Source organism: Salvelinus fontinalis, chromosome 19, assembly GCF_029448725.1.
Source record: "Salvelinus fontinalis isolate EN_2023a chromosome 19, ASM2944872v1, whole genome shotgun sequence".
Taxonomy (NCBI): domain Eukaryota; kingdom Metazoa; phylum Chordata; class Actinopteri; order Salmoniformes; family Salmonidae; genus Salvelinus; species Salvelinus fontinalis.
In genome coordinates this window covers 37481064-37553152 of record NC_074683.1, presented here as the reverse complement: position 1 = coordinate 37553152, position 72089 = coordinate 37481064, and the positions used below count along the sequence as shown (strand labels likewise).

Sequence of the window (72089 nt, the reverse complement as noted above, 5' to 3'; positions counted from 1 at the left end):
ATACAGTATTAATGTCAAAGGGATGAGCTGTTGGTGTACCTACCGTAAGAGTCCCCTCGAAGCCTACCATTGACTATGTACAGACCCAGCGTGCGACAGAGCTGCAGGAGTTGTGACCTGTTTTTGTTGGTTGTTTTGTCATAGTTGTGTCTAAGGGGACATATTTTGGAGAGAATGCTGTCACCTCCAGGTAGGTGTTTGTCCCCCTGTGTGTTAAGAGTGTCAGGTTCTTGTCCAGTTCTGGCATTTAGGTCGCCAAAGACTAGTACATGTTCCTGGGCCTGGAAATGGTTGATCTCCCCCTCTAGGATGGAGAAGCTGTCATCATTAAAGTATGGTGATTCTGTTGGGGGGATATAGGGATATAGCACACATGAGGCTATTTTTCTCTACTGAGATAATTTCCTTATTAATTTCTAGCCAGATGTGTTCCTGTTTTGACTGATTTAATAGAGTTGGTTAGGTCTGCTCTTTACCAAATTAGCATACTCCCTGAGTATCTTTCCTGTTTCAAACATGGTAGTTTGGTGGATGGGACTACTAGCTCTTTGTAACCTAGAGGGCAACCTGTGGGTCTGTCTCCTCTATACCTTGTTTCTTGTAGGATGACAATGTCTGTATTTCCAGTTTCTTTGATGAAGTCTGGGTTCCTGTTCTTTAGGCCAAAGGCAGGTGACCTCAGAATTTATATTCCAGGATGAGATAGTAACATCTTTGTGTTCCATAATGTCTACTCTCTCTCTCTCTGTCCCTCTCTCTCTCTCTCTGTCCCTCACGCCATCTCTCTGTCCCTCACGCTCTCTCTCTGTCCCTCACGCTCTCTTCTGGTCTGGAGGCCCCAAGTGCCTTTTAGCTGTAATTAGCCCTCATCCTCTGAGACTTACTCCTTCCCTCCCTCCCTCTCTCTCGCTCTCCCTCCCTCTCTCTCTCCCTTCATTCGCTCCCTTCCTGTTCCAGAATAATGCTGCTGTCCGCCCTCTAGCACACCAAAACCCCTGTCAAGTTTTGGTTCCTCAAGAATAACCTCTCTCTCACCTTCAATGTAACCGCCTCACGGCTTGACTCCATGCAAATGTTCTGCCTTCCTACCTTGCCGTGATAACTTTCTCCTCGCTCCAGCGCGACCCCTGGGAGAAATAGAATTGTTTGTGTTGAAGGATGAAAGGATTGGTGGGATGCCTTCTCTCCTTATCTGTTCCTCCTATAGGGATGAGTCCATATACATTAACGCCTACTAAGCTACATCATATGTATCTAAAATTAACAAGCCATGGGAAAGGGGGAGTATTAGCAACATTTTCTGCATTTGGAATGTTTCACTGTTTATTAAATATTTTTTGAGATTCAAACTATTTTATGTCTTGAGGCCGTTGAGCTCGGTCCATGAAATGTTTATTATCAAGTGCTCAGCGTCTGTTTCTTTATTTCAATTGATCAAGTGTAAGCCTATTTCGAAGAATTCCAGCTGTTTTTTTTAGGACGATTTCAGTCAATTTCAATAATTATTTTCTAATGCCAAATGGCAGCACATATTGTACATTTTCTCATACACCTGAAGAAGCACATCAATAATTTCTTCGGCAAGGGGCTATCAAGTTTTCCTCATAAGAGGTTTGTGTCTACACAAGTCCATACCTTACATGGCTCCAGCAGCAGACTGACAAAGAGAGATTCTTCTGGGGATACAGGATCTGGATGTTTTCTTCCCCCTGGCTGTGAACAAAATCATATTTGTGGACACTGACCAGGTAACTGACTAGTGGTACCGAGATACTGATGTACAAATACATATAATATGTCACCTAGAATTGGACTTGCAGGATTTGTGCCTGTCAACCTGCTGGTTTTACTGCTGTCCTTTACTGTTGCTCCTTGTCCACATGGGGCAGATCTGAGAGATTTGAATCTGGAGGGCACCACCTATGTGTTCACTCCGTTCTGTGACAGCAGTAAGGAAACGGAGGGCTACTGAGCTTCACACCTGGGGAACCGCACCAGGTACACAATGCTGTACACAATACCTACACTGTGGAGACACAGGGGCTCCTGAGTGGCGCCGCTGTCAAAGGCACTTCATCTCAGTGCTAGCGGCGTCACTACAGACCATGGTTCAATTCCAGGCTGTATCACATCTGGGGAACCGCGCTAGGTACACACTGGAGCTCTCGACTAGTGTATCGGTCTAAGGCATTTCATCTCAGTGCTAGAGGCGTCACTACAGACCCTGGTTCGATTCCACGCTGTATCACAACCGGCCATGATTGGGAGTCCCATAGGGCGGCACACAATTGGTCCAGCATCGTACGGTTTAGGGTTTGTCTGGGGTAGGCCTTCATTGTAAATACTAATTTGTTCTTAACTGACTTGCCTAGTTAAATAAAGGTTGAATAAATAATAATAAAAAATATCTACAGAGTTTGAAAATGTAATTTTGTAGCACTGTTGTGTGTGACATTGAGAATGTCCACCAGCCACTGGATTGGTATTTTTACAATGTTACTATTGCGTAGAAAGCACACATTATTTACTAATTCGTACCAGATTGACAGTTATGGTACCCTCCTCTTTGTTCATGGTATCGATATTGCACGTAAGTTATTCGCAGAAGAGATGAAGGAAAATACAGTTCAAGGAAAATGTGTTCCCTCTCAATGTATTCTGGAGAATAAATGCATACATTTGAAAAGTTTGACAGTGGCTTCTTTGAGTCGTGTATTGACTATCCAGAAAATGCATCAATTATTCCTTGTTCTTCACATAGAGTAACAACATGGTCCTCAGAGGGAAAAGTGTAAGATGCAGCAGGATGAAATCGTCTCTGCATAAATGAATTATGTTTTCAGATAAAACATTCCTTTTGTCGCAAACACTCACACCAGAATATTTACTACAGAATCACAACACTATAGTCTGCTTGGGGTTGGTCTTCGTTGACATGTTGTGTTATTCGTTGTATTCTACGAGACGGAACCAAGAAAGTCATAGAATATGTATGTGGAGCACGACATTGAAGAGAATTCCAGAAGAGATAAAATGTGTTTACTTGAGTCGCATTATTTATCCGCATTACTGATCTATGAGGGGCAAATTCCAATTGAGGAATTAACGCCTTTCCTGCGCACTTATGCACTACGCAATTCTCAGTATTCAGAATGACCTTATTCAGTCGCATAATGCACTCTGCAGGTGTGGCTACCTAGAGTGCTCTGAATACATTTCACTCAACCTTTGCTGGCAGACAGATTTTCAATCAAAAGGCTTTTCAAATATAGTGTACCTTTTAATCCCTTTAAATGCAGTGTACATTTTAGTGTAACTTTTAATCCCTTTAAATACAGTGTACCTTTTAGTGTACCTTTTAATCCCTTTAAATACAGTGCACCTTTTAATCCCTTTAAATACAGTGCACCTTTTAATCCCTTTAAATACAGTGTACCTTTTAGTCCCTTTAAACACAGTGTACCTTTTAATCCCTTTAAATACAGTGTACCTTTTAATCCCTTTTAATACAGTTTACCTTTTAATCCCTTTAAAAACAGTGTACCTTTTAGTCCCTTTAAACACAGTGTACCTTTTAATCCCTTTAAATACAATGTACCTTTTAATCCCTTTAAATACAGTGTACATTTTAGTGTAACTTTTAATCCCTTTAAACACAGTGTACCTTTTAATCCCTTTAAATACAGTGTACATTTTAGTCCCTTTAAACACAGTGTACCTTTTAGTCCCTTTAAACACAGTGTACCTTTTAGTCCCTTTAAACACAGTGTACCTTTTAGTCCCTTTAAATACAGTGTACCTTTTAGTCCCTTTAAACACAGTGTACCTTTTAGTGTACCTTTTAGTCCCTTTAAACAGTGTACCTTTTAGTGTACCTTTTAGTCCCTTTAAACACAGTGTACCTTTTAATCCCTTTAAATGCAGTGTACCTTTTAGTCCCTTTAAACACAGTGTACCTTTTAATCCCTTTAAATGCAGTGTACCTTTTAGTGTACCTTTTTTCATCCCTTTAAATGCAGTGTACCTTTTAGTCCCTTTAAATACAGTGTACCTTTTAGGTAGTATTTTGTTGACAGACTATATGGAGAGAATGGCTTCAGAATATTAGGGATCAGTGAAAGAAAGCCATCTAAATATATGCATATTCGTCTCTCAAATCCATTAATTGGTCGATTTAAAAAATATTCTGATCTTGTAGGTTATTTAGGTTTAGGAAAGTATTTATGAATCATAAAAAACAGGTGTGGAGAACCTTTACGCAAACAAGAAAGAAAACGCTGGTTTAATTCTGAATATTGACACATTCAGTTCTTCAACCCATGGTAATGTTGGAAGATTACTGTACATAGAATTATAATAGGGACAATAGTAAGCTACAGATCTTTCAGAAAGTATTCACATCCCTTGACTTTTTCCACATTGTGTTGTGTTACAGCCTGAATTTAAAATGGATTAAATCGGGATGTTTTTGTCACTGGCCTACACACAATACCCCATAATGTCAAGGTGGAATTATGTAAAAAAAATAATTTAAAAAAAGACTAGAAATAGAAATTCATATATTAATTTAAAATAAAAATCTGAAATATCTTGAGTCAGTAAGTTTTCAAACTCTTAGTTATGGCAAGGCTAAATTAGTTCAGGAGTAAAAATGCGCTTGACAAGTCATATAATAAGTTGTATGGACTCACTCTGTGTGCAATAGTGGTGTTTAACCTGATTTGTGAATGGCTCTCTCATCTCTGTATCCCACATAAACAATTATCTGTAAGGTCCCTCAGTCGAGCAGTAAATTTCAAACACAGATTCAACTACAAAGACCAGGGAGGTTATACAATGCCTCACAAAGAAAGGCACCTATTGCAGACATTGAATATCCCTTTGAGCATGGTGAAGTTATTAATTACATTTTGTATGGTGTATCAATACACCCGGTCACTTCAAAGATACAGGCGTCCTTCTAACTCATTTTCCATGAGGCTAAAGGTGACTTTAAACAGTTAGAGTTTAATGGCTGTGATAGGAGAAAACTGAGGATGGATCAACAACATTGTACTTACTCCACAATACTAACCCAATTGACAGAGTGAGAAGAAGGAAGCCTGAACAGAATAAAAACATTCCAAAACATGCATCCTGTTTACAACAATGCACTAAAGTAATACTGCAAAAAATGTGTTGTGTTTGGGGCAAATCTGATACAACACATTACTGAGTACCACTGTCCATATTTTCAGGCAGTGTTGACTGCATCATGTTATGGGTATGCTTGTAATCGTTAATGACTGGGGAGTTTTTCAGGATAAAAAATAAACGGAACGGAGCTAAGCACAGGTAAAATCCTAGAGGAAGCCTGTTTCAGTCTGCTTTTTACCAGACACTGGGAGATGAATTCAAATTTCAGCAGGACAATAACCAAAACCAAAAGGCCAAATCTACACTGGAGTTGCTTACCAAGAAGACAGTGGATGTTCCTGAGTGGCCGAGTTACAGTTTTTACTTAAATCTGCATAAACATCTATGGCAAGACTTGAAAATGGTTGTCTAGCAATAATCAACAACTCATTTTACAGCGCTTGAAGAATTTGAAAAGAATAATGAGCAAATAATATACAATCCAGGTGTGCAAAGCGCTTAGACTCACAGCTGTAATCGCTGCCAAAGGTGATTCTAACATGTATTGGCTCAGTGGTGTGAATACTTCATATATTTGCAAACTTTTCTAAAAACATCTTTTCACTTTGGCATTATTGGTTATTGTGTGTAGATAGGTGAGAAAAAAAATTGAATTCATTATGAATTCAGGCTGTAACACAACAAAATGTGGAATAAGCACTGTATACCCTCATGTATTGGCTACACTAAGCATGGGACTGTGTGATGACATGGCCAACTATTGCACCATTGCGTCGGGTGTCAAACTGTTACGGCTTGGTATGTGCTCCGCTCCATAACGATTTGATCAGCCGTCATGTCTTTTTTTATATTATCAACTGTTGTTAATGATCCTCAGCAGCAGCCACAACACAGTGTTTACAGAGGAAGAAAATTAATGTAAACTAAACAATGGAATGGTAATGTAGGCTATACCAACTGAAGGGAACTAACAGTAAATTGGCAGTTGAATATGTGTGATTATTAGGCCTACTGACGTGGATACTGATTGTGGCTATTATTTAATAGGATAGAAATAGGATACAGAGAAAGTCGGGGTAGCCTTTAATTAAGACATTCGAGAGTGCCCATCTCTGCAAGTTAAAAGGCTGTACATCTTAAATTCTGTATAATGGCAGAACATTTCATAAACTTTACTGTGGGAAAGCATGTTGATATGCTTCAGTTTGCTGCCATATGACTTTTTTCACATTTGTATCCAGCGATTATAAGGTCAAATAGATCTTAAACAACCGTCATTTATATTTACAATTTCCGAACAAATCACTAATTGACCTACAGCTCGTCTTATCAATAACTCTTATCTATTTATGAATGGGAAGGATGCACGGAGAAGGGTGTGCACGGAGAAGGGTGCTATTTCTAGCTTTTTCCACTTGGACCCGCCAGGTTCTCAAGACCATTTATTTATGGTTTTCTCTCGCGTAAAAGTGGTGGAATTATGAGGGAATTAAGTCAAGGTCAGAATACGGCGTATCTGTAGATACACCTCCGACATCACACCTCGATTCATTCAATCTCCACGTCAAATGAAGCTGGCACTGGTGCTGACCAGCCATTCAGCCAGCCGTGCTGAACAGATGATGCTCCCCAGCTAGTTGCTCTATCCACAAGGTCAGGGCCAGAGCAAGAGTCCACTGCCTAGGAAGATAGCTAGCTATAATGGGTTGGCAATAATGGGTTGGCCCCATGCAGCATGGTTTGGCCCCATGCAGCTGTGCAGCCTGCTGGAATAAAACATTTCATGATTTGCTGTAGGCCTATATTCAAGCAGGCTGCACAGCTGCATGGGGCCAAACCATTATTGTTTGTAACTTATTTTGTACATAATGTTGTTCTCTTATGACCGAAAAGAGCTTCTGGACATCAGAACAGCGATTACTCACCTCAAACTGGATGAAGATGTTTTTCTGAGTCTGAGGCAAAGGATATCCTGCTTCCCCGAGACCAGGCCCAAATCCCTGTCATTCATGTGATGAAAAGACGGAAATACAGGGGGCGGAGGTTGGGGTGCCTTGCGAGAATTCGTCGGCGAGTGGGTAAACCGCCTCTACCATCCGTACTATTGGCCAACGTGCAATCACTGGAAAATAAACTGGATGAACTACGATCAAGACTATCCTACCAACGGGACATTAAAAAGTCGTGGCTGAACAACGACACGGATAATATAGAGCTGGGTGGGGTTTCCGTGCATCGGCAGGACAGAGCAGCTAGGTCTGGTAAGACGAGGGGTTGGGGTGTGTGTCTATTTGTCAATAACAGCTGGTGCGCGATGTCTAATATTATATATTATATATATATATATAAGTCTCAAGGTATTGCTCGCCTGACGTAGAGTACCTCGTGATAAGCTGTAAACCACACCATCTATCCAGTTTTCATCTATATTATTTGTAGCCGTGCACTTACCACCACAAACCGATGCTGGCACTAAGACCGCACTCAACGAGTTGTATACGGCCATAAGCAAACAAGAAAATGCTCATCCGGAAGCAGCGCTCCTGGTGGCCAGGGACTTTAATGCAGGGAAACTTAAATCCGTTTGACCTAATTTCTACCAGCATGTCCAATGTGCAACCAGAGGGGAAAAAAACTCTAGACCACTTTTACTCCACACACAGAGATGCATAGAAAGCTCTCCTCCACCCTCCATTTGTCAAATCTGACCATAATTCTACACTCCTGATTCCTACTTAAAAGAAAAAACGAAAGCAGGAAGTACCAGTGACACACTCAATACGGAAGTGATAAAATGATGCAGATGCTACGCTACAGGACTGTTTTGCTTGAACATACTGGAATATGTTCTGTGATTCATCCAATGGCATTGAGGAGTATACCACCTCAGTCACCGGCTTCATCAATATGTGCATCAACATTGCCACAGTGACCGTACGTACATATCCCAACCAGAAGCCATGGATTACAGGCAACATCCGCACAAAGCTAAAGGCTATAGCTGCCACTTACAAGGAGCAGGACACTAATTCAGATGTTTAGAAGAAATCCCGCTATGCCTTAAGACGAACCAAGTGTCAATAAAGGACAAGGATTGAATCCTATTACACCGGCTCTGACCCTCGTCGGATGTGGCAGGGCTTGCAAACTATTACGGACTACAAAGGGAAACCCAGCCGCGAGCTGCCCAGTGATGCGAGCCTACCAAACGAGCTAAATGCCTTCTCTTCTCGCTTCGAGGCAAGGAACACTGAAACATGCATGAGAGCGCCAGCTGTTCCGAATGACGGTGTGATCACGTTCTCCTTAGCTGATGTCAGCAAGACCTTTAAATAGGTCAACATTCACAAGAAAGTGGTGCCAGACGGATTACCAGAATGTGTACTCAAGCATGCATGGACTAACTGGCAAGTATCTTCACTGACATTTTTAACCTCTCCCTGACCTAGTCTGTAATACCTACATGTTTCAAGCAGACTGCTGTGCACAAGAAAGCAAAGGTAACCTGCCTAAATGACTAGCACTCACGTCGGTAGCCATGAAGTGCTTTGAAATGCTGGTCATGACTAACATATACACCATCATCCCGGATACCCTAGACACACACACTCGCATACCGCCCCAACAGATCCACAGATGACACAATATCAAATCGCACTCCACACCTTTGCCCTTTCCCACCTGGACAAAAGGAACACCTACAGTATGTGAGAATGCTGTTCATTGACTACAACTCAGCATTCAACACCATAGTGCCCACAAAGCTCATCACTAAATTAAGGACCCTGGGACTAAACACCTACCTCTGCAACTGGATCTTGGACTTCCTGACGTGTGGCCCACAGGTGGTAAGGGTAGGCAACAACACATACGCCACACTGATCCTCAACACAGGGGCCCCTCAGGGGTGCGTGCTTAGTCCCCTCTTGTACTCCCTGTTCACCCATGACTGCGTGGCCAAGCATGACTCCAAAACCATCAATAAGTTTGCTGACCACACAACAGTGGTAGGCCTGAGCACCGTCAACGTTGATACAGACTATAGGGAGGAGGTCAGAGACAACAACCTCTCCCTCAATGTGAGCAAGGCAAAGGAGCTGATCGTGGACTACAGGAAAAGGAAGGCCAAACAGGCCCCCATTAACATCGATGGGACTGTAGTGGAGTGGGTCGAGAGTTTCAAGATACCTTGGTGTCCACATCACCAGCAAACTATATTGGTCCAAACACACCAAGACAGTAGTGAAGAGAGCACGACAAAGCCTTTTCCCACACAGGAGACTGAAAAGGCATGGATTCCCAGATCCTCAAAAAGTTCTACAGCTGCACTATCGAGAGCATCCTAACTGGTTGCATCACCGCCCGGTATGGCAACTACTCGGCATCCGACTAAGGCTCTACAGAGGGTAGTGCATATGGCCCAGTACATCACCGGGGCCAAGCTTCCTGCCATCAAGGACCTATATACTAGGCAGTGTCAGAGGAAGGTGCAAAAATTTTTCAAAGACTCCAGTCGGCAAGCAGTACCGGAGTGCAAAGTCTAGTTAACAGCTTCTACCCCCAAGCCATAAGAGTGCTGAACAATTAATCAAATGGCCACCCGTACTATTTGCATTGACCCCCCCCCCCCCTCTTTTGTTTTTACACTGCTGCTATTCGCAGTTTATCTATGCATAGTCACTTTACCCATACCTACGTCACTTTAATGGAGAAGGAAATAAATCAGCTTTAAACGATGGCTGCAGACAGACACTGGGTGGAAATGGGCCCGGGTTGTTGTGTTGTGAAGAAGTCCTCGGTCTTCTGACATGGCTGATCTGCTGCAATGCAATCTACATCATACACCAGTCATGTCCTATGAAATCCATGAAGGGGAGTGAACAAGGGCACATTTTGGGAGATAAGACGGATTGGGATGCACTGCGGTACCATTTGACAGTCCGCACTTGCATGTTGAACAGTCAATTTAGATGTGTAGAAGGACTCTGCTGAATTCCAAAAACGACTCCATTCATATAAAAACAGTACTGTATATATGTACACATTGGTCTTAGGAATGGATGACAATGTTCATTACGTACACCATAGAAAGGGATCGTGTCACTTTGGAATGAACCCTGAACTCTCGACTGTAAGATCCCTGAAGATGGCTGGAGTTGGTGCACACATTACAAAACTTTCATAATTGTGTCTGAAAGAACGTTCCTTTTTTTTTGCTGAATAAAATCCAGAAATGTATAATTCAGCGGCAAGGTCTTTAGTCTTTAAGTTGTAGCAGACATGTGGCCATGTAGTTCATTGTGCTGTGGCCCTGTAGTTCATTGTGCTGTGGCCCTGCAGTTCATTGTGCTGTGGCCCTGTAGTTCATTGTGCTGTGGCCCTGTAGTTCATTGTGCTGTGGCCCTGTAGTTCATTGTGCTGTGGCCCTGTAGTTCATTGTGCTGTGGCCCTGTAGTTCATTGTGTTGTGGCCCTGTAGTTCATTGTGCTGTTGCCATGTAGTTCATTGTGCTGTGGCCATGTAGTTCATTGTGCTGTGGCCATGTAGTTCATTGTGCTGTGACAATGTAATTCATTGTGCTGTGACCATGTAATTCATTGTGCTCACCCTGAAAGTGGAAGGTAACTCTCCAGCCATGATGGATGAAGATTGAAGCATCTCTCTTAGGGCTCACTGGTAGTTGAATTTGAAGATGAAGCTTCTCTCTTAGGGCTCACTGGTAATAGAAGTTGAAGGGTCCGGAGCTGAAGGGGTTTTAAAGCCCTGGAAACCGCTGTGGAAGTTCTGATGGTGGTGACCTGCCTGCTGGCTCTCTGTGCCCATGGCGTCCTCGCCATGGTCAAACGTCTGCCTCATCTCTGCACCGGCACACAGACAGACACAACAACAATGTTAAAGCTAGAAGCCTTAATTGAAACAATAACAGAACTGTCACTCAGCTTCTGTTTTAGAAAAAAGGTTATGGATTGGCCTGGGGAAATGTAACCAAATCCTAGACACCTCTATCAATTCATAGACCAAATTATAGCTGGAATCTTTTTTGGAGGCTATACAGTGTTTGATTACATTTAAAAGTAAAACAAGCTTATACTATTGTTTCTGATGAGGTGTGACAGTTGAACAAAGCTCAAAGGCATTTATAAATTATATTCTTCAAGAATCAGTGGATATATACCGTATAATATATAAGTCCCAAAATGGATATTGCAACTATGGAGTCTAGCTTTATGCCACCCACCAGAGAGCATCAATGGACTGAGTGGAAGAAATCAGCGTTTTAAAACTGTGAAAGACCAGTTCAAAACACAGAGGTCGAGAACAGTTAAGATGCCTAGACAAGAGTCTAGACAGTTTATATGATGTTAATTGAAAGGGTAGGTAGACAGCCTTGAGTCCTTACCAATAGCATGAGACAAGGGTATTGCTAAATCAATACAATTCTAAAGCAGAAATTGAATGACCATTGAGGTTTGACCATCCAGCAGGAAGTGGAGTAAAAGGGGTGGTTGAGAGAAGGTTAAGAGGAGGTTAAGATGATGATACAGTATGCAGAAAGAAGTGCTAGAAGTACACTAAAAGTGAAATTGGAATCTCATGACGTATTGGCTTGTAGATGAAGTATTAATATTTCTGCTGCTTTGAAAATCCACTATAGAGAACTAAGTAAGTGCGTAACGGTACACTTATTCCAATACGTACTGAACCCTAAAACTTGGGCCTGTACAGAGGTGTGAATGATGACCTGTGGTATATCAGATAATCGCTGAAACAGGCGTAACAGCTGCCAATGGGGAGTAACCCTGGCCCATATGACATTTACCTGGATCAGTGAGCACTACCTTGTCCTGGGTACAATTAACTTCTTCTCAGCCTTCTCTTCAGAGTCCTGTAAGTTGACGGGGTGCCACTGCTGCACCATTTTCCTGTAGGCCTTTATGATCTCCTTCTTCTGAGTGCTCCTGTGACAGGGTCCAACAGAGGTAATACAATTACATTCTGCTATACAGTATTCTACATGGTCTATACAGTGGTTCCCAAACTTTTTATAGTCCCGTACCCCTTCAAACATTCAACCTCCAGCTGTACCCCCTTTAGCACCAGGGTCAGCACACTCTCAAATGTTGTTTTTTGCCATCATTGTAAGCCTTCCACACACACACTATACAATACATTTGTTAAACATAAGAATGTGGGTGAATTTTTTGTCACAATCCAGCTCGTGGGAAGTGACAAAGAGCTCTTATAGGACCAAGCCACGAATAATAATATAATAATAATTAATAATTTTGCTCTTTATTTAACCATCTCACATATAAAACCTTTTTTTTTCATAAAAAATTCTGAATAACTCGACACAGGTGAAGGGTGTGCTTGAAAGAATGCACATAATTCTGCAATGATTATTCGTATTGGAGAGTCTGTCTTAAATCACTCTCTCCACACAGTCTGTGCCTGTATTTAGTTTCATGCTAGTGAGGGCCGAGAATCCACTCTCACATAGGTACGTGGTTACAAAGGGCATCAGTGTCTTAACAGCGTGATTTGCCAAGGCAGGATACTCTGAGCGCAGCCCAATCCAGAAATCTAAATTCAATTTTCACAGAACCGCTTGCTGCAGTTTCGATGAGGCTCTTGTTCAGATATCGGTAAGTGGACTGTAGGCATGGCATGAAAGGGATAACGAATGTGTCATCCATTTCGGGAAAGTACCTGCGTAATTGTGCACCCAACTCAGGTGTTCGCTATATCACATTTGACATTGTCCATAAACTTGAGTTAATTTGCACACAAAAAAATATGCGATGGAAAGACCTGTGTGTTGTCATTGTTAATGCAGACAAAGAGCTCCAGCTTCTTAATCACAGCCTCAATTTTGGTCCCCCACACTGAATATAGTTGCGGGGAGTCCCTGTAATCCTAGATTCAGATCATTCAGGCGAGAAAAAACATCACCCTGATAGGCCAGTCGTGTGAGAAACTCGTCATCATGCAAGCGGTAAGTCAAGTGAAAACGATGGTAAGTAAAGAACTTTAACCTATCTAGGGTATGTGGGATGGTAGAGTCTCACCTCGTCAACAGCCATTGAAACTGCAGGGCGCCAAATTCAAAACAGAAATCCCATAATTAAAATTCCTCAAACATACATGTATTTTACACCATTTTAAAGATACACTTGTTGTAAATCCTGCCACAGTGTCAGATTTCAAAAAGGCTTTACGACGAAAGCAAACCAAACTATTATGTTAGGTCAGAGCCAAGTCACAGAGAAACAGCCATTTTTCCAGCCAAAGAGAGGAGTCACAAAAAGCAGAAATATAGATAATATTAATCACTAACCTTTGATGATCTTCATCAGATGACACTCATAGGACTTCATGTTACACAATACATGTATGTTTTGTTCGGTAAAGTTCATATTTATATCCAAAAATCTGAGTTTACATTGACGCGTTATGTTCAGTAGTTCCAAAACATCCGGTGATTTTGCACAGAGCCACATCAATTTACAGTAATAGTCATCATAAATGTTGATAAAAATACAAGTGTTATACATGGAATTTTAGATCCACTTCTCCTTAATGCAACCGCTGTGTCAGATTTCACAAAAACTTTACGGAAAAAGCAAACCATGCAATAATCTGAGTACGGCGCTCAGACGACAAATCAACGCAAAGAGATATCCGCCATGTTGGAGTCAACAGAAGCCAGAAATAGCATTATAAATATTCACTTACCTTTGATGATCTTCATCAGAATGCACTCCCAGGAATCCCAGTTCCACAATAAATGTTTGTTTTGTTCGATAATGTCCATCATTTATGTCCAAATTCCTCCTTGTTGTTCGCGCGTTCAGTACACAATCTAAACTCACGACGTGCGGGCAGGTACAAAAGCACAGCGTGGTGAGTGTACAAATTCCTTTATGTTAGGATAACGCCGACAAAAACAACCGTGAAGCTTAAGGCATATGTGCCACAAAGAAAGTTAACTTCCCACAAAGAAAGGAGGGAAAAGGGCTACCTAAGTATGGTTCCCAATCAGAGACAACGATAGACAGCTGTCCCTGATTGAGAACCATACCCGGCCAAAACATAGACATACCAAATCATAGAAAAACAAAATGTAGAATGCCCACCCCAAATTACACCCTGACCAAACCAGACATAAAAAGGCTCTACGGTCAGGGTGTGACAGAAAAGTCATATTGCAGTCCGTAGAAACATGTCAAATGAAGTATAGAATCAATCTTTAGGATGTTTTTAACCTGTTAGGCGGGCTCTCCCGACGTCGGTACAAATATGACAACATCCAGCTCATGTGCAGGGCGCGAAATTCAAAAGCTATTTTTTTTAAATATTTAACTTTCACACATTAACAAGTCCAATACAGCATTTGAAAGATAAACATCTTGTCAATCCAGCCAACATGTCCGATTTTTTAAAAGTTTTACAGAGAAAACACCACATATATTTATGTTAGCTCACCACCAAATACAAAAGTGGACAGACACGTATGATTATGATTATGATGTATGAATTATGATTCAAGTAGCATGCACAAGCCAACCTAAATAACCTAAAACCAACCTAAAGAACCTAGAAAAAACTACCTCAGATGACAGTCCTATAACATGTTACACAATAAATCTATGTTTTGTTCATTAAATGTGCATATTTTAGCTATAAATCAGTTTTACATTACTGCTCCCATCATTGCTACAGCATAGCTACAGTCTGAAATCAGACGGGAGTAGCCAGAGAAAATACAGACACCAACGTCAACTACTAATTACACCTCATAAAACATTTCAGAAAAACATATGGTGGATAGCTAATGAAAGACAAATATCGTGTGAATAGAGCCAATATTTCCGATTTTTGAAGTGTTTTACAGCGGAAACACAATATATCGTTATATTAGCTTACAACATTAGCTAGCATACGGCAGCATTGATTCTAGTCAAGCGCTAGCAGAGCACAGTTCGACAGATATATGAAAAAGCATCCCAAATTGGGTCCTTATCTTTGTTGATCTTCCATCAGAATGTTGTATCGGGGTCCATTGTCCAGTAAAGTCTTTAGTTGGGTTCCAGAACGAAATATTTCCCTCTTTGGTTAGCAAGCACAACGGCCGTGCGGCGCTAATCTGTCTTTCTTCAAAAAATTCTTCCGTCGCATGACATCTAAAGTCCAGAATAAATTGCAATAATATAATTAAAGTATATTGAAAAAGCATACTTTAGGATGATTTTGTGACATGTATCAAATAATATCGTAGGCAGAGGTCATATTCACCTTTAACGAGCGGATTCCAGGAGCCGAGTCCAGATTCTGCCTCGCGCCCGGAAAAAAAATTAAACTGCGCAGGTCTCACAAGAAGATGTGGTATTCAGTCCATGGAAGAGATATTCGACTCCTTTCAACTCTCACTTCCGCATTACACGCAGATGAAGGCGTATGACGTGTTTCTACGGTCCTAAGTGTCATGACCTTGTATAGACAAGGTCTTAAAGAGACACATCGCATTTTGGAAATCTCAATTCGGCTGGGAAAATGGCTGTAAAAATAGTTCTGTTCCACTTAGAGAAATAATTCAAACGTTTTTAGAAACTATAGACTGTTATCTATCCAATAGTAGTAAATATATGCATTTTGTAAAATCAAAAATTTCTTAAGAGGCCGTTTGAAAATGTGCACATATTTTCCAGTTTTTTCAATATTCACCCTGCAGCCTGAAGAAGTTAACATAAATCTTCAATAATGTTCCAACGGGAGAATTCCTTTGTCTTCAGAAATGCAATGGAACTCAATTTTTCCAACTCGCACATGAACGCGCATGGTCAGCTCATGGCAGACCTTACTCAATCCCCTCTCATTCGCCCCCACTTCCCAGTAGAAGCATCGAACAAGGTTCTAAAGATTGTTGACATCTAGTGGAAGCCTTAGGAAGTCCAACATGACCCCATTTCCACTGTATCTTGGATAGACCCCATTTCCACTGTATCTTGGATAAAGAGTTGAAAAACTAAAAACCTCAGATTTCCCAATTCCTGGTTGGATTTTTTCTCAGGTTTTTGCCTGCCATATGAGTTCTGTTATACTCACAGACATTATCAAACAGTTTCAGAAACTTCAGAGAGGTTTCTATCCGAATCTACTAATAATATGCATATCCTAGCATCTGGGCCTGAGTAGCAGGCAGTTTACTCTGGGCACGCTTTTAATCCGGACGTGAAAATACTGCCCCCTACCCCAAAGAAGCTAAGCTCTCAATTAAAAACAGTGTCAATACTTTGTCCCTTGATAACCAGCGCACTTCTGTATGTTGTAAAAGTGTTACCTGGTCGCTGCCCATATCATTGCATTGTGCATAAAATACACGAGAGTAACAAAGTTAACCATTTTCACTGTAGTGTCCAAAACGTCTTTAAAGCTGTCAGGCATTCCTTGGCATCAAGAGCCTCTTGGTGGATGCTGCAGTGTACCCAAGTGGCGTCGGGAGCAACTGCTTGCACGCGCGTTACCACTACACTATGTCTCCCTGTCATGACTTTTGCGCCATCAGTACAGATACCAACATGAGCAGCAGCTACGTTTGGCTACATATGGACAGTTAGTGGTATTCCCGCGAGAGTGTAACGGTTAAGGTGATTGGATGTTAATTATTTGACTAGGCTACCTGTATTTGACATTGTGTTATTATTTTGCTGAACACTAATTTTATTTTTGGCAGTCAAATGAGGCTACTCAGAAGAGAAAAAAACCTCACCCAAATGTATAGCCCCGTTGGAAAATGTGAAGGAAAAAAATGTACAATCATGTTAAAAAAATTATATTTGTATTTTTTATTTGGCGTACCCCCGATGGCATTACGCATACCACAGTTTGGAAATACCTGGTCTATGACAAGCAGAGCAGGCCACCCCACCCCACCCAGCCCAACCCTAACCAATCCTACCACACTCTACCCCACCACATCCACCCTACCCCACCACACTGTACCCCATCACATCCTATCCCACCAAACCCTACCCCACCTTACCCTTATCCACCCTACCCTACCCCACCCTACCCCATCACATCCTACCCCACCCCACCTTAACCCTACCCTACCACACCCTACCCCACCTCAGCCTACCCCACCACACCCACCTTAACCCTACCCCACCACACCCCACCCTATCCACCCCACCACACCACAGCCTACCCTACCCACCTAACCATAGCACACCCTACCTCACCACAGCTATCCTATCCCACCTCAACCCACCCCACCCTACCCCACCACAGCCTACCCTATACTACCCCACCTAACCCAAACTTACCTTACCTTACCCTACCCCACCACACCACCCCCCCCCTTAACCCCATCTTACCCTACCCCACCCCACCTCACCACAGCCTACCCTACCCACCTAACCCTACCTCACCACAGCCTACCCTACCCACCTAACCCTTACCCCACCACAGCCTTCCCTATCCTACCCCATTTCCAGATTTTGGAGCAGTGTTCCCTGTGGGAACTGGAGTGCAGCCTGGGAAGCACACTATCCTAGGTTACCTGTTATTTGGTAATTTTAAAATGTTTTATATTTAACTGTGAGAATAATTCATTGGGAATAGACTATCCCTGCAGTATTAGGCCTAATATTTAGGTCATCAATTATGGGTTGCATACACTTCTAACTACAGTACCAGTCAAATAATATAAAACTCGTATTTAAATGTTGCAATTCAACTACAAACGCTGTTTAGCCTGTGTACCTTTTACATCAAGTCATTGCTTGCCTCGTTGCTCAAGTGGTTTGCAAGTGATTCCATTTTTCGAATGACTCAATTAGTTTGGATATTCTTTTTCACTGTGCTCATCTCTCTGCCTGTCCTGTGCGACCACTTGCATCAATGTTATCATCCAAAGTGATCACACCATTGCGCATTCTCGCTCTCTCCTTTCAAACTAGGGTAGTAGTAGTAAATAAAATGCTGGAATTAAGTGTACAACAAACTATTGTAGTCTAGCTTTTCCTGGGACACCGAAAAGACAGACTAGAGTCAAAAGTTTGGAAACATCTACTCATTCCAGGGTTTTTCTTTATTTTTACTATTTTCTACATTGTAGAATAATAGTGAAGACATCAAAACTATGAATTAACACATTTAATGCAGTAACCAAAAAAAGTGTTAAATAAATCAAAATATATTTGAGATTTGAGATTCTTCAAAGAAGCCACCCTTTGACAGTTTTGCACACTCTTTGCATTCTCTCAACCAGCTTCATGAGGTAGTCACCTGGAATGCATTTAAATTAACAGGTGTGCCTTGTTAAATGCATTTGAGCCAATCAGTTGTGTTGTGACAAGGTAAGGGGGTATACAGAAGATAGCCCTATTTGGTAAAAGACCAAGTTCAGATAATGGCAAGAGCAGCTCAAATAACCAAAGAGAAATTTCATTATATCATTACTTTAAGATATGTAGGTCAGTCAATCCGGAAAATTAAGAACTTTTAAAGATTCTTCAAGTGCAGTCGCAAAAACCATCAAGCACTATGATGAAATTGGCTCTGATGAGGACTACTGCAGGTGATAAATTCATTAGAGTTACCTGCATCTCAGGTTGCAGCCCAAATAAATGCTTCAGAGAGTTAAAGTAACAGACACATCTCAACATCAAGAGACCACAGGTAAGGCTATCAATGACTTGTGTACCACACAAGGACAATTCCATCCATCTTTTGGTATTTGTTTCATTAGTCTGTTGTTGATATAGTCCCAAAATATTTTGTATGTCAGCTATCAAGTTTTCAAAATATGGCCTGGAGCGGATAGCTACACTGAGTGTGTGTGTGTGTGTGTGTGTGTGTGTGTGTGTGTGTGTGTGTACATGTTTCAACGAGTCCAAATTTGAGATTTTTTGTTTCCACCGCTGTGTCTTTGTGAGACGCGGAGTAGGTGAACAGATGATCTCCACATGTGTGGTTCCCACCGTGAAGCATGGAGGAGGTGTGATGGTGTGGGGATGTTTTGCAGACATAGAACATGACAGGAACAGCTTCAGCACACGGGTAAACAAGAACATATGACAAAAATCAATCCCGAAGAAGGGCACAGAGCTTGGGAACAGACAGATATAGGGAAGGTAATGACACAAGTAATTGAGTTCACGTGAGCCCAATGATCGCTGATGCGCGTGACGGGGGAAGGCAGGTGTGCATACTGAAAGTGGCTTGAGTACGTAATATTGTAATGTCGTAATGTTGGGAGTCTGGCGCCCTCGAGCACCAGAGGGAGGAATAGCGGGAGCAGGTGTGACAGGTTGAGAGAATGCCAAGAGTGTGCAAAGCTGTCATCAAGGCAAAAGGTGTCTACGTTGAAGAATCTAAAATATATATTTGATTTGTTTAACACTTTTTTGGTTATTACATGATTCCTTATGTGTTATTTCATAGTTTTGATGTGTTCACTATTATTCTCAATGTAGAAAATAGTAGAAATAAAGGAAAACCCTGGAATGAGTAGGTGTTTGCAAACGTTTGACTGCTACAGTATGGTACATGTCTGTCTTTGTGATTGTCTTTATGCAATTACACACCTGGCCTCCCCACTGTCTCTCAGCTACAGCTATTCTTCTTAGCTCTTGGATTCCCAGGAAAAGGCTAGACTACTAAATTTGAAGCATTTTATTTACTACTACTACCCTATATCGAGGAGCGATGCCAGATTGCTCTTGCTTGCTGAATGTAAAACAGGGGAGTTTGAAAGGAGAGAGCGAGAGCGCGTGATGGTGTGATCACTTTGGATGATAACATTGTTGCAAGTGGTCGCACAGGACATGCAGAGATGATGAGCAGAGTGGAAAAAAAGGTCCAAACTAATTGACAGTCGTTCGAAAAATGGATGTCACTTGCAAACCACTTGAGCAACGAGGCAAGCAATGACTTGATGTAAAAGGTACACAGGCTAAACAGCGTTTGTAGTTGAATTGCAACATTTAAATACGAGTTTTATATTATTTCTCATTACATGTCCATTGAAGTATTATTTTCAGTTTTCACTATGGCAATGAACACACCTTGAGGCACTGAATTGTCCTGTTACCACCTTATTAATAGGCCTACAGTGTTGTAGGATGCATTAATAAGTTGATTGACAGGTGTAGCCTCCTGCAGAATGATAAACTGTCCACGGGTGTGGATGTCTGCCAGAGTTTATAATTATGTGTAATTGATTGTTAGAGTTATCATTCTAGTTATCGTCCTTGGTGTGGATGGATCTTTAGAGCGGCCGCTTGAGTATCTGCTCAAAATAATGGATCATCTGTGATCACACACGATAACTGAAATGTTAGTCACATGGGATATCTCAATTGGCCCAAGTGGGGGGCGCTGCATCATTCGTGGGGGATGACATGTTTACTGTTGCCTTGGTTACTATTTAATTCTACATCCTTGACAAGTCTTTCAATGATTTGTAGTGAGCATTTTGTAGTGAGAATGTTGTAGTGAGAATTGTTTGCCTTAACATAGCAGTAGAGTACATATCATGGATTTGAAAGTACACAGCTACACTGTAGCTGTTCCAGAGACCACAGGTAAGGCTATCAATGACTTGTGTTCCACACAAGGACAATTCCATCCATCTTTTGGTATTTGTTTCATTCATTAGTTGTTGATATAGTCCCAAAATATTTTGTATGTCAGCTATCAAGTTTTCAAAATATGGCCTGGAGCGGATAGCTACACTGTGTGTGTGTGTGTGTGTGTGTGTGTGTGTGTGTGTGTGTGTGTGTGTGTGTGTGTACATGTTTTACTAGAAGAGCCGGAAGTCTTCACAAAAATAGTAAACCAACTAAAATTCTGAGAAGTGTGGACATTTTGCTGGTCCTCACTTGTAAAAAGGCAATTTTAAGTTTAGTGGTTAGGTTTAGAATTAGGGTTAAGATTAGGGATTAAGGTTAGGGTTTAAGGTTAGGGAAAATAGGATTTTGAATGGAAATCAATTGTTGGTCCCCAAAAAGTCCTCACAAGTAGACTAAGACGTAGCTGTGTGTGTGTGTGTGTGTGTGTGTGTGTGTGTGTGTGTGTGTGTGTGTGTGTGTGTGTGTGTGTGTGTGTGTGTGTGTGTGTGTGTGTGTGTGTTGGCACTTGACACCTCCACCATTGAATTGCTAGCGGCTTGATTAGCGTGTGGCTGTGCTTAACTCCAGCCGGGGAGGCAGCACAGCTATGCTTCCCACCAGGTTGCTGCTTACTGGGTTCCAGACTAGAGGGGGAATGCACCCTCTGCATTTATAATGATATTGCTGTGTTTTTTAACAGAAAGAAAACTAGTTAGGAGAAAAATTCAATTTTATTGTATAAGCAATCAGTGTTTCACGGATCATTTAATTGGATATGGACGGACTATACATTCTTTCTCTGTTTCTGTTAATGGTAAAATAGTGCCCTCTACTGTCATCCTACAGAATAATGCATCTGTCTACAACAATCAAGAAACGCTACTGCCACGACAATGGCGAACAGCACACCTGACAAGATTCCATTGTTGGGCATGTTGAATGGACAAGCCCAACTAAGACAGGAAAAGGTCAGATGCCATTACAGAAGAGTTGAGTTCCTCCCTTACTATGTCAAAGCGCTTCATTAAGCAATGCAAAAGTACTATATAAATCCATTAAATGATGAAATATTCATTAGATCTCCCCTTCCCCATACTGTTCATCCAGGAGGTAGGCTATTCATCCAGGAGGTAACCCTCAACACATTCACATTCTGAGGGTCAGACTGAAGGACCTGACTGGATATTGATGGCTCTGCTCGCATGCCGCTCCTGAACAAGGACACAAGAGGGACATCTTGTCACGGCCTTTGAAGGAAGTGGACCAAAGCGCAGCGCGGTAAGCGTACATATTCCTTTTTTTATTGGAAATGCCGACGAAAACAATAAACAATACAAAACGTGAAGCTTAAGGCTATGTGCCACAAACAAAGTCAACTTCCCACAAAGACAGGTGGGAAAAAGGGCTATGGTTCTCAATCAGAGACAACGATAGACAGCTGTCCCTGATTGAGAACCCTACCCGGACAAAACATAGAAATACAAATAATAGAACATAGAATACCCACCCCAACTCACACCCTGACCAAACCAAAATAGAGACATAAAAAGGATCTCTAAGGTCAGGGCGTGACACATCATCAGTTTTTACGCTTTGTCATTATGGAGTAACGAAGGCTGTAACGTAACAAAATGTGGGGGAAAATGAAGGGGTCTGAATACTTTCCTCATATACACTGTATTCTGAACAAAATTAGAAACACAACATGAAAATGTTGGTCCCATGTTTCATGAGTTGAAATAAAAGATCCCAGAAATGTTCCATATGCACAAAAAGCGTGTTTTTCTCAAATTGTGTTCAAATTTGTTTACATCCGTCAGTGAGCATTTCTCCTTTGCCAAGATAATCCATCAGGTGTGGCATATCAATAAGCTGCTTAAACAGCATGATCATTACACAGGTGTACTGCGGACAATAAAGACCTTTGTAAAATGTGCAGTTTTGTCACACAACACAATGCCACCAATGTCTCAAGTTTTGAGGGAGCCTACAATTGGCCTGCTGACGGCAGGAATGTCCACCAGAGCTGTTGCCAAGAGAATTTAATGTTCATTTCTCTTCCATAAGCCGCCTCCAACATCGTTTTTAGAGAATTTGGTAGTACGTCCAACCGGCCTCACAACCGCAGACCCCGTGGAACCACGCCAGCCCAGGACCTCCACATCTGGCTTCATCACCTGCGGGACAAGTCACCTGGACAGCTGATGAAGCTGAGGAGTATTTCTGTCTGTAATAAAGCCCTTTTCTGTGGAAAAATTCATTCTGATTGGCAGTGGCTGGCTCCCAAGTGGGTAGGCCTATGCCCTCCCAAGCCCACCCATCGCTGCGCCTCTGCCCAATCATGTGAAATCCATTGATTAGGGCCTAATGAATATATTCCAATTGACTGATTTCCTTATATGAAACTGTAACTCAGTAAAATCTTTGAAATTGTTGCATGTTGTGTTTATATTTTTGTTTTAGTGTACAACCTATGTACTTGAAAGAAAGTAACACATTCCTTCAAAGGATGAACGCTCTATTGCAAATACACTTCCAATAACTTTAACTCTTAAAAGCTTTACTTATGACTCCTCTCCTTACTCAGTGCTGAACCCTGAACCCTTTCCCAATGATTATCTCCATCCTAATGGTCAACATCTCCATGATAGCAATCTTAGTTCATGTGACATACTTTACAAATAGGGTTGGCTATCCTATTAGGATTCCCTGCTAGCTCAGCCCTGGGAGGTGAGTGATTAATCACAGTGATGCAATAAACCATGCCTGTGTAATACACTGCTGAGGCTGCAGGACAGCATGCACCTCTAGCCAGAGCCGTCGACATCACACTGGCAAAATATGGTACAAATAAAACTGTACCGGTCCAAATGCATATTTCCTGGCTCTAACTGTGACTATGGCCCAGCTCTAACTGTGACTATGGCCCAGCTCTAACTGTGACCATGGCCCAGCTCTAACTGTGACCATGGCCCAGCTCTAACTGTGACCATGGCCCAGCTCTAACTGTGACCATGGCCCAGCTCTAACTGTGACCATGGCTCAGCTCTAACTGTTACCATGGCCCAGCTCTAACTGTTACCATGGCCCAGCTCTAACTGTGACCATGGCCCAGATCTAACTGTGACCATGGCCCAGCTCTAACTGCGACCATGGCCCAGCTCTAACTGCGACCATGGCCCAGCTCTAACTGCGACCATGGCCCAGCTCTAACTGCGACCATGGCCCAGCTCTAACTGTGACCATGGCCCAGCTCTAACTGTGACCATGGCCCAGCTCTAACTGTGACCATGGCCCAGCTCTAACTGTGACCATGGCCCAGCTCTAACTGTGACTATGGCCCAGCTTTAACTGTGACTAGGGCCCAGTTCTAACTGTGACTAGGGCCCAGCTCTAACTGTGACTAGGGCCCAGCTCTAACTGTGACCATGGCCCAGCTCTAACTGTGACCATGGCCCAGCTCTAACTGTGACCATGGCCCAGCTCTAACTGTGACCATGGCCCAGCTCTAACTGTGACCATGGCCCAGCTCTAACTGTGACCATGGCTCAGCTCTAACTGTTACCATGGCCCAGCTCTAACTGTGACCATGGCCCAGCTCTAACTGTGACCATGGCCCAGCTCTAACTGTGACCATGGCCCAGCTCTAACTGTGACCATGGCCCAGCTCTAACTGCGACCATGGCCCAGCTCTAACTGCGACCATGGCCCAGCTCTAACTGCGACCATGGCCCAGCTCTAACTGCGACCATGGCCCAGCTCTAACTGTGACTATGGCCCAGCTTTAACTGTGACTAGGGCCCAGTTCTAACTGTGACTAGGGCCCAGTTCTAACTGTGACTAGGGCCCAGCTCTAACTGTGACTAGGGCCCAGCTCTAACTGTGACTAGGGCCCAGCTCTAACTGTGACTAGGGCCCAGCTCTAACTGTGACTAGGGCCCAGCCATAACTGTGACTAGGGCCCAGCTCTAACTGTGACTATGGCCCAGTGCCCCCCAACAGTTGAAGCATGACCATTGACTTCAATTATGAAACGTTCAACATCTTAAACAGTCTCTTAAATCTACTTTTTACCAGTATTTCAAAAAACAGCATTACAGCAGTAGTACCGCAGCCTTACAGCAGCATTACAGTGGTCCCTCATTTTACCTGCTTAGTCACCTGGAAAGTCTCTCTGGATATTCTATTTAAAGCCAGACATAAAAAACACTGACTATCCATCATTTCTATTCTAATAAAGGACATGATTTTGCCTAGTGTTACTTATTGCTTCCCCTGGATGTATCTGAAGAGGGATGTGTAAATGGAGAGACCCTGTCCAGGAGGGACCCTGCTAAACGTGGCCAGGACAGACCCTGATAAACATGGCCCAGGTCAGGAAAGAACCTGCTAAACATGGCCCAGGCCAGGAGAGACCCTGCTAGACATGGCCAGGAGAGACCCTGCTAGACATGGCCAGGAGAGACCCTGCTAGACATGGCCAGGAGAGACCCTGCTAGACATGGCCAGGAGAGACCCTGCTAGACATGGCCAGGAGAGACCCTGCTAGACATGGCCAGGAGAGACCCTGCTAGACATGGCCAGGAGAGACCCTGCTAAACATGGCCAGGAGAGACCCTGCTAGACATGGCACAGGCCAGGAGAGACCCTGCTAAACATGGCCAGGAGAGACCCTGCTAGACATGGCACAGGCCAAGAGAGACCCTGCTAGACATGGCCAGGAGAGACCCTGCTAGACATGGCACAGGCCAGGAGAGACCCTGCTAAACATGGCCAGGAGAGACCCTGCTAGACATGGCACAGGCCAAGAGAGACCCTGCTAGACATGGCCAGGAGAGACCCTGCTAGACATGGCACAGGCCAAGAGAGACCCTGCTAGACATGGCCAGGAGAGACCCTGCTAGACATGGTCAGGAGAGACCCTGCTAGACATGGCCAGGAGAGACCCTGCTGGACATGGCCAGGAGAGACCCTGCTGGACATGGCCAGGAGAGACCCCGCTAGACAGGACCAGGAGAGACCCTGCTAGACAGGACCAGGAGAGACCCTGCTAGACATGGCACAGGCCAAGAGAGACCCTGTTAAACATGGCCAGGAGAGACCCTGCTAGACATGGCACAGGCCAAGAGGGACCCTGTTAAACAAGGCCCAGGGCTGAACCTGATAAACAGGGCCCATGAGAAACCCTGCTAAACATTACAAAGGGGCTGCAGTACCTGAGCTGACACAACTGACTGACAGTCAAACTTTACTGTTAGAGGAATTACTATATACATTTTTTCTACTCTGGGTATAGCGTATACTCAGAGTAGTGCATGTAATATAAATAATGTAGGCAGGGCTGTGGCGGTCATGACATTTTGTTAGCCGGTGATTGGCAAGCAAAAAACTGCTGGTGTCACCGTAATTGACCATTAATTAACAAACATGTTTAGCATTTCCTGGCTTCTACACAGGCCAAAAGCCTACAAGCCACCAATGCAGACCTGCCGTACACCCACCTGTGAATACTCAGCCTGGATTCAAATAAATAAGTGTAGAACTGCAAGTGCATTTATCTCTTCTGGCAATGTTATGAGGCTTCGGGCAGAATGGTAATACTAATGGAAAATCTTTCAGTGATTTTCACTCTTTATCCTTAATGGGCACCTGAAAACTGTCCCTGCTGGGCAGAAGGTGAGCTAACTAGCCATCTAATTAAGCTTGGGTTGTACGTGTAACTGCCAAAATAAAGGAAACATCTACAGTGGCTTGCGAAAGTATTCACCCCAATTGGCATTTTTTCTATTTTGTTGCCTTACAACCTGGAATTAAAATAGATTTTATGGGGGTTTGTATCATTTGATTTACACAACATGCCTACCACTTTGAAGGTTATGCACGCTCAAGTTTCCTGTTTTTTTGTCTTATTTCTTGTTTGTTACACAATATTCACCCCCCCAAACTCAATACTTTGTAGAGCCACCTTTCGCAGCAATTACAGCTGCAAGTCTCGTGGGGTATGTCTCTATAAGCTTGGCACATCTAGCCACTGGGATTTTTGCCCATTCTTCAAGGCAAAGCTGCTCCAGCTCCTTCAAGTTAGTTGGGTTCCGCTGGTGTACAGCAATCTTTAAGTCATACCACAGATTCTCAATTGGATTGAGGTCTAGGCCATTCCAAGACTTTTAAATGTTTCCCCTTAAACCACTCGTGTGCTGCTTTAGCAGTATGCTTAGGGTCATTGTCCTGCTGGAAGGTGATCCTCCGTCCCAGTCTCAAATCTCTGGAACACTGAAACAGGTTTCCCTCAAGAATTTTCATGTATTTAGAGCCATCCATCACTCCTTCAATTCTGACCAGTTTCCCAGTCCCTGCCGATGAAAAACACATGGTATTCTGAGTGTGATGAGAGGTGTTCCGTTTGCGTCAGACATAGCGTTTTCCTTGATGGCCAAAAAGCTCAATTTTAGTCTCATCTGACCAATGTACAACCTTCCATATGTTTGGGGAGTCTCCCACATGCCTTTTGGCGAACACCAAATGTGTTTGCATATTTGGCTTTTTTCTGGACACTTCCGTAAAGCCCAGCTCTGTGGAGTGTATGGCTTAAAGTGGTCCTATGGACAGATACTCCAATCTCTGCTGTGGAACTTTGCAGCTCCTTCAGGGTTATCTTTGGTCTCTTTGTTGCCTCTCTGATTAATGCCAACCTTGCCTGGTCTGTGAGTTTTGGTGTGCGGCCATCTCTTGGAAGGTTTGCTGTGGTGCCATATTCTTTCCATTTTTTAATAATGGATTTAATGGTGCTCCGTGGGATGTTCAAAGTTTCAGATATTTTTATAACCCAACCCTGATCTGTACTTCTCCACAACTTTGTCCCTGACCTGTTTTGAGAGCTCCTTGGTCTTCATGGTGCCACTTGCTTGGTGGTGCCCCTTGCTTAATGGTGTTGCAGACTCTGGGGCCTTTCAGAACAGGTGTATATATACTGAGATCATGTGACATATCATGTGACACTTAGATTGCACACAGGTGGACTTTATTTAACTGATTATGTGACTTCTGAAGGTAATTGTTTGCACCATATCTTATTTAGGGGCTTCATCGCATAGGGGGTGAATAGATATGCACGCACCACTTTTCCGTATTGTATTTATAAAAATAAAAAAATGTAGAATTTCATTTTTGTATTTATTTGTCAAATTTCACCTCACCAATTTAGACTATTTTGTGTATGTCCATTACATGAAATCCAAATAAGAATATATTTAAATGACAGGTTGTAATGCAACAAAATAGGAAAAACGGCAAGGGGGATGAATACTTTTACAAGGCACTGTAGATACGTGTCTTAATAGGGGGTTGGGCCAAAAGAAGCCGCCAGATCAGCTTTAATGTGCCTTAGCATAGATTCTACAAGTGGCTGGAACTCTATTGGGGGATGCGACACCATTCTTCCACACGGAATTCCAATAATTTGGTGTTTTGTTGATGGTGGTGGAAGATGCTGTCTAAGCCGCAGCTCCAGAATCTCCTATAACTGTTCAATTGTGTTGAGATCTTGTGACTGACACACACACACACACACACACACACACACACACACACACACACACACACACACACACACACACTTTAAACCCCCTTTCTCCTTTGTCACTGAGATCTCTGCTTCTACTGTAACCATGGTAGTGCAAATGGATTAGGTCCATCTGTTAAAATAATTTCCCATGGGATGTACTGTGCTGTAGACTGAGCCATTTCCACCGGACAATACTGACATCTCCTGTCTGCTGCTACTCCTTCATTTTTCCATTGAACAAGTCACCTCCAGAGAGTGTTAATTTATGTTGAAATTACTGACCACTTTCTTAAAACTGCTCTCTGCTTCATCTATTCTCCCCTGCTTCAGGAGTAGATTCCCTTTCTGAAGTCTGACTTGTTGGAAGAGTGACATGACAGAGAGATGAGATAAGTGTGTTTTTTTCTGGTCTACACAGACATTCAGTTATTAACAGTATTTCATTAACAGTTGTTTATTAACAGTAGTTTAGGGCAGCGCACAATTGGCCCAGCATCGTCCAGGTTAGGTTTTGGCCAGGGTATGCGGTCATTGTAAATAATAATTTGTTCTTAACTGACTTGACTAGTTAAATAAAGGTTAAATAAATAACATTTTTAATTATTAACAGTCATTTTTTAACAGTAGTTTGTTGTTCCTATAAGTATATGGTGCACTCACCGAAGTCTGGTTTGAGTTTTTGCGGGGACTCCCCGATATGAGGTGTAGTTTGAGTTGAATGACTTTGTGGTGGACTCACCGATATGAGGTGTAGTTTGAGTTGAATTACTTTGCGGTGGACTCACCGATATGAGGCGTAGTTTGAGTTGAATTACTTTGCGGTGGACTCACCGATATGAGGCGTAGTTTGAGTTGAATTACTTTGCGGTGGACTCACCGATATGAGGCGTAGTTTGAGTTGAATTACATTGCGGTGGACCCACCGATATGAGGTGTAGTTTGAGTTGAATTACTTTGTGGTGGACTCACCGATATGAGGTGTAGTTTGAGTTGAATTACTTTGCTGTGGATTCACCGATATGAGGCGTAGTTTGAGTTGAATTACATTGCGGTGGACTCACCGATATGAGGTGTAGTTTGAGTTCAATGACTTTGCTCAGGCCATGTCATTCTTTGGGTCCCCATCTGAGGATGATCAAACACAAGCAATGGCAAAACAAAACAAGAAATATGCTGAACAAAAATATAAATGCAACATGTATAGTGTTGGTTCCATGTTTCATGAGCTGAAATAAAAGATCCCAGAAATGTTCCACACGCACAAAAAGCGTATTTCTCTCAAATATGGTGCACAAATGTGTTTACATCCCTGTTAGTGAGCATTTCTCCTTTGCCAAGATAATCCATCCACCTAACAGGTGTGGTATATCAAGAAGCTGATTAAACATCATTACACAGGTGCACCTTATATTGGGGACAATAAAAAGCCACTCTAAAATGTGCAGTTTTGTCACACAACACAATGCCACAGATGTCTCACGTTTTGAGGGAGTTTGCAATTGGCTTGCTGACTGCAGGAATGTCCACCAGAGATATTGCCAGAGAATTGAATGTTAATACCATAAGCTGATTCCAACATTGTTTTAGAGAATTTGGTAGTACGCCTCACAACCGCAGACCATGTGTAAACACGCCATCTGACCACTTCGTTGGACGACTTCTGTATTGAGCATGTCACTGGTACTTCCTGTTTGAGTTTTTGCTTATAAGCAGGAATCAGGAGGATAGAGTTATGCTTAGATTTGGCAAAAGGATGTTCAGAGAGAACTTTGTATCTGTTTCTGTGTGTGGAGTAAGAGTGATGTAAAGTTTTTTCACCTTAGGTGACTTGCACAGGTGACATGCTGGTAGAAATGACAAGACAGATTTCAGTTACCCTGCATTAAAATCACCGTCCACTAGGAGTGTCGCCTCTGGGTGAGCATTTGCTTTGTTTACTTATGGCCCTATACAGCTCATTGAGTGCGGTCATAGTGCCAGCATAATTTTATGTTGGTCAATAGACAGCCATGAAAAATATAGATGAAAACTCTCTTGATAAATAGTATTGTCTAAAGCTTATCATGAGGTATTCTGAGGCAAGCAGAACCTCAAGACCTCCTTAATATTAGAATTGTGCACCAGCTGTTGTTAACAAAGACACAAATCTCCCCCCTTGAGCTACCCGAAGCTGCGGTTCTGTCTTGCCGATGCATAGAAAATCCAGCTAGATGAACACTACCGTTTAAAAATTTTGGGTTCACTTAGAAATGTCCTTGATTTTGAAAGAAAAGCAAATTTTTTGTCCTGTAAAATACCATCATATTGATCAGAAATACAGTGTAGACATTGTTAATGTTGTAAATGACTATTGTAGCTGGAAACTGCAGATTTTTTATGGAATATCTACAGTGTGTAGGTACAGGTGTACAGAGGCCCATTATCAGCAACCATCACTCTTGTGTTCCAATGGCAAGTTAGCTAATCCAAGTTTATTATTTAAAAGGTTTTCTGACCATTAGAAAACCCTTTGCAATTATGTTAGCACAGCTTAAAACTGTTGTCCTGATTTAAGAAGCAATAAAACTGTCCTTCTTTAGACTAGTTGAGTATCTGGAGCATCAGCATTTGTGGGTTCGATTACAGGCTCAAAATGGCCAGAAACAAAGGACTTCCTTCTGAAACTCATTAGTCTGTTCTTGTTCTGAGAAATTAAGTGACGCTTCGAAGTAGCCACTCTTTGCCTTGAGGACAGCTTTGCACACTCAAATCAAACTTTATTTGTCACATGCGCCGAATACAACAAGTGTAGACCTTACTGTGAAATGCTTCTACAAGCCCTTAACCAACAGTGCAGTTCAAAAAGAGTTAAGAAACTGTTTACCAAATAAACTCAAGTGAAAAATAATAAAAAGTAACACAATAAGTAAAAATAACGAGGCTATATACAGGGTGTACCTGTACCGAGTCAATGTGCGGTAAGGGTAAAGTGACTATGCATAGATAATAAATAGCAAGTAGCAGCAGTGTACAAAACAAATGGAGCGTGGGGGGGGGGGGGTCAATGTAAATAGTCCGGTGGCCATTTGATTAATTTTTCAGCAGTCTTATGGCTTGGGGGTAGAAGCTGTTAAGGAGCCTTTTGGTCCTAGACTTGGCGCTTGCCATACGGTAGCAGAGAAAACAGTCTATGACTTGGGTGACTGACAATTTCTTGGGCTTTTCTCTGACACCGCCTATTATATAGGGCCTGGATGGCAGGAAGCTTGGCCCCAGTGATGTACTGGGCTGTACGCACTTACCTTTGCTTTCTTGGATACAGGATACAGGATACAGGATACAGGATACTTGGGTACAGGAACAATGGACATGTTGGACATTTTGAAGCAAGTGGGAATAGCAGACTGGGATAGGGAGAGATTTAATTTGTCTGTAAACGTTCCAGCCAGCTGGTCTGCACATGCTCTGAGGACGCTCCTCTGGGCCTGAAGCCTTGTATTAATCACTTCGTCCACGGAGAACGAGAGCCCACATTCCTTGGTAGTGGGCTGCATCGATGGCACTGTGTTATCCTCAAAGCGGGCAAAGAAGTTGTTTAGCTTGTCCGGGAACAAGACGTCGGTGTCTGCGACGTGACTGGTTTTCCCTTTGTAATCCGTGATTATCTGTATACCCTGCCACATACATCTCGTGTCTGAGCCATTGAATTGTGACTCCTCTTAGTCTCTGTACTGACGTTTTGCCTGTTTGATTGCCTTACTGAGGCAATCAAACAGTGAGTGATCAAAACAATCTTGAAGCACGGATTCCAATTGGTCGTTGAATAGACCTTAGCACGAGTACTTCCTGGGGTACTTCCTGTTCAGAGGAAACTCCGTGAATCAGGCATTCATGGTCGAATTGCTGCCAAGAAACCACTACTGAAGGACACCAAGAAGAAGAAGATACTTGCGTGGGCCAAGAAACACAAGCAATGGACATCAGACCGGTGGCAATCTGTCCTTTGGTCTGATTAGTTTAGATTTTTGGTTCCCACCGCCGTGTCTTTGTGAGACGCAGAGTAGGTGAATGGATCTCCGCATGTGTGGTTCCCACCATGAAGCATGGAGGAGGAGGTGTGGTGGTGTGGCGGTGCGTTGCTGGTGACACTGTCTGTAATGTATTTAGAATTCAAGGCACACTTAACCAGCATGGCTACCACAGCATTCTGCAGCGATACGCCATCCCATCTGGTTTGCGCTTAGTGGGACTATAATTTATTTTTCAACAGGACAATGACCCAAAACACACCTCCAGGTTGTGTAAGGGCTATTTGACCAAGAAGGAGAGTAATTGAGTGTTGCATCAGATGACCTGGCCTCCACAATCACCTAACCTCAACCCAATTGAGATGGTTTGGGATAAGTTGGACCACAGAGTGAAGGAAAAGCAGCCAACATGTGCTCAGCATATGTGGGAAATCCTTCAAGACTGTTGGAAAAGCATTCTAGGTGACTACCTCATTAAGCTGGTTGAGATAATGCCAAGAGTGTGCAAAGCTGTCATCAAGGCAAATGGTGGATACTTTTAAGAATCTCAAATTTAAGATATATTTTGATTTGTTTTACACATTTTTGGTTACTACATGATTCCATATGTATTCCATATGCCCTTGAATGAGTAGGTGTGGCCCAACTTTTGACTGGTCCTGTATATTTTATGGACTATGACCATGCTTCCATGTTGACAACATGACCGAGCGGCACAGATTACTGTTCAATTTGAGAAGGACGATCCTCCTTCACCGCTTTTGCCCATTCACGTCATTGACCATAGACAAATCCACAAATAGTAAAAAAAAATATATATATTTGGCATACCAGTCGTGGGTCACTCTGATTGGACCATTTGTTGACCCCCCCCCCCCCCCCCCCCCCCCCCCCCGAGCCATTGCAGCAGGATAGTAAGCAGCAGCCGCGTGTCATTCAATGAGTGTCACGACTCCCACCGAAACTGGCTTCCCTGCCTGTTCGGGCGGTGCTCGGCGCCCGGTCTACCAGCCGCCACCGATCCCTTTTTCCTTTTCTGTTCGTTTGGTCTTATTAGTTGCACCTGTTCCTTATTGTGTTTCTTGATTTTTGTCTATTTAAGCCTGTTAGGCCCGCCTAGGTTGTTTTTCTGTTAGGTTGTGAATGTTCGTTTGTATTCACTTTTCCCGGACATTTTGGGTCCTGTGGATGGGCCGGTCAGTTTATGCGCCTTGTGTTTGTGGCGTGACCGTTTTTTTCAGGGAATAAAATATACATTTATTCGAACCCTCTGCTCTCTGCGCCTGAATCCAACCCACTGTTCTTCTAGGACTCTGACAGAATCCCGCACAAACCTAGGCGGGCCTAACAGGCTTAAATAGACACAAATCAAGAAACACAATAAGGAACAGGTGCAACTAATAAGACCAAACGAACAGAAAAGGAAAAAGGGATCGGTGGCGGCTGGTAGACCGGCGACGACGACCGCCGAGCACCGCCCGGACAAGGCAGGGGAGCCAACTTCGGTGGGAGTCGTGACAATGAGGGCCAGAGGCTGTGTAAAGTGCACAACTGTAGCTCAGTCACAGTTCTATTTCATTGTGAATTAAAGTCTTTATTACAAATTCAATATTTGCCTCTGCTGTACCCTAAACTGATGATGATTGATTACTCGATTGATATGGGGGTGTAATGGAAATCAAGTATGATTTAGGTTTGGTAGGGTTTCATGACTAAAAACATGATCATTTGTTTGTGATCTTTTATTCACAAATAAAATGCAGGACAATACAAAGCAAACAATGGATAAAAAAAATGTAATTACACAATTGTCAAACTTATAAGCTACGGAGCTATTATTAAATTGCAACTTCACTAACCATTCATTCACAGTCTCCTACAGTTTAAGGCTTTACACAGCAATATGGAGAGACTACAGAATAGCTTATTATGTCAAACTGTAGGCTACTAGAGCAGGTCACACATACGCGTTCAAACTGGAGATTATCTTGCTACTGCTCCCACTTCTCCTAGTCTCACTGCTGACTCTGCTGGTCTTGGACTCCCTGCTCTCTCCACCCTCTGTGCGTGCTTTTGACACCGGTCTGTACATCTGTTCAGCTGGAGTTTCCACGCCGACGTCAGGGAGCTTGTAGACAGGCACGTGTTTATTCTTTGAGCTGTGAAGGTTGGATTGGAAATGGAACCATCATTAGATCCCCTTTATTATGCACATTCATTGAAATCTGGTGCATGTGATTTATTATATGAAATGCATAGAAAAAACACACCTTGATTGACATGCTTCCTTCCCAGCAAAGACACTGCAAATGAGGCCTCCAATGACCAGTAGGGTGGAGCCTCCCCAGCCAATGTACACAGCTACTCCGATTTCAAACCTGTCAAAAAAGTTGTCCCATGCATTTTCACTGTAAACACCTTACCGTCCCTTATACCATAATAATTGTGAAATGTTTTCATATGTTACTGAATACAAAATCTAAACCCCTTTATAAGCATTTTATCTTCATAGAATTGATAAATGTTACTCACTTTTGTGCCCTGAAATTTGGATCCTGAAATTCCGCTCTTATTTTGTTTCCATAATAAGAGAATGCAATCATGGAACACAACCCTAAACAAGATAAATCGACTGTTAGAGTTCACCCAGGAATCCAACAATCAGAATAGCCACGTGAACATCAATAAAAATAAAATTGTTTACCAGACACAAGATAGTTCATCCCTCCAGCAAAAGTCACTCTTGCGTTTGCAACCTCAGATCCTCCTATCTTAGTGCACTTCATTCCGACTAGGACCAGAATGGCCCCGAAGAATCCCAAAATAATAGAGATAATGATCAGAGCCCGGCACATATGGATGTCCCCTGTCCAGGAGGAGGAGGAAGGAGGTCATGGTTTGGTCATGAAAGTTTAAATTCACTTCTGCACAATACCTCATCCATTGTTCCACAGCCTCATGGTACCTGGGTACAGTTTCCTCTTGTCTCTCGAAGAACCTACTGCAGGTGTTTTATTATTTTGACATCCTGTTATAATTTAAAAAATGACTCCTTCACCCACTTGAATTCTTCACTTACAGTTGAGTCCGAACATCGATGGGATACCCTTGCAATCGGATACTCCAGTTGAATCAGAAACGCAATCCTTCCAGAGATTGGAGAAGTAGTTTGAACTGGTCAGAACGATGCTTTCTACCTCAGACCAGGTCCAGATCTCAGTGGGCATTGTAGAGCAGACCAGGATCCATCCACTCACACAGACCACAAAGCAGCCAATCTCCATGTACATTACTACTGTCCTGTAATTCATGGCTGCCTCTCTGTGTGCAAAGACACCAGACAGGAGGGAGGAAATATGGCAGTAGAGCTGTTGCCTGCTCCTGTCAGAACCCAAATGAAAGAGAAATGTGAGCTAGTGTGGAGAAAGACGGCTCACATTCTACCTTCACCAACCCCCGCCCCTTCGCCACCGTCTGTCTTTGTGTATATCATCACACCTACTTGCTCCACACTGATGGAAGAAGATGCAAGGTGTTTGCTGACCCATGCCATGTTTGTTATTTGTATGATATCCAGGATCCTACCACCATAAATGTAGTTTCGTTTATGCCTAAAAACAAAGGTTGTGTTAATGTTATGTCATCGTCATGATTTTCCATAGAGGTTTCAAGAGCCTGTACTGTAGGTTTTACAAAATAGTAAGTTGACCACAAACTCTGCAAAAATGACTCCATTCTTGCTATTGCATATCCAAAGTTTTATTTACAGGAATTTATAAAAATCTCAATTATATACCATTTCAAACACTACATACAAAGATCACCTTTTTTCCCAACTTAACAAGACAGTTAAGAACAAATTCTTATTTACAATGCCGCCCTATGGGACTCCCATTCACGGCCAGCCGTGATACAGCCTGGAATCTAACCAGGGTCTGTAGTGACACCTCTAGCACTGAAATACAGTACCTTAGACAGCTGCGCCACTCAGGAACCCCTGCTCATGTCATACTAGCATAGAAACGCATTATTTTCTGGGTGCATCAACCATACAGACAGAAAACAGTATGTGGGAAGTTTGTAAAGGAAAACTCAGACGTCAAAGCAATATACATTGAACTGAAAGGACAATATCAAAGTATGTAGCTGGAAAAAAAAATATGTTCATAATTTTCCATAATAGACTTCTCCCCAATGGTATATATGACCGACTGCCTTGATTTGGTCTTATTAGCAAAATTTGAAATTGTGTTTTTTACAGTGGATAAAAGCAGAGACACAGAGCTATGGAATGGTATATCATACACTGCATTTGAGGTATAATGGGGAAGAAATTCTGCTTTGAAAGTTGATAAACTTGTAAACTCACTTTTGAGAAAATGGCCTTTGAATGGTTGTGCTACCTACTGGAGAGCCCTTCTTTGTCTTCACCCATTCAGCATTGTTCACACCTTCTTAAGCTTTAGCCCCACCCATCTCTTTAAGGGTTGATCCGAGTATTCTGTACTAACAACAGCAGTCAAGCACCCAAGCTAACTGGCTAACGTTGGCTGGCTTGCTAGCTATTTTCAGACACAAATGAGAGAACAGCTCACTGACCATTTTACTCACCCTAGCGGGGCTGGTTAGGCTGTTAGCCAGAGCGTTGGTGACTGCAACTGGCAACAATTAATGTTTGGCTGGCAACAATTAATGTTTTTTGTCAACGTTTACTGACACCAGCCATATTCAATGGGTGTTGAGCGTTCGTAAATTTGTCAGTTATTCTGCACTCTGGCACACTCAGACGATAGTGCTCTGAAATCGGAGTAGATAGCCAGAGCAAGTTTACCAGCTACGTCTATCAACGGTTTTTATTCACATTCTATTAAAATGGTTACTTGCGTTGCACTTGTTAAGACATGTAGCTAGCTTTGTAATTAATGAACAATAATCCCAACTCATAACGTTACTACCCTGCATGAATCTGCAGGTAGCTAACCAACCAGGTTCAATGTTAACTAACTAACATTAGGCTATAACTAGCAAAGCAAATGGCTCTGAGATATGAATAATAAGATCATACACATACTGTTATCTAGCAAGCCAGCCAGCTAACGTTAGCTAGCTAACTAGACTATCTTACCTGTATACATCATTGATTGAAGCTTCTCCCTGTCACAGATGCCATTATTGCCCTTAGTTTGAGACAGCTGTTTTCGCCATCTCCTTAGCTATCATACTCTAATTCCACAGATTTCAAAACTCGGTCCTCCAGAAAGTGGAGAGCAACACTTATGCAGTTACGGCAACAACAAAAAATACAGCAAAAATACAGCTCAAATAGACAGAAGCCTGCTATATGGCAGACCAATCCAAACTCATCTCTCGGCATGTCCAGCCCACTCATTATCTTAGCCAAACATTGCTAGCGGGACGATTGCTGGCTTTTTCTGTGGCTAAACCAACTAGGCTTGTAATTTAACAATTGTATTCGTATTTACAGATGGCATACAAGTTCTTTATTAAGTTCACATGGTCCAGAAGGCATTTCTGACAAAAAACACATTTTGATAAAAAATAATGTATGTTCAAATGGCTTTTAACTTGCAAACCCACAGGAGTGCCTGGACATTTTTAGGCCACTTAGCACTTGTTTGTGGTCATAATTTTTCCTTTTCTCCACATCGTTGTCATTGCCATTATTGGATGAAGGCAACATAATGATGGCATGCAGGAACAATGTGATCTTACTGTTCAGAGATATAATAAATGGTTGTCATTCTGATAGCACCTTTTTTTCTAAGTGTATCTAGAACCTAAAATGTTTTTTCAGCTGTCCCCATAGGAGAACCATTGAAGAACCCTTTTAGGTTGCGGGTCAAACCATTTTCCACAGAGGGTTCTACATGGACCCCAAAGGGTTTTACCTGAAACCAAAAACGGTTCTTAAATTATTCAAAAACCTCCCAATAATCCAAGAAAAATGGGAGTTCCTAAATCATACCTTAGTATAGAGTAGAAAGCATAAATCAGTAACATACTGTAACATTTGCAGCTGTAAACCTTGTTAGGGATAGGATCCTTTTTTCTCAATTTCCACCTGACTGACATGCCCAAAGTAAACTGCCTGTTGCTCAGGCCCTGAAACCAGGATATGCATGTAATTGGTACCATTGGAAAGAAAACACTTTGAAGTTTGTATAAATGTTAAAATAATGTATGAGACTATAACACAATAGATGTGGTAGGAGACAATCCAAAGAAAAACCAAACAGATTTATTTTGACAGCCCATGCTCTTACAATGGAAAGTATAGGGGCATATATAATTCTAGCTCCCAGGACCCAATTCATATGGCTTCCACTAGGTGTCCGCAATCTATGTTCAAGGTTTCAGGCTTGTAACTTCCAAAACGAGTAAGAAATATGAGTTTAGTAGGACACACTCTTGGAAATTGTTTGGGCGCGTGATGAAGACGAGACGATATATAGAATATAAAGAATGATTTATCTAACAAAACGACACTACATGTTTTAGCTGGGACCCTTTGGATGACAAATCAGAGGAAGATTTTCAAAAAATAAGTGAATATTTCATCGCTTTGTGAATTTATGAAACCTGTGCCGTTGTAAAAAATATTTTGATGTGGGGCGCCGTCCTCGAACAATTGCATGGCATGCTTTTGCTGTAATGGCTACTGTAAATCGGACAGTGCAGTTAAATTAACAAGAATTTAAGCGTTCAACCGATATAAGACACTTGTATGTACCTACATGTTTAATAGCAATCATTTTTATGATTAATTACTTGAATTGCGTACCCGCCAGTTTCACCGGAAGTTGTACCGCTAGCGGGACTCAAAGCCCTAATTAAGTTGTACTTTTAATCTCAATCAGCATAATGTAGACCTTTGAAATATTAATCTTACTGTAGGATTCCTGACTCTAAAGCAGGGATCATCAACTAGATTTTCTTGAGGAGATGGACAGGGAAGAAGCGCAAGGAGATTTGCTTACATTTGTACAGTATACGATCATGTGTCTTTCTATTATGCGTGAAAATACTTGGGAACAGATTCCCAAAATTGTAATCACTTGGAGCTGGTGTTTTTACAGCCTTTTATGTCCAACAATGAAAATGTTAAATCTTATTTTTTTTAAACTTGGGGAGACAAATAAATCCACCTGTGAGCAAAATTCGGCCAGCGGGCAGCCAGTTGGGGGGACCCTGATCTAAAGAGTGAGTGAAGATTTTCCTGGCCGCTCTGTTGATATATAAGCAGTATGCAGCCATGTCTGAGAAGAGGTTTTAATCATACCAGGAAATGTTGATGGAAAAACATTTCTGTCATTTGTAGAGCCCAACATGCCATACTTACCACTGACAAAGTGAAACACGGATCCAGCTATCCGTGTTTCCAGCTGTTCGGCTTATTTTTAATTTTTTTCCCCCTCCTTCGAATATCTGTGCATTCCATCCAAACAAAGCGAAATATTGCACTGCAAACCCCCACGGTTATCCCACACGTGAGCAAACCTCTCACTGCCATGGCAAAGCTAGAAGAAGTAGAAGAAGAAGAAGTCAACATTTTATAGGTCAATACAAATTAACATTTCAAGAGTTCTCTTCATTGGAGTAAAGCTAGAAACTGCTTTCATTGACAATAATTCAAAGTGATGTTTAAAAGTATGAGAGAATGAAACAGGATGGGAATCAATATGCAGAGCTCCTACATTGTAATCTATAGACGAAACCCTGAAGTCAGATGTTTGAACAGTGTTCTAACATTTGACAGACCACAGGGAAGCATCTGCAGTTGTTGAAAGCTGTCAAGTCAGTGAAGTAGTCCTTCCACAGGTTGGACAAGTGCCAGGCCACCTTGATAATGCAGGAGCCTCACTGGCCAACTATCTGAGGGATCCTCCAGTAATCCCAGTGTTGACATCAAGAAGCCAAAAACCTAGATCAGCCTTTTACTCATGGTTCAAGATGAGAAAGGATGGGTCTGCTAACCCACTCCTCCTATAGGAGCTCCTGAAGAGGTGTGTGTGATGGTTCAAGATGAGAAAGGTTGACATAACCTGCAGGTGGGCAGGTTTAGGGTCATGAAATATTGTGTGGATGAAGGGAGGGTGGGTAGCGGTTGGGTTGAATAAATAGAAAACAATGCGTAAAAAAATCCATAAATGTGTAATTATTGTGCAATTTATATCTATAGGCTACACTGAGGTATTTTTCTCCGTTATTTTTATACTCAAATCAAATTAAATCAAACTTTATTTGTCACATGCGCCGAATACAACAAGTGTAGACCTTACCGTGAAATGCTTACTTATAAGCCCTTAACCAAAAGTGCGGTTCAAGAAGAGTTAAGAAAATATTTACCAAATAAACTAAATAAAAACTAATAAAAACGAACACAATAAAATTACAATAACGAGGCTATATACAGGGGGTACCGGTACCGAGCAAGTGTGCTGGGTTACAAGTAATTTGTACATCTAGGTAGGGCTTCCACCCCCAAGCCAAAAGACTGCTGAACAATTAATCAATGCACGGAAAATAGCTTCCACGCCAGTCACCAAATGCTTTTGCGAATGGCCAGAAAAAGTTAGGACAATGTTTAAGATTTTTTGAAGTGGTAAAAGAGGATGATAGCAGTGAATACTGTGTGATGATTGTGAAGTGTGAGGCGCTATACAAATTCCACAGTCACAGGACTGGAACATCAAATAGGCCTATGACACTTCTAGGGAACTGTAGCCTACTGTTCAGATGGGTTGAATGGAAACTGAAATCTGGAATCTGACTGTAGGTCTATAACCTCTCAAATAGCCTTAATATTGACTCCTGCTGAATTAAGCATTTCTTGCAGTAAAATGATACACCAAATGTTTATGTTGCAGATAGGGGCCGTCTGTAGAGGTGTTATCCAGATAGCAGATGTTCTGAAAGAGCTGGAAAACCTGGACCCATACAAATCAGCTGGGCTTGACAATCTGGACCCCCTATTTCTGAAACTGTCCGCCGCCATTGTCGCACCCCCTATTACCAGCCTGTTCAACCTCTCCTTCGTATCATCTGAGATCCCCAAGGATTGGAAAGCTGCCGCGGTCATCCCCCTCTTCAAAGGGGGAGACACCCTGGACCCAAACTGTTACAGACCTATATCCATCCTGCCCTGCCTATCTAAGGTCTTCGAAAGCCAAGTCAACAAACAGATCACTGACCATCTCGAATCCCACCGTACCTTCTCCGCTGTGCAATCCGGTTTCCGAGCCGGTCACGGGTGCACCTCAGCCACGCTCAAGGTACTAAACGATATCATAACCGCCATCGATAAAAGACATTACTGTGCAGCCGTCTTCATCGACCTGGCCAAGGATTTCGACTCTGTCAATCACCATATTCTTATCGGCAGACTCAATAGCCTCGGTTTTTCTAATGACTGCCTTGCCTGGTTCACCGACTACTTTGCAGACAGAGTTCAGTGTGTCAAATCGGAGGGCATGTTGTCCGGTCCTCTGGCAGTCTCTATGGGGGTACCACAGGGTTCAATTCTCGGGCCGACTCTTTTCTCTGTATACATCAATGATGTTGCTCTTGCTGCGGGCGATTCCCTGATCCACCTCTACGCAGACGACACCATTCTGTATACTTCCGGCCCTTCCCTGGACACTGTGCTATCTAACCTCCAAACGAGCTTCAATGCCATACAACACTCCTTCCGTGGCCTCCAACTGCTCTTAAACGCTAGTAAAACCAAATGCATGCTTTTCAACCGTTCGCTGCCTGCACCCGCACGCCCGACTAGCATCACCACCCTGGACGGTTCCGACCTAGAATATGTGGACATCTATAAGTACCTAGGTGTCTGGCTAGACTGCAAACTCTCCTTACAGACTCATATCAAACATCTCCAATCCAAAATCAAATCTAGAGTCGGCTTTCTATTCCGCAACAAAGCCTCCTTCACTCACGCCGCCAAACTTACCCTAGTAAAACTGACTATCCTACCGATCCTCGACTTCGGCGATGTCATCTACAAAATAGCTTCCAATACTCTACTCAGCAAACTGGATGCAGTTTATCACAGTGCCATCCGTTTTGTTACTAAAGCACCTTATGCGACCCACCACTGCGACCTGTATGCCCTAGTCGGCTGGCCCTCGCTACATGTTCGTCGTCAGACCCACTGGCTCCAGGTCATCTACAAGGCTATGCTAGGTAAAGTGCCGCCTTATCTCAGTTCACTGGTCACGATGGCTACACCCACCTGTAGCACGCGCTCCAGCAGGTGTATCTCACTGATCATCCCTAAAGCCAAAACCTCATTTGGACGCCTTTCCTTCCAGTTCTCTGCTGCCTGCGACTGGAACGAATTGCAAAAATCTCTGAAGTTGGAGACTTTTATCTCCCTCAACAACTTTAAAAATCTGCTATCCGAGCAGCTAACCGATCGCTGCAGCTGTACATAGTCCATCTGTAAACTACCCACCCAATTTACCTACCTCACCCCATACTGCTTTTATTTATTTACTTTTCTGCTCTTTCGCACACCAGTATCTCTTCTTGCACATGATCATCTGATGATTTATCACTCCAGTGTTAATCTGCTAAATTGTAATTATTCGATTTATTGCCTACCTCATGCCTTTTGCACACATTGTATATAGATTCTCTTTTTTCTACCATGTTATTGACTTGTTTATTGTTTACTCCATGTGTAACTCTGTGTTTTTGTCTGTTCACACTGCTATGCTTTATCTTGGCCAGGTCGCAGTTGCAAGAGAACTTGTTCTCAACTAGCCTACCTGGTTAAATAAAGGTGAAATAAAAAAATAAAAAATAAAAAATCTTTATCAGCATCATAAAAGCTGATAGTATTACAACCACATAAAATATGCATCCAAGCCACAATGTTATCTTATCAGAAACATTTTGGGTCATTTTCTATTTCCTTAAAACCGGTTAAACTGATGTCATTTGAATATTTTGAACGGAAAATCTTTCTTTAACTCTGCGATAGGCGTCCCGCCAGTGTGACACCTGTCGACAACTTCCGGTGAAATTGGAGGGCGCACAATTCAAATAAATAATTATAAACATTATGGATATTAAACATCTAGATATATACATGTGTCTTATATCGGTTAAAAGCTTAAATTCTTGTTAATCTAACTGCATTATCCGATTTACAATAGGATTTACAGCGAAAGCATGCCATGCGATTGTTTGAGGACAGCGTCCCACATCAAAATATTTTTCAACAAGCACAGGCTTCGTAAAATCACAAATAGCGATTAAATATTCACTTATATTTTTAAATCTTCCCCTGATTTGCAATCCCAAGGGTCACAGCTACGACATGTATGGTCGTTTGTTAGATAAAATCCTTCGTTATATCCCAAAAAAGTCAGTTTTGTTGGCGCCATCGATTTCAGTAACCCACTCGTTCAACATGCAGAGAAAGGAATCCAAACAGCTACTGCTAAACTTTGTTTAAACAAGTCCAAATACGTTTCTATTTAATCCTCACGTACTGTAAAATGTAATTAAACTATAATATTTCATACAGAAAGAAGTATGTTCAATGGAAAAGTAAAATTAGCAAGTGGGCGTCCTCTTTCGTCGCGTGCGCACAGACTGATTTCCAACTCAGACTCCCAGTACCAAAACTCAAGATTCTTCCTCGTTTGAGAAGAAACAAGCCTGAAACCTTGAACATAGACTGTTGACATTTACATTTACATTTACATTTAAGTCATTTAGCAGACGCTCTTATCCAGAGCGACTTACAAATTCATCTAAAGGAAGCCACAGGAGTTTTAATTTGGGAGCTGGAATTGCATAGGAAATAGCTTAGCTTTCCATTGAAAGAGCATGGGCTCTCAAAGAAAAACAAATCCGGTTAGTTTTTCTTTGGATTTTCTCCTACCATATCAATTGTGTTATAGTCTCATACATTATTTTAACATTTCTACAAACTTCAAAGCGTTTTCTATCCAATTGTACCAATTATATGCATATCCTGGCTTCTGGGCCTGAGTAACAGGCAGTTTACTTTGGGCATGTCAGTCAGACAGGAAGTGGAGAAAAATAGACCCTAGCTTGAAGAACTGTTAAAAAAAAATCCCTGGTCCCCAAACGTCTTTGCTCTGCGAAAGAAGCAGCGATGACAGAGAACTTTACCGATGTCATATAGATTGAAGCATTTATTTTGTTCTATCGATTCATTAACCTGTTTGGGCTGCAGGGACAGTATTGAGTAGCCGGATAAAAGGTGCCCATTTCTAACGGCCTCGTACTCAATTCTTGCTCGTACAATATGCATATTATTATTACTATTGGATAGAAAAAACTCTCTAGTTTCTAAAACCGTTTGAATTATATCTGTGAGTAAAACAGAACTAATTTTGCAGTAAACTTCCTGACAGGAAGTGGAAAATCTGAAATCGATGCTCTGTTCTAGGGCCTGCCTATAAAGGTCCTTGATATTTATTAGAATACATGCACTTCATACGTCTTCCACTAGATGTCGACAGGCAGTGAGAGAAGAAATGGAGTATATAACTTGATCTGGGGTCGAATAAAAGCTCTCGGCATGACGTGTCACCAGTTTCCTGTTTTCTGGAGAGCGCGTGAAGGGACCTGGTTTTGCCTTCTGATAAGCTGTCGTTATAGACGACTAATATCTCCGGCTTTGATTTTATTTGATACATGTGACAATATCATCGTAAAGTATGTTTTTTCAATATAGTTTTATTAGATTATTGAAATTTATTCGGGACGTTAGGCGTGTTGCGTTGTGTGCCTTTGTTCAGGAAGGAGAGCTTCGCGCTACTTTGCTAGCTTTCCGTGCTAATTGACTGGAGAAGAGGACATTCTAAATCCAAACAACGATTGTTCTGGACAAAGGACCCCTTGTACAACATTCTGATGGAAGATCATCAAAAGTAGGACCCATTTTATGATGCTATTTCATATATCTGTCGAACATGTTGTACTAGTCGTTTGCGCCCAGATTTTGGGTACTCTCTCGCTATACCTTAGCTGGATGTTGTAATGAAGTTATTTTTAGAATTCTAACATGGCTATTGCATTAAGAACTAGTGTATCTATCATTTCCTATACAACATGTATTTTTTAGTAACGTTTATGTATAGTTATTTGGTCAGAATAGTTGAGTGCCATAAAAATATCCGCACATTCTGGGAAAAAGATGCTACGTTAGCACAATGTATAACCACTGATTTCAGCTCTAAATATACACATTTTTGAACAAAACATAAGTGTATGTATAACCTGATGTTAAAGGACTGTCATCTGACGAAGGCTTATCAAGGTTAGTCAAAAATTATATATCTTTTGCTGGTTTATTCGCTATTGCTAACGTGCCTATTGCTATCGCTAACGTGCCTTGATGAATGAATGCGGTAGTGTGGTAGGCTATTGTAGTAAGCTAATATAATGCTATATTGTGTTTTCGCTGTAAAACACTTAAAAAACTGAAATATTGGCTGGATTCACAAGATGTTTGTCTTTAATTTGCTATACACCATCGATTTTTCAGAAATGATTTATGATGAGTATTTAGGTATTTGACGTTGGTGTCTGTAATTACTCTGGCTGCTTCGGTGCTATTTGTGACGGTAGCTGTGATGGTAGCTGCAATGTAAAACTGATTTATACATCAAATATGCAAATTTTTCGAAACAAACATAGATTTATTGTATAACATGTTATACGACTGTCATCTGATGAAGTTGTTTCTTGGTTAGTTTGGTTGGTTCTTGGTTAGTTAGGTTGGCTTTGTGCATGCTACCTGTGCTGTGAAAAATGTCTGTCCTTTTTTGTATTTGGTGGTGAGCTAACATAAATATATGTGGTGAATATGAAGGCTTAATGAAGGTTAGTCAAAAATTATATATCTTTTGCTGGTTTATTCGCTATCGCTAACGTGCCTATTGCTATCGCTAACGTGCCTTGATGAATGAATGCGATAGTGTGGTAGGCTATTGTAGTAAGCTAATATAATGCTATATTGTGTTTTAGCTGTAAAACACTTAAAAATCGGACATGTTGGCTGGATTCACAAGATGTTTATCTTTCATATGCTGTATTGGACTTGTTAATGTGTGAAAGTTAAATATTTCTAAAAAATATATTTTGAATTTCGCGCCCTGCACTTGAAGTGGCTGTTGTCCTTTTGTGCCCGACTGCTCCTATAGGAGCTGTGTTTGAAGGATCAAGACTCAGGACACTGCTGCAGGATGTCAGTGCTTGTTGTGATATCAGGTCTCTCTGGACTGGATGACATGATGTGTATCGAGGAGAGTGTTGATATGGGCTCTGTGATGAAACCGTGGTGGAATCTGTTTACTGTAAACTGTAAGGAGCATGGCGCAAACATCACTGACAGCTTTGAGTTGTGTCTGTTTTAATCAGTTTATTTAATTATATAACATTCTGAAACAACTAGTATTATAGAATGTCTATATTTAGTGTAAGAAATGTACTAAATTGTGTAAGTGACATAATTTAAAATTTTTGTCATTTAGCAGACACTCATATCCAAAGCGAGTTACGGTGAATACATTTTTATCCTTTTTTCATACTAGTCCTCCATGGGAATCAAACACACAATGACCACATAATAACGACCACATTATAATAATAATAATAATAATAATAATGATGATTATTATTGTTACCTTTTCTTTTTACGGGGAGAGGATTCATAAAAAAGAAAAACATGATTTTGTTGTAGGCTAAATAAAAAACACATGATTTTCTTATAGGCTAAATAAAAAACACAATGATTCTCTGAAATAGGTACTAGTTGATTATTTAATTAATTAATTAAATTATTTTTTTAAGACTGTAATATGACTGTAAATAATGTGTTATCAAAATATATAACAGGTACTGTAAATGGATAGTACTTTTACCAAAGGTGACCTCAAAGATCTTTGGATTGTAAAACATACTGTACTGTAGTTAAAGGTTATGGTAGGTCAGAAACATGATGTGTCCAGAAATCGTTTGAATGTTTTGTCATTATAGATTAACAGCATTTTAATGAGTGTCTTAACATTAAAGAGACGTTCAAGAGAAGACCATATAGCAACTCACATACACTTTAATGTCAAAAACAAATTATATTCAAGTGTATACAAAGTGGTTCATGTTGATGCTCTATTTTAATGTGTATACATGTTGTATTTTTCAAATTAATAATATATTTAATTTCTTGCATAAAAAAGCTAAGGGATGGGGCTGGAGAAATGTAACCACTCCCAAATTCATAGACAGAGCTATGGATGCAAGGACTGATCTTTAATTATAACAACATAATAGTTTTGACCATGTTTTGAGCCTGGGTTCTGACGGGGTACGACAGCTGAACTGAGCACATGAGGCACTCAGAAGTTATTTTCTTCAAGACTCGGATACGTATAATTCATTTATAAGTCCATACATGGATGGAGCAACTGCAGATTGCTCCTTTAACTTCTGTCACCAGAATTTCAGCCCCAAAATATCAGCTAATCTCTTGTGAAATAACAAAAGGCTATGATTTCCATTCGACTCTGAATGGAAATTAATTCCTTTATAAATAGGTGGACAGCAGGATCCACTCCAATATCCAGTGATTTCTCTCTGGGCAATCGTGATTTGTGACACAATGGGGCAGCCAGTCATGTAGCACATTCTTTCTCCCCTTTTATCTTTTATCTGGAGTGGCGATGAGTCTTCCTCTGTTCAAGTTCTGCATTTTCCCTATCATCCCTTATACATAGGCATTCTTATCAAAGTGCTGTGCTCTGGAGGAGCTGTTGTATTTGGGTGGAGGCCGCTGGCTCATGGGCTGTGCATGCCCTCTAGGGTGGGAAGAGACATGGGAGGTGGAGGCAGGTCCTCCGTAGGCATAGCCTGTGCGACTGGAGCTATGAGAGAGAAATACAGAGAGAGAAAGAGTGAAAGACAAAGAGAGAGAGACTTAGTGAAGTAAATTTACCAAATGTCAATTACATGTATGCGCACATTATCATTGATGTTTGACTCACCTTCTAGTGGAACTATCTACTACGGAGAAGCAGAATATCCCCCCTCCCAGAACACACAAGACAGATCCTGCCCAACCAATGAACAAGGCAACTCCCAGTTCATACCTGGAAAACAGGAGACTAGTTAATGAACAGCAACATTACTTCATCCAGGATCATGTGAGTCCCTCCAATGTATGTCTGGTCCTATACGTCAAATGGGTTACTCACTTCTGAGCAACATACATGGGGTCAAAAAACTCAGATGTTATTCTGTGTGCGTACAGGGAGCATGCGGACAACGAGCAGAGACCTGCAGAGGGGAAAATAACGTTCAGTTCTGCATACTACGCCATTATTGTACATCAACGGCTGTGACTTGACAAGTTACCGCTGAGTATGAAATTGACCCCGGCGAAGCAAGCCATTCTGGCTTTGCTTTGGTCTGATCCCCCAATCTTGGTGCACTTCATTCCGACCAGGGCAAAGACGGCACCAAAGAAGCCCAGGCAGACAGCAGCGATCATCAGACCCCTGCAGGCCTGAATATAACCTGGAAGAAAGAGCACATACCACGTGAGATATATGGTACACACCTTTAGGCAGGGCCGGCCCACTCATTAGGCAGCTAGGCATCCGCCTATGGCAGCAGATTGACGAGGGCAGCATTTTCTGATCTAAACTGACTAAGAAGCATCTGCAACAACACATTAAACCTCACATAATTCTGCCCCAAACAATTACAATTTCTCTCTCAACCAGTGGCATATGAGCTTTTTAAGTGAGCGCTGATTCCGCCCTGTGATAAGCAGTGCCCTCCTTGTTGAAGGCAGGGATGCAAATATTTATCTTGTCCATTCCCAACGCCTCTCCAGGGTGCTGTTGAAGAGATGCAGCGCTCCACCAACATTCCATCCAAAAAATGATCTAACATAAATCATGTACTGTAGCAGATATAGCATATGGTAGAAAGAGTATATGGCCTCTTCTGTAGCCTACAGGCTGGAGATAAAATGTGTGACAATGTAATGAGACAGAAACCTTTTACATCATGCAGGTTTCTCCGATCAAATAGCCTGATCTAAATGGTGCCCAATCAAATAAAAAATGTACTCATATGTTAAAACAAACATATCCTAATAACAAGACAGGTCAAAGTAAAATTGACAATATGGAATGGACAATCAGGCTACAATACGTCTGCATTTACAACTGTGTAAACGCATTGCAAATGGGTTCAGGATAACTCCTCCTGATTAAGTTGGGTAGCTGATATTCAGAGCTTCAATAGTACAGGAATTAGGGCTAATAAAGCCAATGCAACAAACTGTTTTACAAATGATGGGCCTACCACATGGATGGGCATTTCTAAAATTCCCTTGCGAGCTGACATGGTAGGCTACACCCCAGTAAGCATAGACAGACGCTGACGTCTTTTATACGTTTTCTTTTGGTCCTGTCCAAACTGTCCGTCTTTTTTGTGCAGACGTCTGTGTTTGGTTCAGATTTGTCCGGTCTGGACCAGCCTTGATTTGGCCCAAACATACATGTCTATAAAATGTATTTTCAACTTTCATTCAGAACCCGAAAATGAACCTGATTTCAACGTCCGGAAAATTTGTATTTTCAAAGTCTGGAAAAATAAGTATTTTAGACGTCTTTTCAAAGTAATTTTGCTTACTGGAATATTCTAGTAGAGGCGGCAATTTTTGATCTTGCCTAGGGTGGCAGAATGGCCAGGACCGGCGCTGCCTTTAGGCAATGCTTCTTGATTTTATGTCGACCTATAGTCAGCACAGTCTATGGTTCTAAGCATTAGCTAAATGTCCCCCAGCCATTTTCCCCAATGCCCTACATATCTTGTTCTACTCACACACCATACAGGATCACAATACCTTCATTTACTTGGCTAACTGTGCAAGCAACTAATTGGTTCAGTATGAGTAAACAATAATTTGTTGGCACAACCAGTAACCATTTCTAAGTGAAGAGATATGCTAAGGTTCTCACAGTCTTGGCATTGGAGCTGCCTTTGAGACGTGATTTACAGGCACATATTAGCTTGGTGGTTAACCCCAGAAACTAGCCAACCATGGAAAATCAGCCCCAAGCTCCCAGTAAATCTAATGATGTTAGGCTAAACATTGACATCTCTGAAGGTAGATGAGTTGTCCCTGGGAGAACACTTGCATTGTGACTTCCCCACAAATCTATTAGCACCGTCAAGCTCTGAGCACTTTATCTTTCCAAGTAATGAGAAATTGAAACTGTGGCGCAGTTACAGTGAAGTGGCGGATCCACTGACCCTCATCTGAGACCGACGATGAAACACTGCTAGTCTGCCGACTCTGCACTTTTGTTAACGTCTATGAAATCTAATACAATCCATGTAACACGTGTTTACAGCTAGTCCATGACTACTGAATGCATTGAGATGTAATCGCTTAATCTAGTGGATCAAAAAGTATATAGTTACACAATGAGGGCGTTAGAATCACAATAATTTGCTGTTTGGTCAGGGAAAAAACTGAATCGGGTTGGCTTAGAATGTTGACAGCGTGTAAGCTATATTTAGTCTCCAATGTTTATGGAAAGCATAAGTACATTTTCACAATGAGCATGTCACGCTTGTTTTAATGATTCGGGAGACAGGCGTGCGTAATGAAAGTTCCTGAGTGATCCGTGACAGTACTAGCAGCGCAACGACACCGGCCTCGATGACGATCATAGGAGATGTAATCGGAGGAGATGCGGGTCGATCAGGACCTGATGCAGCTGCCGAAGTTGCGTTGTCGTCGGACGGGCCAGTTGCTGCTGCCGAAGTTGTGGCGGCGTCGGACGGACTAGTAGTTGTGGCGTCGGACAGACCATTCTCGCTGTCTCCCTTAAGGGTCCATTATTCTGTCAATCTGGTATCAATGATTCGGGAGACAGGCGTGTGTAATTAAAGTCCCGGAGGGATCCGTGACAGAGCACTTGTTGTCTCTTAACCCTCCTCTTGTGTTCTGATCGAATGGGACCAATTTACAAGGTTTCTCTCTGAAAAACGTAGTTAATTTAATATGATTGTCATAATGTTCCATGGCTTTGTCCACACAAGGCATCTGAACACACAAAATACGTTTTGATGATTTTCATAAAATTGTGTGTGTTTTATTTAACTTTTGTACACATGCGGTGTTCCCGGTCAAAAATGACAGGTCATTAGAAATGAATGGGTGACACTACAATTAGTATATCAAATTGAGTTCAGGCACATGCCCATTCTTCAGATGGACACACTTCCTCTCCCAGACCCCCACATGCATGGGTGTTTGAGCACACACACACACACACCTGACTCCCCTTCTTGGCTTCCATGGCAACCCCCACGGCAATCTTTCACCCATGGGAACCACACCTGTTGGCATTCTCACAAACAATCGCAACATTGTTTCAATAATATATAGAACTTTTCTCGCAGCTCTGGTATATAAAGCTTTTTTGAGGCCTTGCTCACAATTCATTCTGTGGCAGCACAATGACCAAACGATATACTGTATGTGAGGCTCTTGATCATATCTTTGATCATGACACTGGTGAGGAGGAGAGAGGCCAGGAAACTGACAGTGAAGATGCATTTAGAGGAGGAAGTATCAGAAGTTGAAGACAACACAGATTATGATTCAGACCAAGAGACAACCGATGTGGAACAATCCAGTGATGAGGAAGAGGGCCCTGCTGAGGTTGTTGGTACAATCCAGTGAAGAGGAAGAGTGCCCTGCTGAGGTTGTTGGTACAATCCAGTGAAGAGGAAGAGTGCCCTGCTGAGGTTGTTGTTACAATCCAGTGATGAGGAAGAGGGCCCTGCTGAGGTTGTTGTTACATTCCAGTGATGAGGAAGAGGGCCCTGCTGAGGTTGTTGGTACAATCCAGTGAAGAGGAAGAGTGCCCTGCTGAGGTTGTTGGTACAATCCAGTGAAGAGGAAGAGTGCCCTGCTGAGGTTGTTGGTACAATCCAGTGAAGAGGAAGAGTGCCCTGCTGAGGTTGTTGTTACATTCCAGTGATGAGGAAGAGGGCCCTGCTGAGGTTGTTGTTACATTCCAGTCATGAGGAAGAGTGCCCTGCTGAGGTTGTTGTTACATTCCAGTGATGAGGAAGAGGGCCCTGCTGAGGTTGTTGTTACATTCCAGTGATGAGGAAGAGGGCCCTGCTGAGGTTGTTGTTACATTCCAGTGATGAGGAAGAGGGCCCTGCTGATGTTGTTGTTACATTCCAGTGATGAGGAAGAGTGCCCTGCTGAGGTTGTTGTTACAATCCAGTGATGAGGAAGAGGGTCCTGCTGAGGTTGTTGTTACAATCCAGTGATGAGGAAGAGGGCCCTGCTGAGGTTGTTGTTACAATCCAGTGATGAGGAAGAGGGCCCTGCTGAGGTTGTTGTTACAATCCAGTGATGAGGAAGAGGGTCCTGCTGAGGTTGTTGTTACAATCCAGTGATGAGGAAGAGGGCCCTGCTGAGGTTGTTGTTACAATCCAGTGATGAGGAAGAGGGTCCTGCTGAGGTTGTTGGTACATTCCAGTGATGAGGAAGAGTGCCCTGCTGAGGTTGTTGGTACATTCCAGTGATGAGGAAGAGGGTCCTGCTGAGGTTGTTGTTACAATCCAGTGATGAAGAAGAGGGTCCTGCTGAGGTTGTTGTTACAATCCAGTGATGAAGAAGAGGGCCCTGCTGAGGTTGTTGTTTCATTCCGGTCAAAGAATGGGAATTTGTCCTGGTCTTCATCCCCACCTGAGAGGAGAGGTCAGCTGTCGGCTGAAAATGTTATCAGGATGTCCCCAGGCCAATGAGATACGCCATATCCCGGGTTGATGACATAACATCCTGCTTCGAACTGTGCTCTGTGCTGACAGAGTCAATAAAAACTATAGTGATAAACATGACCAACTTGGAGGGGGGACGCGTTTACAAAGTCAACTGGAAGGAGGTAGACCAATCAGACGTCCAAGCATACGTGGGTCTCTTGATTTTGACTGGTGTGTACAGATCCAGAAACAAATCTACCAACAGTTTATGGGATGCAGAGTCTGGTCGGGCATTTTTTCGTGCCACTGTGTCACTCCAGACATTTCACGTGTTGTCACGGGGGGTTTTCTTCAACAACCGTTATATAAAACCAGGCCACCAGAGAGGTTTGTTACAAGTTGGTGGAGCACTTGCCACTCATCTATAACCCAAGTCCAGACATCAAAGTGGATGAACGTCTGGTCGCTTTTAGTGGAGGCTGCCCATTCTAACAGTACATGCCAAGCAAACCATCTAAATATGGAATAAAGAAATGGGAAGCATGTGATGCCAGGAAACGTTATGCCTGGAACATGCAGGTTTACACCAGGAAACCTACTGACAGTATTCCCGAAGGGAACCAGGGGAAGCGGGTGGTCCTGGAAATGACTGCAGGTCTCCAGGGGAACAACATAACGAGACAATTTCATCACCTCATATGCTCTTGGTCAGGAGCTGCTCCAAAAATAAAGCATCATAGTGGGGACGGTCAGAAGGAACAAGCGTGAGTGGCCTCCTGCCTTACTCACTACCAAGGACAAGGGATCGTTTTTCCTTTTTGCCTTCACCGATACACACACTCTTGTGTCCTAATGCCCGAAGAAAAAGAAGAATGTGCTCGTGATGACAACTCTGCACAGGGATGCCGCTGTGAGTACCAGGGAGGACGGGACGTCCATCGCTGTCCTGGATTACAACAGGAACAAAGAGTGAGTACCAGGGAGGACGGGAAGTCCATCGCTGTCCTGGATTACAACAGGAACAAAGAGTGAGTACCAGGGAGGACGGGAAGTCCATCGCTGTCCTGGATTACAACAGGAACAAAGAGTGAGTACCAGGGAGGACGGGAAGTCCATCGCTGTGCTGGATTACAACAGGAACAAAGAGTGAGTACCAGGGAGGACGGGACGTCCATCGCTGTCCTGGATTACAACAGGAACAAAGGGGGAGTACCAGGGAGGACGGGAAGTCCAACGCTGTCCTGGATTACAACAGGAACAAAGAGGGAGTACCAGGGAGGACGGGAAGTCCATCGCTGCCCTGGATTACAACAGGAACAAAGGGGGAGTACCAGGGAGGACGGGAAGCCCAACGCTGTCCTGGATTACAACAGGAACAAAGGGGGAGTTGACAACCTTGATAAGGCATGTTACTTTTTATCTCATGTACTTTTTTTTCTATTACCAGATTGTTTTATCTGCACCATAAAAATAAGACATGTTGTTGATTGGTGAAATGCTCATTGAATTTGTGAACAATATGGAGTCAGTTCTATTCATTTGAATATGTAAATATGTTTTAGATGTGATAAATTTAAACAACACGTTGATGCAATTTTTCACGTTACTATGCAAGACATGAAGTATCACTTGTATGTACTCATTATTTTATTTACTGATTGTTGCACTTTTGCAGGTTACCGGCACATACTCTTGTAAGAGGATGACGGCACGTTGGCCCATGGTGGTGTTCTTCAACATCCTAGATGTCGGCCTACAACGCGTTTGTGGTGTGGATGGAGGTGGATCCAGGCTGGAAGCTGGGGGTATTCTTCAAGAGGAGATTATTCCTAGAAGAGTTGGGGAAAGCCATGGTGGCACCCCTCATTCAAAGGCGCCGACACCTTCCTCCAACACCATCCTCTGCTGGATTGGTGAGAGATATACAAGGGCCAGAAGCTAGATATACGGCCGCCAGAGACAGAAGAGACAGAAGGAAGAGGTGAGATCTGTGTCCACCAAGAGATTTCAAAACGAGCATTATGTTCCATAAATGCAGTGCATATATTTGCAAGGCACATGCAACAACCACCACGTATTGTCCAACATGTGCATGAGAACACACAAAATGTAACCACCGTTGATTGACAGATTGTGAAGATTTTATTGTTTTTGTTATTGTTAATAATACTGTTATTGTTACTGTTGTTCTTTAATGTGTTCAGACATTAATTTTGTAATATGGTAAAGTTTCCATGTGTAGTTTTGGGCCTGTCCTTTCTTTACTAATAAAATCCTACCGGTCAGTTTTGACCGGGAACACAACAGATGTTATTTTGTGCCACTATTTAAACATTTTAAATAGCTTCAAAACAAATGTCCTTGTTAAACTTTGACACAAAGTAGTCTGTGATAAAGAGCACAATATGTTTCATCTGAGTATTTGTTATAGTCAAAATAATCCATATATTACGCTTTTTCTAAACTCAAAAACGAGTTGTATGAGCTCAGGTCAATGAGGTCTACAGGCCATAAATAACAAATATAAGTTCAAAACATGTAATGTTCACAAGAACGTAAGTTGATAAAAAGATCTAAGACAACATTAGGTGATAATATATATATTATTATGGATTTATAATCAGCTATAATGGGGCGGTCATTTTGGACCGGGAACACAGAATGAATTAACATGCATTGTTACAATTGTTGGTTATCTACTTAGCGAATTCTAGCCATAGTTGTGTTGACTTGAAATCAGTCACAGCATCTCAAAACAAGACATGGTAACAAGAAGAAGATGAAACTAGCTGAAACAAACCACCTACGATTCGCCAACATGGCAGTTTCTTGTCATTGTTGTTAGCTACAGAAAGACAGCAACTCACAGACTTCTGCCCCATTGAAGCTTGCACATCGTTTTCCTGGCGTTCTCAGCTAATCCTTCTATAAGGAGTTCTTACATTTTAAAAGTTGTATTGCAGGGGCAGGCAACCCTGTTCCTGGAGTGCCACAGGTACAAACTAGGCAGCACACCTGACCAACGGAGCTAATTGATCAGTTCAGGGATTGCCTAAATTCAACACCCCTGGTCTTCCAGGTTGGTTCAATCAAAAACATGAAGTGGCCCTCCAGGACCAGGGTTTTTCCTGAAGTTTTGTATTACAGTAGACCAATAGACCAGTAGACCAGTAGGACAGTAGACCAGTAGGACAGTAGACCAGTAGGACAGTAGACCAGTAGGACCGTAGACCAATAGGACAGTAGACCAGTAGGACAGTAGACCAGTAGGCCAGTAGACCAGTAGGACAGTAGACCAATAGACCAGTAGGACAGTAGACCAGTAGGACAGTAGACCAATAGACCAGTAGGACAGTAGACCAATAGACCAGTAGACCAGTAGGATAGTAGGACAGTAGACCAATGGACAAGTAAACCAATAGGCCAGTAAGCCAGTAGACCAGTAGGCCAGTAGGCCAGTAGACCAGTAGACCAGTAGACCAGTAGACCAGTAGGACAGTAGACCAATAGACCAGTAGACCAGTAGGACAGTAGACCAATAGACCAGTAGACCAGTAGGACAGTAGACCAGCAGACCAGTAGACCAGTAGACCAGTAGGACAGTAGACAAATAGGCCAGTAAACCAGTAGGACAGTAGACCAATAGACCAGTAGACCAGTAGGACAGTAGGCCAGTAGGCCAGTGGGCCAGTAGACCAGTAGGACAGTAGACCAATAGGCCAGTAAACCAATAAGCCAGTAGACCAGTAGACCAGTAGGCCAGTAGACCAGTAGACCAGTAGACCAGTAGGACAGTAGACCAATAGACCAGTAGACCAGTAGGACAGTAGACCAATAGACTAATAGACCAGTAGACCAGTAAACCAATAGGGCAGTAGGCCAGTAGACCAGTAGACCAGTAGGACAGTAGACCAATAGACCAGTAGACAAATAGGCCAGTAAGGCAGTAGACCAGTAGGCCAGTAGGCCAGTAGACTAATAGACCAGTAGACCAGTAAACCAATAGGCCAGTAGGCCAGTAGACCAGTAGACCAGTAGGACAGTAGACCAATAGACCAGTAGACAAATAGGCCAGTAAGCCAGTAGACCAGTAGGCCAGTAGACCAGTAGACCAATAGACCAATAGACCAATAGACCAGTAAACCAATAGGCCAGTAGACCAGTAGACCAGTAGGCCAGGAGACCAGTAGACATGTAGGCCAGCAGACCAATAGGCCAGTAGTCCAGTAAGCCAGTAGACCAATAGACCAGTAGGCCAGGAGACCAGTAGACCAGTAGACCAGTAGGCCAGGAGACCAGTAGACATGTAGGCCAGCAGACCAATAGGCCAGTAGTCCAGTAAGCCAGTAGACCAATATTCCAGTAGACCAGGAGACCAGTAAGCCATCAGAACAATAGCCCAGTAGACCAGTAAGCCAGTAGACCAATAGACCAGTAGACCAGTAGGCCAGGAGACCAGTAGACCCGTAGGCCAATAGACCAGTAGACCAGTAGACCAATAGACCAGTAGACCAGTAGGCCAGTAGACCAATAGACCAGTAGACCAGTAGGCCAGGAGACCAGTAGACCAGTAGGCCAATAGACCAATAGACCAGTAGACCAGTAGACCAATAGACCAGTAGACCAGTAGGCCAGTAGACCAATAGACCAGTAGACCAGTAGGCCAGGAGACCAGTAGACCAGTAGGCCAATAGACCAGTAGACCAGTAGGCCAATAGACCAGTAGACCAGTAGACCAGTAGGCCAATAGACCAGTAGGCCAATAGACCAGTAGACCAGTAGGCCAATAGACCAGTAGACCAGTAGGCCAATAGACCAGTAGACCAGGAGACCAGTAAGCCATCAGAACAATAGCCCAGTAGACCAGTAAGCCAGTAGACCAATAGACCAGTAGACCAGTAGGCCAGGAGACCAGTAGACCAGTAGGCCAATAGACCAGTAGACCAGTAGGCCAATAGACCTGTAGACCAATATTCCAGTAGACCAGTAGACCAAAAGGACAGTAGACCAATAGACCAATATTCCAGTAGACCAGTAGGCAGTGGTGGAAAAAGTACCCAATTGTCAAACTTGAGTAAAAGTAAAGATTCCTCAATAGAAAATGACTCAAGTGAAAGTCACCCAGTAAAATACTACTTGAGTAAAAGTCTAAAAGTATTTTTAAATATACTTAAGTATTTAAAGTAAATGTATTTGCTAAAATGTACTTAAATGCAAGTATAAATAATTTCATATTCCTTACATTAAACAAAGCAGACCGTCACATTTTCTTGTTTTTATTTTATTTACGGATAGCCAGGGGCACACTCCAACTCTAAAACATGATTTACAAATGAAGCATTTGTGTTTAGTGAGTCTGCCAGATCAGGGGCAGTAGGGATGACCAGGGATGTTCTCTTGATAAGTGTGTGAATTAGACAATTTTCCTGTCCAGCTTAGCATTAAAATGTATCGAGTACTTTAGGGTGTCATGGAAAACATATTACAGTAAAAACTACATCATTTCCTTTAGGAATGTAGCGAAGTAAAAGTTGTCGAAAATATTAATAGTAAAGTACAGATACCCCAAAAAACAACTTAAGTAATACTAAAGTATTTTTTACTTAAGTACTTTACACCACTGCCAATAGGCCAGTAGGACAGTGGACAAGTAGACCAGTAGGCCAATAGGCCAGTAGGACAGTGGACAAGTAGACCAGTAGACCAATAGGCCAATAGGCCAGTAGGACAGTGGACAAGTAGACCAGTAGGCCAATGTTGCTAAACAGCAACTATAACACACTTTCCCAATGACAAAAAAGTTACTTTGAGCAGACCGTCCAGTGCCAGCATGGAGGGAAAGTCCTTGCAGTTGGAGACTCCTGTTGAATCAGTGACACATGCCTTCCACAGGTTGGACCAGTAGGTAGCTGTGGTGATGACTGTGCCGTCCAGAGAGGACACCTTCCAGTAATCCGTGGGTATGGTGGAGGAGATCAGGACCCAGCCAGATGTGGTCAGAATAAAGGCCAAAATCTCTGTCACCATGTCACTCATCGTGTACAGTACACCAGCGCTTACTACTGAAGTTGGTGAGAAATGCAGAGGTCACGGAAAAGTAGCGATGTGACTGACGGTCCACTGGCCAATGAAGCTTGTTGAAGGCAATCTCAGGCATGGGCTCTGGAGCAGTAACCCAGGTTAAATGGCCATGGTGGGATTGATGGTTAATATGTTCTGGAATGTTTCCTATTCATCAGGGAGGGGTCTAGCCCTCGTTGTCAATGACTGACCAATGGTGTCTAGCTTCCTCCACCCCCTCACTTCACCCACATCACGGGCGCTTGATGGGCGCTAAATGTACAGAAAGGTCAAAGGTGACGGATGCACTGTCATGATATGTCAAAATGTGTCATGATGACTTCATATATGATGCCTCACATAACAAGAAGATACATATACGTGATTCAGAAGATTTAGAACTTATCGGCCTATAGGAGGACGTAGCAAAACCAGCCTGCACATCTCAAAGGGGATCATCACATTTAGCATGGGGGACACGATACAGCCACTTTCGACTCTGTAGTAACAACCTGCTCATAGGGGAGTTATTAAGTATTAAATAACAAGAAAATGTGACCGGAGGTTAAAAGTAGAATAGTACTGATCACTCATTAACCCGCACCATGGACTGATGCTTCAGAGAGAGAGAGAAAGAGACAGCGAGAGAGAGAGAGAGAGAGAGAGAGAGAGAGAGAGAGAGAGAGAGAGAGAGAGAGAGAGAGAGAGAGAGGGAGAGAGGGAGAGAGGGAGAGAGGGAGAGAGAGACGGACAGACGGACAGACGGACAGACGGAGAGAGAGAGAGAGAGACGGACAGACGGACAGACGGACAGACGGACAGACGGAGAGAGGGAGAGAGGGAGAGAGAGAGAGAGAGACGGACAGACGGACAGACGGAGAGAGGGAGAGAGGGAGAGAGGGAGAGAGAGAGAGAGAGACGGACAGACGTACAGACGGACAGACGGAGAGAGGGAGAGAGGGAGAGACGGACAGACGTACAGACGGACAGACGGACAGACGAACAGACGGACAGACGGACAGACGGAGAGAGGGAGAGAGGGAGAGAGGGAGAGAGGGAGAGAGGGAGAGAGGGAGAGAGAGACGGACAGATGGACAGACGTACAGACGGACAGACGGACAGACGGACAGACGGAGAGAGGGAGAGAGGGAGAGAGGGAGAGAGGGAGACAGGGAGACAGGGAGAGAGGGAGCGGGACAGACAGACAGACAGACAGACAGGGAGACAGACAGACAGCCAGGAAGACAGGGAGAGAGGGAGAGGGACAGACAGACAGACAGACAGACAGACAGACAGACAGACAGACAGGGAGAGAGGGAGAGGGACAGACAGACAGACAGACAGACAGACAGGGAGAGAGGGAGAGGGACAGACAGACAGGGAGAGAGGGAGAGGGACAGACAGACAGGGAGAGAGGGAGAGGGACAGACAGACAGACAGGGAGACAGGGAGAGAGGGAGAGGGACAGACAGACAGACAGACGGACGGACGGACGGACGGACGGACAGACGGAGAGGGGGAGAGGGGGAGAGGGGGAGAGGGAGAGGGACAGACGGACAGACAGACAGACAGACAGGGAGAGAGGGAGAGGGACAGAGAGGGAGAGAGGGAGAGAGGGAGAGGGACAGAGAGGGAGAGAGGGAGAGAGGGAGAGAGGGAGAGAGGGAGAGAGGGAGAGAGGGAGAGAGGTGGAGCAACTCAATGACATGGTAGTTAAAAATTAAGTATCATCACATCTGATTTGACAAACAATGGGAAGGAACGAGTTAACAAAACAGGAAGGAACGAGTTAACAAAACAGGAAGGAACGAGTTAACAAAACAGGAAGGAACGAGTTAACAAAACAGGAAGGAACTAGTTAACAAAACATGAAGGAACTAGTAATAAAACAGGAATTAACTAGTTAACATAACAGGAAGGACATAGTTAACATAAACAGGAAGGAACTATTTAACATAACCGGAAGGAACTAGTTAACATAAGTGGAAGGACTAGTTAACATAACAGGAAGTAACTAGTTCACATAACAGGAAGGAACTAGTTACCAAAACAGGAAATAACTAGTTCACATAACAGGAAGGAACTAGTTAACAAAACAAGCAAACAAATGGCTATACATAGTCATAGATCCTATAGTACATTCATAGGGATACAGAAGGAATACTTTCTACCTAACTATTTTTTACCGTTACATTAATGGCCCATCTAGTGGTAAACTATTGTACATGCGCACAGTTTCAAACACTGCCACATGAGGGAGTTTTGAGAGATCAACGTGCACAGAATGCAGCCCAAAAAAGGCAGGGTCACAAGGCGCTACTGGGAATGTGTCCTTTATAGCCTCTGTACTTTGGGACAACAGAGAGATATCCTGGTGTCAATTCCCTGTTCAATGTCCTCAGAAGAGATTGAACACAGTTGAAAAATATATCTCAGCAATGTTATAACTACAATTACTAGTTCTTCTCAACCAAGCCTATAATGGCCACTGCATTTGGCAGAGCTATGTCTCTATTTTTACATGCTGTCCTGTACACTGGCATGTGCCTCATACAGGAGCCACTGTGATTCAGTACGTGTACCGCCTGTTCAGCTCAGTCTTTCCTGAGGATTACACATTGGCCACGGCAAAATGTTGTGTCATCACCTGGAACACAAATACGTAAGAACATGAATTGTTCTTATAGATTATATTTCAAATTCCACAATGTGATCAAATAACAATATAATATAACAAACTGTAACATCTGTCAAAATACTTTCTGTCAACGAAGAACAACATGTTCCAAATGCAATGATCTGATGCCCTCCAAAATATTTTCCACAAGGTCATGCATTTTTATCTGACAATTTGCCTTCACAAAATCAGTGGCATTAAAACATACGTGTGAATTAAGGATATTTAAGAAAATATCGTCAAATAGACAAGGACTATTGGATACATGAATGTCGCAGTTTTTCGTTACAAAATGTTGCTGTTTCATTTGAGTTTCTTCTTTTTGTAGAGCGCATCACCTGTAGGCCCAGTTTATTAATAAATCAAATGCATATTATGCACGTATCATATGATTGTCAGTCAATTCAATTGAATGTACTTCACAACTTTTGCACAGTATGATCATACTGATAAGACAGGAGCATGAAACACAGTAAAGACAGAATACTAGTGAACCAGGATGTTTTTCATTTAGTGAACCAGGGAGTTTTTCATTCAGTGAACCAGGATGTTTTTCATTCTGTGAACCAGGATGTTTTTCATTTAGGGAACCAGGAAGTTTTTCATTCAGTGAACTAGGATGTTTTTCATTTAGGGAACCAGGAAGTTTTTCATTCAGTGAACTAGGATGTTTTTCATTTAGTCAACCTGCATAAAATAATGCCACAGGTCGGTCTCTTGTTGGTTGTCACCATACATGATCTCTGTGTGATGTGGATGGAGGGATCCTCCTCACCCTACCTTCCAGTTTGAAGATAGTGTGGTGTGGTCTGCAGTGCAGGGCTCCAATGGCGTTTCCAGCACAGTTATTCCACAGTCCCTGGAGGACCCATGTGGCCGTGATGACAGAGGAGGCTCTGCTGGTGGTCCTCCATTCGTTGGACAACGTGGCACAGAAGGTAGCACCAAGCCCAACCAGGCCGCCCAGGAAAGCCAAGATCTGGATGCCTGACATTTTGGAAAAGGGTGAATTCAAAGTTTCTTTCAAAGTCTTTCAGCAGATTAAAAAATTTGAAGAAATAAAATGCCCCAGGCGAGCAAATTACACAAGGGACATGTGTTCAACAGAGATGATTTACACTGAGGACATCTAGTCTCGCACCATTTACTGAGCAGAGGGATGGACAGAGTGAAAGAGTAAATGAAGTCAACTGACAGTTAGTTATTCGGGCAGCATTTTAAAAGGTTTTCCTTTTTTGTATCTTTTGTGCTCTCCAGATTTGGTCTAGTGTCATATTAACATTAAAGAAATAAAGGTCTAATCAGTAAGCCATAACACAATCAGCAATGTGACAAAGTTCAGTTACTAGTTCAACTATTCCTGTTTACAGAATAGGCCAACTTATGATAAAAATAGCTTTTGTTTGACCTGAAAGAAACTTTGGATGGGCTATAAACTCAATATTATACAATGTATATGTGTGACACAAAGATCCCCCCCAAAATGTGGTCTGGAACAGGAAACAGGAAGCTGTAGACACGACCGCAGCAGTTGTCCCAAAGAGTAATCTCCCTTTTTGTGTATCTGAACTCAACCTTATCTCAATATATTTGACCTTTAACCTATACTCATCTTACCTAGAGCGCTTCACCCCAATACTATCGAATGCAGTGAGAATGTTTGCAGTGATACTTTATTTGACCCTGCTGGTCATCTGTGAACGTTTGAACATCTTGGCCATATACTGTTATAATCTCCACCTGGCACAGCCAGAAGAGGACTGGCCACCCCTCAGAGCCTGGTTCCTCTCTAGTTTTTCCTAGCCACCGGGCTTCTAAAAATGCTTTGCTTGCAGTTTGGGCTTTTAGGCTGGGCTTCTGTATAGCACTTTGTGACATTGGCTCATGCAAAAAGGACTTTATAAATAAATGTGATTAATTGATACTTTATTTGTCACTATGTGTACAGTATTGAGGCTACAACTAGCTGGGAGGGGAAGCTGGTTAGAGCGGGGGACAGGGTTAGGAGATCTGCTAATCCACCTGTTAATTGTTAAGTTCAAGCCTGTGGAAAATAAAGCTGCGTTCATACCTTAACACCTTGACTTATTCCACATTTTGTTGTGTTACAGCCTGAATTCAAAATGTATTAAATATGTTTTACCCATCTACACACAATAACCTATAATGACAAAGTGAAAACACGTATTTAGACATTTTTGCAAATGCATTGAAAATGAAATACATTTATCTCATTTACATAAGTATTCACACCCCTGAGTCAATACTTGTTAGAATCACATTTGGCAGTGATTACAGCTGTGTGTCTTTCTGGTTCAGTCTCTGAGAGCTTTACACACCTGGATTGTACAATATTTGCACAGTACTCTCTTTTTTTATTCTTCAAGCTCTGTCAAGTTAGTTGATGATCACAGCCATGTTCAAGTCTTGCCATGGGGTTTCAAGTCGATTTAAGTCAAAATTGTTACTAGGCCACTCAGAAACATTCAATGTTATCTTGGTAAGCACCTCCGGCGTATATTTGGCCTTGGTGAATTTGTCTCCCAGTGTCTGTTGGAAAGCAGACTGAACCAGGTTTACCTCTAGGATTTTGCCTATGCTTAGCTCTATTACGTTTATTTTTATCCTAAAAATCTCCCTAGACCTTACCGATGACAAGTATACCCATAACATGATGTACCCACCACCATGCTTGAAATTATGAAGAGTGGTACTCAGTGATGTGTTGTGTTGGATTTGCCCCAAACATAATGCTTTGTATTCAGGACATAAAGTTAATTTCTTTGCTAATGTTTTGCAGTTTTACTTTAGTGCCTTGTTGCAAACAGGATGCATGTTTTGGAATATTTGTATTCTGTACAGGCTTCCTTCTTTTCCCTCTGTTAATTATGTTAGTATTGTGGAGTAACTACAATGTTGTTGATCCATCCTCAGTTTTCTCTTCTCACGACCATTCAACTCTGTAACTGTTTAAGTCACCATTGGCCTGGTGAAATCCCTGAGCGGTTTCCGTCCTCTCCGGCAACTGAGTTACGAATGACACCTACCGGTATCTTTGTATTGACAGGGTGTATTGATACACATCCAAAGTGTAATTAATAACTTCACCAAGGGATATTCAATGTTTGCTTTTTTTATACCAATAGTTTTTCTACCAGTCATTGAAAAACTTCCCTGCTCTTTGTGGTTGAATCTGTGTTTGAAATTCATTGCTTGACTGAGGGACCTAATTGTATGTGTGGAGTACAGAGATGTTAAACACTATTATAACACTATTAAAATCATGTTAAACACTATTATTGCACACAGAGAGTCCATGCAACTTATTATGTGACTTTTACTTCTGAATTTATTTAGGATTGTCATAATAAAGAGGTTGTAAAAACTTGTCAAAAATTATAAAAACATCATTCCACTATGACATTATGGGATGTGGGCCATTTTGAATTCAAGCTGTAGCGTAACAAAATGTGTAAAAAGTCAAGGGGTGTGAAAATGTTCTGAAGGCACTTTAAAACTTCTTTTGGGATAGGGAGCATTATTTTCACATCCAGATGAAAAGCATGCCCAAAGTTAACTGCCTGTTTCTCAGGTCCAGAAGCTAGGATTTTCATATAATTGGTAGATATGGATAGACAACATTCTGAAGATTCTGAAACTGTTTGAATGATGTCTGTGAGTATAACAAAACCTATTTGGCAGGCGAAACCCAGAGGACAAACCAACCAGGAAAAAAATGTTTTCAATGGGGTTTTATTGGGAATCTAGAATTCTAAGGCAGTTGCTTGCAGTTCCTATCGCTTCCACTGGATGTCAACAGTCTTTAGAAATTGGTTGATGTTTTTCCTTTGAGAAATTAAGAAGTAGGGCTGTCCCGAACGAGGGTCGAGTGAAGTGTACTGTTTGATAGAGGCGCGTGAGCTGAAAAGCACTCTCCACATTGTTTTCCTCTAGTATTGAACGCAGTTTATCCCGTCTTAAATCTGATCTGTTATTTACGTAAAAAAATACCTAAAGTTGTATTAGGAAAGTAGTTTGAAATGTTTGGACAAAGATTACAGGTAATTTTTGAGATATTTTGTAGTCATGTTGCGCAAGTTTGAACCGGTGCATTTTCTGAATCATACGCGCCAAATAAATTGACATTTTGGATATATAACGACAGAATTTATCGAACAAAAGGACCATTTGTGATGTTTAATGGACATATTGGAGTGCCATCAGAAGAAGATCTTCAAAGGTAAGGCATGCATTATATGTTATCTCTGACTTTCGTGTCGCGCCTGGCGGGTTGAATTATGATTTTCATGTGTTTGTTTGATGGGGTGCTGTCCTCAGATAACAGCATGGTGTGCTTTCACCGTAAAGCCTTTTTGAAATCGGACACTGGGGTTGGATTATCAAGAAGTTTATCTTTAAAATGGTGTATAATACTTGTGTGTTTGAGGAATTTTAATTATGAGATTTCTGTTGTTTGAATTTGGTGCCCTGCAATTACACTGGCTGTTTTCGAGGTGAGATGCTAGCGTCCCACAAATCCCAGAGAGGTTCACTTTAACTATGTACAAAACTATGTAAACACACCTCAGAGGGCTGACTGTAAGCATCTTCTCTCTCTTTAGGGTCACACGGTGGCACGGGGTACATACACGGAACTCCAGGGCTCCTGAGTGGGCGTCACCTCGCTGCGAAGAAGGATGAGGATGATGAAGAGAAGGGGAAGGCTGGCACAGCCCCAGCCTCAGGCACACTCATCCACCCCCCCACCCCACCCTCTCCCTGAGCTCCATGGTTTCCCTCAGCCCCTCCATGCAGTCTGTGATGGAGGGAGTGGACCACCCAGAGGTGGGTGACAGCGTGCTGTAGACACCATCCCCCGCACATGTCCTGTCTGATCCCCTGGGAGAGCACACAGCTTCCTGTTCTGTCTTGTTTGTCAGAATAATTAAAGAGGATTATATCTCAGCGGTAGCTTCCTGAAATGGCACCCTTTCCCTTTATTTTCTTAACTTCTGAACAAGGCCCATAGAGCTCTGGTCAAAAGTACTGCACTAAATAGGAAATAGCTCTGGTCAAAAGTAGTGCACTAAATAGGAAAAACCTCACGTCAAAAGTAGTGCACTAAATAGGAAATACCTCTGGTCAAAAGTAGTGCACTAAATATGAAATACCTCTGGTCAAAAGTAGTGCACTAAATAGGAAATACCTCTGGTCAAAAGTAGTGCACTAAATAGGAAATACCTCTGGTCAAAAGTAGTGCACTAAATGGTGAATATGGTGCCATATCAAACCAATGAGAGCTGTCAAGTCAGTTGAACACGGTGTTCTTTACAAGGTAAAAACCTTTGTCTGCTGCTTCCTCTTTTCTCCCACTGGAGGGCAGTATATATTCTCAGTTTGTCTACCTTCACACTCAGCCTACATATAAAGAGTAACTCCATGATTTGCATGACTATTTGGGTGTATTTTAGCCAGTTTAACACATGGTGGAGAAGAGTTACTCAGAGGGAACCATCAGCCTCCTTTATCTGAAGTACTTCATAGCAGGTGCTAACATCCTGGTTCTCCTGGCCCCGGTTTTCCTCAATCTACTGTCAATCACTCTGCAATTACATGTGACACTAGAACATATTCAGGCTATATTCAGGCTATGTTCTTTCAAAAATAGTCTAAAGTAAGAGAATAATGATTATAACTACTATAATGGGAAATTGAGGCCTAATGTGGATTTTCATATATATTTTCTAGATCAAGTATATTCTCAAGGGCTGGTGGCTGGTTTACTGGTGAGAAATGTTTTGAATCAGTGAAAACATACGTTCAGTTGCTGAACAAAATAATATTGACTTTCTGAGCATTATAACCTGTTTGCTTACAAATTAATTAAATACTTGGTTTGAAGTCGGAACCTTGTGAGAAGTCATGATTCGTTTTCTTAAATATAACAGATCGATGTTGTTTATTTACGTTGATGATGTGTTGTCATTCAGGTTGACCCTGTATCCCGGATCAGGAACATATTGCTTTGTACTCTACCTCCAGCTTCCTGCTCTCTATTGATGGAACTGGTGTTTATTTGTCCTTGTGGGTTTGTTTCCTTTGTGCCGGGCAGAGCCTCTGAACAGGAGCGTCTCAATGTGACAGAGCCCATCCTCAATGGCAGCAGTGCCACTCTGCAGCTGGACCTTGACCTTTCCTTGGGTGTTTACGCAGGTGAGTCACAGTGAACGCAGCTCCCTTTGTCTGCCATTGAGACTCCGCACAACCCAACCATTCACTGAGCACATCCCCGGGCTTTGGCTGGAGCCCAAGGCCTTCAAGGCCCAGTGTCTATATTCTGTGTTTACAGGGCCTCAGCTGCTAGAGAAGATAGGAGTGCTTTTCTTGTCTTCAAGTGTTGGATTGCTCTCAGGTCGGATGTGATTGTCTTCCCATGACTACTCACCTCTTCAGTTTCCCACTCAGCCTGTGTTCACAGTCCATAGTCAAGTATTGGCAGCTCAAACTTTGAGAATAAAAAGTGAATCACTGAGGGAGAGCCCCATTTTGAGTTTTCAGGCCCAACAATGGTACAGTGAAGTCTACAGCTGACCAACTTGGAGCAGGAAGATGGAAAAGTATTACTGCACTCTCCTGGTGTGTTTATTTCACCTTTTTTTTGTTGGATATGTAGGTTTGACAGGGGCCACCGTCGTATTTGCATTCCTGCATAGTCTTGTGTTATTCAAGAACCTGGTGAGCTCAGTCCAGCCTCCACAACTGCATGTTGACCACAATCCTCTACACCCCTGTTCGCTTCTTTGACTTCAATCCAATTGGTAAGGGGCCAGGCCATGTCAATAATATACTTTCTTCACGGACACAGTATGACCACAAACTACATCTGTTATAACCACATACCACATCTGTTATGACCACAAACCCCACTGTTATAACCACAAACCACATCTGTTATAACCACAAACCACATCTGTTATAACCACAAACCCCACTGTTATAACCACAAACCACATCTGGTATAACCACAAACCACATCTGTTATAACCACAAACCACATCTGTTATAACCACAAACCACATCTGTTATAACCACAAACCACATCTGTTATAACCACAAACCACATCTGTTATAACCACAAACCACATCTGTTATAACCACAAACCACATCTGTTATAACCACAAACCACATCTGTTATAACCACAAACCACATCTGTTATAACCACAAACCACATCTGTTATAACCACAAACCACATCTGTTATAACCACAAACCACATCTGTTATAACCACAAACCACATCTGTTATAACCACAAACCACATCTGTTATAACCACAAACCACATCTGTTATAACCACAAACCACATCTGTTATAACCACAAACCACATCTGTTATAACCACAAACCACATCTGTTATAACCACAAACCACATCTGTTATGACCACAAACCACATCTGTTATAACCACAAACCACATCTGTTATAACCACAAACCACATCTGTTATAACCACAAACCACATCTGTTATAACCACAAACCACATCTGTTATAACCACAAACCACATCTGTTATAACCACAAACCACATCTGTTATAACCACAAACCACATCTGTTATAACCACAAACCACATCTGTTATAACCATAAACCACATCTGTTATAACCACAAACCACATCTGTTATAACCACAAACCACATCTGTTATGACCACAAACCACATCTGTTATAACCACAAACCACATCTGTTATAACCACAAACCACATCTGTTATGACCACAAACCACATCTGTTATAACCACAAACCACATCGGTTATAACCACAAACCACATCTGTTATAACCACAAACCACATCTGTTATAACCACAAACCACATCTGTTATAACCACAAACCACATCTGCTATAACCACAAACCACATCTGTTATGACCACAAACCACATCTGTTATAACCACAAACCACATCTGTTATAACCACAAACCACATCTGTTATGACCACAAACCACATCTGTTATAACCACAAACCACATCTGTTATGACCACAAACCACATCTGTTATAACCACAAACTACATCTGTTATAAGCACAAACCACATCTGTTATAACCACAAACCACATCTGTTATAACCACAAACCACATCTGTTATAACCACAAACCACATCTGTTATAACCACAAACCACATCTGTTATAACCACAAACCACATCTGTTATAACCACAAACCACATCTGTTATGACCACAAACCACATCTGTTATAACCACAAACCACATCTGTTATAACTACAAACCACATCTGTTATAACCACAAACCACATCTGTTATAACCACAAACCACATCTGTTATAACCACAAACCACATCTGTTATGACCACAAACCACATCTGTTATAACCACAAACCACATCTGTTATAACCACAAACCACATCTGTTATGACCACAAACCACATCTGTTATAACCACAAACCACATCTGTTATAACCACAAACCACAACTGTTATGACCACAAACCACATCTGTTATAACCACAAACCACATCTGTTATAACCACAAACCACATCTGTTATAACCCCAAACCACATCTGTTATAACCACAAACCACATCTGTTATAATCACAAACCACATCTGTTATGACCAGAAACATGTAATGTTTCAAGGCCAGAGAGCATCATTACTTATTTAGTTTAACATTTACGTGTGCTTACATTTTGGAGTCCTCATCTTAAATGACCATTCTGTCCACTAGAGTGCAGACTATTCCTGGGACATACCAGCTTCTGCCTTGGCAGCAGCATACCACCCTGCAGTCAACTTCTGGCTTGCCTCTGAAGCCTAGCAGGGTTGGTCCTGTATGGGAGACCAGATGCTGCTGGAAGTGGTTTTGGGGGGCCAGTAGGAGGCTCTCTTACTGTTGGTCTAAGGAGACCCAATGCCCCAGGGTAGTGATTGGAGACATTACCCTGAGTTGGATGCTGTCTTTCGGATGGCAATTTAAACAGGTGTCCTGACTCTCTGTGGTCACTAAAGATCCCATGGCACCTATTGTAAGGGTGTCCTGGCTATATTTCCAATCTGGCCCTCATACCATCATGGCCACCTAATCATCCCCAGCTTCCAATTGGCTCATTCATCTCCCCTCTTCTCTCCTGTAAAAAAAAAAATGTTCTCAGTCAATTTACCTGGTAAAATAACGGTTGAATTACCAATCCAGTAGACCAGATACACACTTACGTCTGTCCCCACTTTACAATTACACTCTGCTGAGGTAAACAAAATACACCTTTAAACAATGGTTTTGAATCTGTTAAAACTCCAATAATTTCTCTATAATATATAACATACATGCACTAGCCTTAGTAATATTTGTTACCTATAAGTGTAAATACATCATTCACCTAGAAATACACCTGCTAGAATGACAGGAATATTCAATGCTCATTTAGAACTGTAGCCCTCACCTGCAATCAAATGACCTAGTGGCCTCATGGCTGGAATGTTATTCAGATTTTTTTAAATCATTTCATTATTAATAAACATTAATTATTTCAACAAACCCCCCAAAAATACGGTGTTTCAATTTCAAACGGTTTTGTTATATTTCAGTCTTCTGTGATGTATAAAGTATAATCCTGGGATGCAAACTCAAAATGTAATACATTTTAACTACATATCTGACATGGTACAGGTGTCTTCTTTTTTTAAGGCCATAACCATGTGTGTGAGCTGTATACTTTTGTTTCAAAGTAGATGTGTTTAAGACTACCAAGAAACACTCTGTGTGACCCATATTTAGCCCACTTCAGTAAAAGGTTAAATAGTTATGTGCTACTTTTTAGTTCGATGGGTATTGTTTGGGGTTTTGGTACAGCACTACATCGCAGAGTCAATTTAGTTTAAAATAAGCTTCATGTAAACTGAAATCATCAATCGTCGGTGAGTGTCAGAGCTCCGAATCAATAACATGTGAATTGAATCTACTGTATATTTAGGTTTAACATCTTTTAGAAATGAGTGAGAAGAGGGTTATCTATGAACCGTGAGCCTGAACAAAAAAGCAAACAATGGTATTGAATGAATATTGTTTGCTCTAGATCTTGGAGTAGTGTGGTATTTGAACGACAGAGCTGACCAAATACAGGTCGATTTGCCTTGTGCGCTATATCAGAAATAGTAGATTATTTCACTAGCTTTGTAGAATGTATCTGTTTTGGACAGAGTGG

The 72089-nt window shown here is 42.2% G+C and overlaps 2 protein-coding genes across 4 annotated transcripts; both read right to left on the bottom strand.

Moving 5' to 3' along the window:
• Positions 1–34124: 34124 nt before the first annotated feature.
• On the bottom strand, positions 34125–35702 carry LOC129816684 (claudin-10-like). The gene is made up of 5 exons (XM_055871451.1): positions 35404–35702; positions 35029–35190; positions 34857–34938; positions 34595–34702; positions 34125–34483 (listed from the first exon to the last, which is right to left on the bottom strand). The coding sequence occupies exons 1-5, from the start codon at positions 35633–35635 to the stop codon at positions 34282–34284; spliced, it is 786 nt and encodes a 261-aa protein (XP_055727426.1). The 5' UTR covers positions 35636–35702; the 3' UTR covers positions 34125–34281.
• Positions 35703–48033: 12331 nt separating this feature from the next.
• LOC129816685 (claudin-10-like) lies at positions 48034–62869 on the bottom strand. Of its 3 annotated transcripts, none has more exons than XM_055871454.1 (5): positions 62656–62869; positions 48747–48908; positions 48587–48668; positions 48377–48481; positions 48034–48256 (listed from the first exon to the last, which is right to left on the bottom strand). In XM_055871454.1, exons 1-5 carry the CDS (start codon positions 62867–62869, stop codon positions 48100–48102), a joined length of 720 nt encoding a protein of 239 aa, XP_055727429.1. In that variant the 3' UTR covers positions 48034–48099. The 3 variants fall into 3 exon arrangements, with proteins under 3 accessions (XP_055727429.1, XP_055727427.1, XP_055727428.1); XM_055871452.1 differs by lacking the exon at positions 62656–62869 and adding an exon at positions 58955–59174; XM_055871453.1 differs by lacking the exon at positions 62656–62869 and adding an exon at positions 58955–59174 and having other exon boundaries at positions 48034–48250.
• Between the last annotated feature and the right edge of the window lie 9220 nt (positions 62870–72089).

Coding starts and splice junctions, on each gene's coding strand:
- LOC129816684 (XM_055871451.1), bottom strand. CDS start 35,635: ATGAATTACAGGACAGTAGTAATGTACATGGAGATTGGCTGCTTTGTG. Junction 34,939..35,028: donor GATGAACTATCTTGTGTCTG/GTAAACAATTTT, acceptor TATCTTGTTTAG/GGTTGTGTTCCATGATTGCA. Junction 34,484..34,594: donor AAGGAAGCATGTCAATCAAG/GTGTGTTTTTTC, acceptor CAACCTTCACAG/CTCAAAGAATAAACACGTGC.
- LOC129816685 (XM_055871452.1), bottom strand. CDS start 59,174: ATGAGTGACATGGTGACAGAGATTTTGGCCTTTATTCTGACCACATCT. Junction 48,669..48,746: donor GGTCAATTTCATACTCAGCG/GTAACTTGTCAA, acceptor TCCCCTCTGCAG/GTCTCTGCTCGTTGTCCGCA. Junction 48,482..48,586: donor CCCATGTATGTTGCTCAGAA/GTGAGTAACCCA, acceptor CCTGTTTTCCAG/GTATGAACTGGGAGTTGCCT.